The following is a 72,089-nucleotide window of genomic DNA, read 5'->3' on the forward strand; positions in this document are numbered from 1 at the left end:
CAAAAGGAGCAGTCAAGGCATAGCCAGTTGGCGCCACAGTACTTTACTCTATGAGTTCACCCTACAGTACTATTAAGGTTCGATAGAGAAAAGTGGTAAAAGTAGGAAAAAAAATTATTAATATTAAAATTCATATTGTATTTTATCTTTTTTACGGATAAATTAATATTTATATGTTAAATTAAAGAGGGCATTTGTGATTTATGTTAAAAATTTTATATATTTGTATTATGAAAAATTGATGGAATAATCAAACAACAACATGTGACATGCCACGTGTCTCTTTTGTTGACATATAAAGACCGAGTTTTAACAATAGAAATGTATAAAATTTTTAATTGAATGATCAGTTTGCTCTTTGATCTAAGATATAAGTTTGGAGTAAATAAAAGTTTTTTTCTTTTTGCAATTGTTTATGTATATTTAAAAGTAATGACTAAATTGATAAAAAATATAAATATTGAGAGCTAAAATAATTAGTTTATCTTTTTCATAACAACTTCGTTAACCATTCTAATAGTAAATTTTAAATTTTAAAAGAGATATTTAAAGAATAAAAAGGCAGGGAATGTTTGAACAGATATAGTTAGGGGTTGGAAGTTGAACTACTTTCGTGTAATAATGAAGTAGTGATCTCCATCAACATTTTTACTCTAGGATGAATTAACTTGACTTATCCTAAAAGGTGAAATTGCATCCAAGGAGACAAATAATGTTTTTAAAAGAAATGGAATAAAGCAACCTTCATGAAGCGCATTGAAAAATATAAAGGGTTGAAAAGTAATAAATTGAGTTGTTGAGCTTATATTGGAAAATATGGAATGGATTTGGACAAATTTAGTTGTATTATGAAATAATTGTGCCTTCGAAAAGGGATACACCGGCGTTATCGGCCCACAATTTATTATAGTGGATAAGTTTTGGATGGATAAGGCGAAAGTCATGTAGTTTCTAAGCCTTATCTATATCTACCTGTCTTGGGCAAGCAGGACATCTTTCCTTTGCCTTGATTTTGACACTTCGTACATCGCTTTTGCAACTTCGCCATGAGATTAGATTCCAAATTTCTTTTGGTTAATTAAGAGAATAATACAGTAACAGCACGTCAATTACCGTATTTTCCCTTGTTTTTATCAATTTTAATAACCAACCTTCAATTTCCTAATAATAAATGGCATGGAATTGGATAATGTGAAATGAGCGGATGAGTGCCATGTGAGGAGCATGTGAAGATTGAGTAACTGTGTTTAACGTTGGCAACACGTGTCGAGATTCCAGGAAAGGGACGGTCTGGAGTGGGCGAATTCTAAGATTGAACTTGAATTTTTCGTAATTTGATGGGAGTTGTGTGGGTGCGGGAAGAGACAAGACGGTGAAGAAAGGGGGAGAACTAGACAACAAGGTGCTAAAGACAATGAGCATTCACGTGACATTGCTCTCCCTTTATTCTTCCCTTCACTTGTCAGGGTTACCATTATTTCTCACTACCTCTTTTTGGGACAAATTTTTTTTTGAGATAAAATTATTATTAACTAATATGCTTTTATGTTTTTTAAAAGTGTTTTTAGGATAAAAAAAAGTATACTTTGCTCAAAATGTTAAATTGACTCTTAATCTAGGCCATTGAGTGAGTTTAAAAAGTTAAAATCGTTTTTTCAAAAATTATTAAAATATTTTTATTTATATTAACTATTTAAATATTTATAATTTATGTGTTATTATCTTAAATTATTGAAATATAATTTATTATTATATTAAATTATTAAAAATATTTAAACAAAATATCTTAATTTTCAAAATAAAATATAGATGATCTTTTCGTCAAATATAAATAATTTTTAAAAATAATATATTAAATGAATACGCATTTGAGAAATTAAACTTCAGTTAGTACTTTGGAATTACCAATACAACAAGTGTATCTTGGGTAGGCTTTTGTTTGGATAAAGTTTCATTGGCCATCAAGGTAAAAACAAATGGGCTCAAAAGTCCACAAAAATCAAAGGCACAACTCATTTTCTAAAGAAGCAAACCTTAGCCGCCACAACTGTCTGTTGTTCATTTTATATTAAAATGTTATATTTGTTTATCACATTCTATAAATCTTAAAAAAACAATATTTTTATTTCTTTTATTTTCTTTATTTTACTTTATAATATGTCTCTTGCTCAAAATTTGTCTTCCTAAAGTCGAGACGTTGGCAATTAATTATATTTTCGAACTTCACAGTTTGCTGGCTCGACTTGATGGGATCGAAAAAGCTCTTTCGTCGATCAAAATCAGTATTTTCAGAACTAGACTAGATCGGTTAGACCACGAACCAATCGAGATACCCGTCTAAAGATAAGGGTTGAACCAATTGACCCATAAACCAATACAGACCGGTTAAATCGAGCTAAAAACAGGTTAAACCAGTTTTCTCTATTTTTAAATATTCTTATTTTTTTTACTTTTATGAATTTTTAATGATTTATGTGATCAAATCGGAAAAACTAAACAAATCACAAATTTGTGGCTTGATTGATTCGATCACCTATCCTATTCTGAAAACCTTAATTAAAATAATGAAAGCCCAAAATGCTCACACTTGTAGAAGTAGCCGAACATAAGAGGAAGAAGAAAGAAAAAATATTAAAAAAGAAATATATAAAAATAGAAAATAATACTTTTGTTTTTTGGTTCACATAGAAAATTTTTAATTGATTATATTTTTAAATATATTCAACGGTTTAACTCACAATTGAATTAATAAAGGTAACAACCTAGGAAAAAATAGTTTAGATGTCAATTTTAATAAAAAAAATGTTTAGGTGCCAAAAGAGGAAAAGAGCATATAATTTAAGTACTAATTTATATGTTAAACCTTTTTTAAAAATATGTTTAAGGGTGGGACTAATGGAGATACCAACTTAAAAAAATAGTTTAGATCTCACTTGTGACCAAATCAAGCTTAAGTATTAAAATTGCAAAAAAAAAAAATTTAGATATAAAATTTTGAATTAAACCTAAAAATAAAAAAAATCATTAGATAATAGATGAGGTCATATGTTGTGATAGACAAAGTCCCATTAGGGGTGTGCAAAATTCGGGTAAAATCGAAAGAATTCGATTAACCGACCGAATTCGGTTAATCGGTCGGTTAACCGAATTTTTTCGGTCGAGGATCGGTTAATTATTTTTTGATTTTTTGGTTAATGGTTAATTCGGTTCAAAACCGATCAGTTAACTGAATTTTTTCGGTTTAACCGAAAAATTAATAAATAAAATTATAATATATAAATAGGCCCACTATTCACCTAAACCCAATCCAACTCAAGTATCCAACCCAATCATAAAATTACAAATAATTTAATAAATAAAATAAAATTCTAAAACTAAAACTAAAACTAAAACTAAAACTAAAGGCTAAAAGTATAAACAAATAATTTAATAAATAAAAATAAAATTCAAAGACTTATATAATATTTTTAATTGTGTAGTGATTCAATTCAGTTTATTCGGGTGATTCGGGTAATTCGGTTAATTTTTAATCAAAAATAAAAAAACATATAATTTTCGGTTAATTCGGTTAACCGACTGAATTAACCGAAAAAACTTCGGTTCGGTTAATTCTTTTGAAAAAATTTCGGTTCGGTTAACGGTTAAAAATTTTGAAATATCAATTAATTCGGTTAATGTTATTTCGGGTCGGTTAATCGACTGAACACCCTTAAGTCCCATCAAGCAAAAAAAGAAAAAATTATAAAAAAGTCAAGGCACCTAGACCCAAGCAAATCTTTGGAACTACAACACGAGGTATAAAGTCTATTTTAAGAATAATTATGCCACTAAAAAATTTACAGATACAATAGTAAGATATATTATACTTCAAATGAAAAAATTGGATTTGAATATTGAATTCGACACGAGACAATCACAAACTTTGAGAGAATTAATTTTTATGAATCATAAAAACAAACATTTCAAAACCAAATGATACATTAATTAAAATGGTGAAGTTAAGCGTTTAAAACTGATGTGTCATACATTTTAATTTTAACATAGCAATATTTTATTAAAAACGTGAAAAGATAAAAACACCATTGTCTTGGCAATAGTAATGTCCGCCCCATGAATGAAGTTGTTCCCACCTTCTTTTATGGCTGCTTTTATATCAGAATGAACTGAAACTAGTAGCATAAATGGTGGCTCCCCCGAAGTTGCAAAGAAACAGAAGGTGAAAATGGGGCTTTTTTATTAAAATGACCCTTAAATTTTAATAAATTATGAAAATGACTCACTTTCTTGATTATATACGTAAATGACCTGATATAAATAGTACAAGTCAGTGGAGCCAAAGAAATTATTGCCACCAACATGTCACGTCAGTAATGAGGATTAAAAAATCAATTTTTTTGATGGAGCCATAAGAATAACGCCACCAGTATAAATACTAGGAAAATATCAAATTTTTTCAATAATTAAGGGGCCAAGAAATAAATAATGGTGATGAAGTCATTCAAAATGGCGCCACCACTTTATGGCATGTATAATTTTATTTTTAGTTTTTATTTTAATTTTTTTAAAAATGTTATTTTATTTGGCGGAGCCATTTTAAATGGCGCCGTCAGTGTAATCTACCTTTTCTAAAAAAAATTTAATTTAAATTAAAAATGATATTTTTATTTTAAAAATATTATTTTATTTAGTGAAGTCATTTTGAATGGTGCCATTAATGTAACCTACCACCATGTTTTTTTTAAAATTTAGAATTAAAATTAAAATTTTTAATTTTAAAAAATATTATCTTATTTAGTGGAGCCATTCTAAATGGCGCCACCAATGTTATCATCGTGTTTTTTTAATTTAAAATTAAGAATGATATTTTTTAGTTTTTAAAATTTTAAAAAAATTTTAGTGGAGCCATACATAATAGCGCCACCAGTGGTAATCTGTCTTTTTTTCAAAAAAAATTAAAATCTTTTTAGTGAAATTATTATTTTATTTTGGTGGGGCTATTCTTTTTGGTATGACCACCTTGGTGGTGCTACATATATAGATCTTGTTGACATTCTGGTAACAGTTGAACTGGAAAAGAAGAAAAGAAAGAAATTGTTGTGTTCAATAGGAGAGCTCAGAAATTGTGGTCAAGATGAATAACTCAGTATTTTTGTATACATTCTTTTTTATGGTGAAATTGTAGAAGGTGATGTTGGTTGTGTATTTCAAGGTTGGCAGAGAGTTGGTGTAACACCCATAACCTTTATCCGTCGTTGGAACAGGGTTATGAAGCATTACCGAACTTTACAGAATAAATACGAACATTTTATAACATTTAATAAACATATCAGAAACCAATCCTATAATACTCATATTGTCCTTTGTATGAGCCATCGAGGCCCAATATACACATTAGAAGTGAATCGGGACTAAAACGGATACTCAGGAAAATTTTCCCAAAATCTCAAAAATTTTCTTAGGAGCAGGGGACACGCGCCCGTGTGGCTGGCCGTGTGAACCCGCTAGTGTCTTAGGCCGTATGGACATTCGATGTGAGGCACACGGCCGTGTCCCAGTCCATGTCCATACCCGTGTAACTCTCTGACTTGGGTCACACGGCCAACCACACGCCCGTGTGCTAGGCCGTGTAAAAAAACCTGGGCATTCTGTTTGGAAATTTTAAGATGCAGGGGACACACGGCCAGACCACACGCTCATGTGCTAGGCCGTGTGTCACACACGGTTGAGACACACGCCCGTGTCTCTGCCCGTTTGGACGAAAATAGGTCATTTTATAGCCTCTTTTCTCACCCATTCTTGATTTCAACCTACACACCTTAAAATTTCATACGTATAGGCCATAACAAGATCTCTAAAATAACCAATTCCTAACTTTAATATGTTCATATATTATCACATATATTTTAACATTCTAATTAGAACATAAAATAATTCACACATGCAACCACTTATATCAACATGTTTTACCAATTTATTCATCACTAAGCCTAGGAACTATCCATCCATTAACCCTATTAAATACTATACCAAACATGATAAAACCATTCATATATAAGTTAACTTGAAACATAAACAAAATGTAATTATTGACATTTATACAACCATTTCAATCCCTATACATGCCATATAAACCATAATATGTATTGCAAATTCTACCGGAACAAGTTGGATAGTGTGGCTCGATGTGTTGATCCGACCTTCCGACTTCTCGAAACTCTACAAAGAACATTAAATAACACAAGTAAGCTTAATGAAGCTTAGTAAGTTCGTTGGCTTTTAAACGTAAATCTTACCGAACATACTATAACAATTCATTTAAATAAATCATTCAATATACTATTCCTGCCTAACACAATTTCAATCGATGAATTCACTTATTTCAAATCGATACCAATAATAACTTTAAATCTTCATATATTAATTCCATATGTCACTTACCAACCCTTGTCATATCGAAGAATGTGTTCCGGATATGAGTACCTCGTAAACTAAAGCCCGAAGGCTGCACAGGAGCACATAAGTGCTAAACAGAAACCCGTTAGGGTTGAATTGAAGCTCATAAGAGCTGAAGGGAAACCCATAAGGGTTAAATTGAAGCTCAAAAGAGCTGAATGAAAACCCAATGGAGTTAAACTGAAACTCATATGAGTTAACTGAAGCTCATGAGAGTTAAACGAAAAGTAAACACAAAAGTTCGCAACAAATACTGAACCTCAGTTTACTTGGGTAATTTTCTGTCAATTCCTCCTTTGCACTGAACGACTGTACTCAATCCCGTGCTCTGTTCGTTTCGAACATTCAATTTAATTTCATAACTTTAACAATAATTTTATTTTCAACAAATAATATGAATAAATAAATAATACCATTTATCAAATTAACATATAATATTAAATTTTAACCATACGAACTTCCCTGGGTTAAATTGTGAAATTTGTAGTAGTTCAGGGACTATTCTGTTAATTTCCCTTTTCCACGATTATCTACGGGCTCTTGATCTAAAATATAAGATTATTCATTCATTAACATATATTTAAATTCTAATTCACTTCACAATTAATACCTTTTAATTTTCAAAATTACACAATTACCCCAACTTTTTACAGCTTTTGCAATTTAGTCCCTCACCAATTAGCCTATCAAATGAGCTAATTTTTCTCAATTGTCAATTTATCTAAATATTCTAAATTATCATACAACCTTTGATCAACAGAATTTTAGTATCAAATCCTAGTATTTAATCTTTTCACAATTTCGTCCTAAAATTAATTTCTATTCAAATCACTTGATAAAATCATCATATAACAAAATTAAAGCTCTAAATACATGTTAATTCATCATAAATAGCCAGCACTCATCAATGGTAACTTTCAAAATTAGCCATAAAATCAAAAACTAATGACATAGATAGTTGGACCCCATTGTAAAAGTCTTAAAACACAAAATTTCAAGAAAAGAGTAAGAATTAAATTCACATGATGTAAAAATATGAAAAAAGGTTTTTAATACTCTCTATTGTGTTTTTGGCTAAGAATTATGAAGAAATTGCTAGAAACTCTTTTAATTGTTGTTTTATTTGTTTAATTTATAAAATTTACAATTTTGCCCTTAGTTCACATTGTTTCCTTATTTCTTTCATACTTATGCCGCCCCAGCCATATCATTAGGCCAATTTACACTTTAAGTCCTCCTTTATTTACCAGTTGGCTATTTAATCACTATTTCTTTAATTAGCAAGTTTTGCACCTTTTTCAATTTAGTTCTTTTTATTTAATTAATTATCAAAACGTTAAAATTTCCTAACGAAACTTTAATACCAACTTGATGACACTTCGTAAATATTTATAAAAATATCTATGGCTCAGTTTACAAAATCAAGGTCTCGATACCTTGTTTTTCAAACCACTTAATGTAATACTTTCTTCTAAAACACAAATCACTATTTCAAAAGTCTTTTTAAAATCACATTTCATTCATAAGTACTAAATAATAAAATTTTCGAACTCACTCGTCAAATTTAGTGGTCTCAAACCACTGTTTCCGACACCACTAAAATTTGGGCTGTTACAATTGGGTTGCGATTCAATAAAACTGTGAAGCTTGAAGAAATGAAAAGAAAGATCAGTGCAAAAATTACTATCCGTTGTGGAAGGGTGATGTCCAGATTATTTTAAAAGTTTCCAATCTCTATAGATCCATTGAAATTTTGTGAGATGCAACAGTTAGATGATGATGACTTGGGCACTATGATGGAAATATGGTGGTCGGCCGGGAATGAGAACCCCCAACCAGTTGAGTTATTTACTGAGTTAGCCGACTTAGAACCCCCAACCAGTTGAGTTATTCATCAAGTTTATCAAGCGAGTAATCTATGCGAATCAGAATAAAATGAGTTGATTTAGTCAATCTATCCACAATAACCCAGATTGCATCTTTCTTACTCAGTGACAAAGGCAAACCTGATACAAAATCCATCATAACTCTGTCCTATTTCCACTCGGGTATCATAATCGGCTGAAGCAACCCAGACGACACTTGATGCTTGACTTTAACTTGCTAACAGATTAAACATTTTGACACAAAGTCAGAGATGTCTCGTTTCATACCAGGCCACCAGTAAAGCTGTTTCAAATCATTATACATTCTCGTACTACCCGGATGAATAAATAACCGACTACTATGAGCTTCACTCAAAATCATCTAAATCAACTCTGAATTTCTCGGAACATACATTCAGTCTTTAAACCTCAAACAACCTTCAGTATCAACTTGAAACTCTGAATCAGTATTCGCATCACATTGAGCCTGTTTTGCTATTAATTCGTTATCAACTTTTTGAGCCCCACAAATCTACTGAATAAATAGGGGTTTCGCTTTCAACTTAGCTACAAGCGAACCATCATTGGATAAAGCCAAGTGAGTATTCATTACACATAAAGCAAACAATGATTTCCGACTCAAAGCATCTACAACAACATTGGCTTTTCCTAGATGATAGTCAATTATAAGCTCGTAGTCTTTTAACAACTCTAACCATCTTCATTGTCGTAAATTTATATCTTTCTGAGTCATCAAATATTTCAAGCTTTTCTGATCATAATAGATGTGACATTTCTCACTAAACAGATAGTGGCGCCATATCTTCAATGCAAACACAATAGCTGCCAATTCTAGATCATGTGTCAGATAGTTCTTTTCGTGCAGCTTTAACTGTCCCGAAGCATATGCTATAACTTTGCCTTCTTGCATCAAAACACAGCCCAAACCATTTAGAGATGCATCACTAAAGATTACGAATTCTTTACCCGATTCTGGCTGAACTAACAACGGAGCTTCGGTCAACAGAGCTTTCAACTGATCGAAACTTTTCTGGCACTTTTCTGACCATTCGAACTTAACATCTTTTTGAAGTAGTTGCGTCATCGGGGCTGCAATCATAGAGAAACCTTTTATGAATCGTCTATAGTAACCATCTAGTCCCAAAAAACTTCGTACCTTGGATACATTTCTAGGAGGCTTCCAATCTAGTATAGCCGAAACCTTGTTCGGATCAACCCAAATACCCGATGCTGATACAACATGTCCCAGAAAACTAACTTCTCGTAACAGAACTCACATTTACTAAACTTCGCATACAACTGTTTTTCACGCAAAGTCTGTAGCACAAATCTCAGATGTTCAGCATGCTCAGTTTCGTCACGGGAATAGATCAATATGTCATCTATGAACACAACCGCAAATCGATCCAAATACTGTCTGAAGATCCGATACATTAAATCCATAAAAACAGTAGGTGCATTAGTAAGTCCGAAAGGCATAACCAGAAACTTATAGTGTCCGTACCTCGTTCGGAAAGCAGTTTTCAGCACATCGGATTCTTTAACTCGCAACTGATAGTAGCCTGATCTGAAATCTATCTTAGAAAACACAGTAGCCCCTTTCAACTGATTGAACAGGTCGTCAATCCGTGGCAAAGGATATTTATTCTTTATAGTCACCTTATTGAGTTGTCGGTAATCAATGCACATTCTCATAGTTTCATCTTTCTTTTTCACAAACAAGATCGGTGCACCCGAAGGAGAGAAACTCGGTCGTGCGAAGCCTCTGTTAGTCAATTCTTGCAACTGAGTCTTCAACTCTTTTAATTCTGTCGGTGCCATTCTATACGGAGCTATCGATATCGGAGTTGCCCTTGACACTAATTCAATACCAAACTCTACCTTCCGGATCGGTGGCAAACCCAGTAATTCTTCGGGAAACACATCTAGATACTCATACATAATTGGTACTGATTCAATCTTTTTTTTCAATCACTTTAGAATCGGGCACATAAGCAAAGTAAGCTTCACAACCCTTTCTCACATATATCTGAGTTAACATCGAAGATATTACTATCGGTAAACCATTCCGATCATTAGTTTCAATTCGAATAATCTCATTATTCTGACATCACAATTCAACAGTCTTCCGTTTGCAATTCACAATAGCATCGTGCAAGGTTAATCAATCCATACCCAGAATTATATCAAATTCGTCAAATGGCAACAACATCAAATCAGCCAGAAAACATGAATCTTGAATCATTAATGGGCATTTCTTGCACACTTTATCAACCAATACACACTGGCCTAAGGGGTTCGATACTCTAATCACAAATGCAGTAGACTCTACAGGCTAAGTCTTACTGGATACTAAAGTCTCACATACATAAGAATGAGTTGAACCAGGATCAATCAATGCAACAACACTAGCACCATAGAGAGTGAAAGTACCAGTAATAACATCTGGGGATGAAGCCTCTTCTCGAGTGCGAATAGCATAGGCTCTGGCAAGTGCGCGAGCCTCAAATCTAACAATTGTCTCTTTGGTTCCTTTCTGTTCTCTACTCACATTACCCGTGTTTCTAGGTGGTTTACCTCGAGCTGATATGTTACTCTGTCTCGTACTCTGTATGATATTTTGCTCCGCTAACTCAGGGTATTCACAGATGAAATGATCCATCAGTCCATATTTAAAATAAGCCCGATCATTCAATCTACAGCTATCGGAATGTCGTTTACCGTAATGTTTGCCCTTAAGTTGATTCGGTCTGACGTTACCAACACTAGCTACTGAGGTAGCTTTCGAGCTCACAGGTGGTCTATCCCGATCACGTCTAGAATAACCTGGTGTAGCTTTTGAATGGCTAAAATTATCTCTGAATTTCTTTGATACTGACTGAAGCGTTTTACTCGATGATCTCTTATGAAAATCTCTGGCTTCAAAATCAGCTTTTCTTTTCTCTTTTCCAAGCTCTTCGGCTTTACATGCTCGCTCAACAAGTACCACGAACTCTTTTATTTTAAGGACGCCAACTAGCATTTTAACATCTTCATTTAACCCGTCTTCAAATCTTTTACACATTATAGCTTCAGTTGACACACATTCTCGAGCATATCTACTAAGTCTCACAAATTTTCGTTCATATTCTATCACAGTCATGCGACCCTGTTTTAACTCGAGAAATTCTTTACGTTTTTTGTCAATGAATCTCTAACTGATATATTTCTTCTGGAATTCTGTCTGAAAGAACTCCCAAGTGACCCATTCTTTCGGAACTACCGATACTAGCATATTCCACCAATGATATGCAATGTCCCTTAACAAAGATACATCACATTTTATGCACTCGTCAGGGGTACAAGATAGCTCATCAAACACACGGATAGTATTATTGAGACAGAATTCAACTCGCTCAGCATCATCATTAGTGGCTTTGAATTCTTTAGCCCCATATTTTTGGATTTTATCAACCAGCGGCTTATTCAATCGCACTAGATCAATAACTTACGGCATTACAGGTATTTGAGGGGGAATCGATGGGGTAGGAGGTTATGGAACAGCCGGATTTGTCTGGATATACTGAGTAAACCAATCATTCATCATTTGGTAAAAGACTTGTTTAACCTCTTCCTCTTAGTTACTCGAAGTCAATTGAGAATCAACCGGCGCTGCCCCCTAAACAGGAGCAGGCACATTACTTTCCAAATCATCAGCTACGGCTCGATCGGGATCCTTTTACTATAAGAAAACACATTTCAATTGTCAGGAATCATCACACTATCGCAGTATAAAAATATGGCATGTATAGCTAGACTCACACGCACTACGTTAGTCCTAGAATCGACTAAACCATAGCTCTGATACCAATTAAAATATAACACCCCTAACCCGTATTCATCACCGGATTAGGGTTACGAAGTATTACCGAACAGAACATAGCCCACTCATATAAAGCATTATACATATAAATCACTTAATCAAATAAAAGCCAACCATGCTTTATTACCATTAATACATAAACTATCCATGCTTCAAAATTCAAACTTTTACATACCATATATTTAATCAATTTTTTATTTATTTAAAAAAAACCAACTAACATGCATTAACATTAAACTACTTATACTTATTAAGTATAATATTCAAACATACAAACATTACATGCATTATATTTGAATACCTAGCTTATAAACAAGCATATTTCACTTTTTAAACCAAGTGAGATAATGCAACATTTATTTATAAGACATTATAATATTCATTTGAAAACTTGTAACATAACCAAATTATTTCAATGTTCACTCGACTTTCTTTGGCCATTTTCTATGTACTTAGCCGAATCAAAACATAATACCAATTTTATATGCTCTAAATCATGCCATTTAACAACACATTTCAACACTTATTATCTCACAAATGACCAAAGCAATTTCATTAGTATACATTACCGAATACATAATCAATCAATTACCAAAATTATTCATTCAAACATTTTTAAATCATAAAACATTATAAGCACATCTTAAACCATGTAACATATTTCCCAAAATAAGTTAAGTACTAAGGCCGAATACACACCAACCTAACATCATCTTCAAACTAACTCATAAGGCAAATTATACATCCACACATAGGTCTTTAATAAATTATACCAAATATCCAAATCCAAAGACAGCATATCCATTCCAAGGAAATTACTAACACATATTATAGGTCAAAAATGCTTCCATCATTTACCTCATTACTTAGCCGAATTATAAGACCATTCATTTCATATTCAATCAAACCATATAATAGCAAATTATACCAACTTTCGAGACTACATTTTCATGCATATACTAAACACATCATATACCTATTGTCGAAACCGTTTTTTAACAGAAATTTGTTTCGATTTAAAAACGAAAATTGGGAGTCACCACAAATCTTTTATTGAGGTGTGATTGGGTCACCTAAAAACGGTTTTGGTCTACGAGTTTTAGAAAAATAGGTTCGGGAGTCAGTTACGTATGAGGAAGGATTAGCACCCTCGTAACGCCCAAAATTGGTACCGAATTAATTATTTAATGTCTTAAGGTCGAATGAAAAAGATTTAAAAAAATGATTCTCCTTTTAAAATCTTTATTGAGATTTATTAATTTGAAAACTAAAAAGTTTGGTCATCTTATTTCTATGAAGAAATCAAAACCTCATAAGTTAAGGTACGATTCTTTGAAATTTTGACGACCACGCACTAATTTGCTTTGGTTTAAAAAAAACATCTCGCGATAACAAAATGTCGTATCCTGTGAGTTAGGACAAAACCCTTTGAATTCCCGAGGGTAAGTTTTAAACTTGAAATGTTTACGATTTTATTAAAAAAAAGGATACTCAGCTATTTAAATTCAACGAAAAAAACTGAAGCCCAGTAAGTTAGGGCACAATCTCCTCAAGAATCTTGTACGCTGAATATTTTGAAAACTTATGTATAAAACAATTTCAGTAGTTTAAACAAATCAATAATATATCTAAAGAATAAAAGTCTTTTAATATAAATTGTACATGTACATATAAAACAATATTATATAAAAATACTTTCATATAAATCTTTAAAACATAAAAATATATATAAAATGAATTTTAAAAAATATATACTACAAAATAAAAAGCATCAAAATATATGCATTATACTGGATTTTAAAAGAAATAAAATAATACATTATAAGATAAAATAATAATATATGACAGTGATATAAATAGAATAAAATTATGCATGCAAAAGTTAGACAAATTGTTATAAAATATAATAACAATAGTAATAATAATAATAATAATAATAATAATAATAATAATAATAATAATAATAAGAATGATAATAATAACAGCGAATATTTCAAAGCTTTAAATATATATATATTAAATAATATAAACAAATAAAATAATGCAATAATAAACGTATTAATAATATTTAAATCAATAAATAAACAAGATGACATGAGGGAAAAAATATAAAACCGCACCATGAGTATATAAAAAATGTTTAAAAGTTTATTTTTAAATGCAAAGATTGAAGGAATAATAATAAATAAATAATAAATGAAAATAAGTATAGGTAAATAAATAAAATAATAGATAAATAAAAAATGCCTTGGATTAAATTGAAATTTAAATAATACTTAGGGGCCAATTTAGAAAAAAATAAATGATAGGGTCAATTGGGGGATTAAAATAAATCACGCGCAAAAGTGCGGGGACTGAAAAAAAAATTATTCTGATCACCCATGAGCACCGTTTCACGGAGGGATCTGATCAAAAACCAAACGAAATTCTGGGGCCAAATTTAAAAAATTTAAAAAAATAAGGAGGGAGTGAATTTAAAAAACGAATAAACGCAGAAGGGCCAAGGTTGTAAATAACCCATTTAAGGAAGACGCGCGGATCCCCCTGGAGTGGGTCGAGTCGGACGGGCTATTAATAAAACGACGCCGTTTTATGAGCTTACCCTTTGGCCCAAAACAGCGCCGTTTTGGGTAAGCTATAAATACAAAAAAAAAATCCCACTTCTCCTTTATTTTTAAAAAAAAAACCCAAAAATTTTCTCTCAAACTCTCTCACTCTTCCCAAGATCCGGCCATGGCTCCGGCCGCTGGCCACAGTGGCGGCCGTCGGTCGTCGACGACGCCGCCGCCGTCCGCGGTGGCCAAAAAATTCTAATTTTTTTTTGTTTTTTCAACTCTCGGCCTTAAACAACACCGATTTTCATCGGAATCGACATCTCTTTTGCAATATAGGTACGATTTTTACCCTTTTTTACTTTCGATTTCTTTGAACAAACAAAAATAAAATAAAAATAAATAAGTAGATAAGTAAACCGAAAAAAATAAAAAAGCTACCTTTGAGAAAGATCGATATTTGAAATGATTTTTTTCCGATCTCTTTTGATTTATTGGTGTTTTTCAATAAACATAGATTCGGGTCTTTTTATAGCCCAAAATTTCCTATTTTTTTTTATTTTTTTACACTGTTTGTGTTGTTGTTGGACTCTCCTAGTCCTTTTGCAGGCGAACATGGCGGCATGTGCGGGAACGGCGGCGCGCACGGAGGCTGGAGTTGGCGGCGGTGGCTGCTGATTTTTTGCTTAGGGTTTTTTTGTTTTTTTTTTGTTTTTTTTGTGGGCTAGGGTTTGTTATTGGGTATTGAGTTTGGGCTAGGTTAATTGAGTTTCTGATTGGGCTGCTATTTGGACTTTTAATTTGGATTTATTTATTTCATTTGTTAACTGGGCCGGTAAAATGGGTATAACAGTTGCCCCTCTTTGCTCGTTGTCGTGTAACGGGAACGGAGCAAAGACCCTAGAAATGACCAATTTTGTCCGGTAGAGCTTGGACCTTGGTGCTTCTATTCTTCAAGTAGCCTCATTCCACTTACTGCATCTTCAGAGGAAATAAGATTCGTTGTCTTTAGCTTTAATCTATTTTTCTGCAACGTCAGAGAAGTAAAATTTGCTGTTGTAGCTTTAACTTGCTTCACTGCAACGTCGGGGAAGTAAGATTCGCCGTTATAGCTTCAATTTGTAACGTTGGAGAAGTAAGATTCGCTGTTGTAGCTTCAATCTGCTTTACTGTAATGTCAGAGAAGTAAGATTCGCTGTTGTCACTTGAATCTTATTTACTGCAACATCAGAGAAGTAAGATTCGTTGTTGTAGCTTCAATCTTATTTAACTGTAACGTCTGGGAAACAAGATTCGCTGTCTTTAGCTTTAATTTGTTCCACTGTAATACCAAAGAGATAGGATTCGCTGCTATCTACTATGACGCTAGGGAAATAAAATTCGTTGCCCTCAGCTTCAATTTATTCCACTGCAACGCCAAGGAAATGAGATTCGCTACCCTCAGCTTTAATCTACTACGACGTCATGGAAATGAGATTCGCTGCCCTCAGCTTTAATCTACTACGACGCCATGGAAATGAGATTCGCTGACCTCAACTTTAATCTAGTACGACGCCATAGAAATGAGATTCGCTGCCTTCAGCTTTAATCTATTCCCCTGCAAAGCCAAGGAAATGATATTGGTGTCTTCGATCTGCTTTGTTGTCAGCACAGGAAGGCAAAATCTACTATCTTCGATCTACTTCACTTCCAATACAGGAAGACAAGATATGCTATTTTCAACCTACTCCACTGCTGCTCAGGGAGATAAGGCTGGTAGCTTAACTCTGCTTCTCTACTACCTTGGGAAGATAAGACTTGCCGTATTCGATATGCTTCGCTACTGCTTAGGGAGGCAAGATCTGCTATATTCGCTGATCTGTTCTTTGGGGAACATGACCTGTATAATCCATTTTATAAACCTAATTATGCCTAATAATTAGGATGCCATGATCAAAATGAATCAAATGCTCCTAACTAGACATGTATGAGTGATGTTTGCATGAATGCAAAATGTCATTTTTTTAGAATGATCCTTCTTTATCGCTTATGTTGTCATTGCTCAAAGTTTATTAAGGTCTTATCACCTACGTGCTATGACACCTTCTTGCCCGTCCAGCATCCAAAACAAAACCTAATCAGATTGCCCCACTATAAGCTTCAAAGCTCAATCCACTAGGACACAAAATTTCTACCCTCTTCTTCCCACTGTAACCCAAGGGTAGAAAAATCTGGTTTTTCCTCGATCTTCTCCTATCGCGATTCAAGGATATGGAATGTGAAACACTTTGGCCCTTTACACCATGCTAATACACAAATGAATGATTCTCTTCTCCAAGGAAACCCCTTTTTATTACTTGGTGATTGAATCTTTATCACCAACATAACATCTTGTCATTTTTTTCAATCAATACTTTTGACAAAAAAAATCTGAAGGGATATCTGAAGGGATAATCTCAATTTAGAATTTTCCTTCTTAGATATTTCAACATTTAAGCTTGGTGTATTCTAACAATAGTCCTGTTTCAGATTACTGTATTATTTAGAAACTTCTAGAGTAATATGCAAAACTTCCCTTGTGAAAGTTTTATTAGTCCATTAATCATTATTCTAATGCAACATGCTTGCAAAAGATTATAACACTGGATAAGAATAGGATAGCTCAAAGTGAATAAATTATCGAGAAGTATGTATATATATAAAAAAACTGATTGAGAACAAGTTTCTTGAAAGGAATAAAGTATTCCAAGAATAGCAAAGAATAAAGTATTCCAGGGACAACAAGTTCAATATAAATAGTATTAAGACTAGGTGCCCTAGATATCGCAGCTTGAGCTTCTTTGCACAAACTTTATGAAGACATGTGTTTAGGAGATCTACAGTACTTTGTCAATGCCCTAAACGTCGCATCCCCTTTCCTGTTAACTCAGGCATAGCAAGATCACCACATGTCCCAATCAAAATTTTGAGTTACTCCGATCACCTCATGTCCCATCTTGATCAAAATCTGAGCTGCCCTTTTCGGGTTTTCAACTTAAATCCCCTTTGGTCTCAAGGCGCCCTTTGCGGGTTTTCACCTTGGCCTCTCCTTTAATATTTTTTTAAGGACTCAAAGCGTGCTTTGCGGGTTTTCACCTTGATCCCTTCTCCTTTTAAGTAAAGTACCTCTTGACTGCATCTGAATTTATAGGGTTTGGCAAGTTTTTGCCATCCATCTCGCACAAGATAAGAACTCCTCCGGAAAAGGCTTTCTTTACAACATATGGACCTTCCCGATTTGGCATCCACTTCCCTCTAAAATTCTTTTGTATAGGAAGGATATTTTTCAATACTAGGTCCCCCTCGTGGAATTCTCTTGGACGAACCTTTTTGTTGTAGGCCCGCATCATTCGGCTTTGATACATCTGACCGTGTTGGATAGCTTTTAGCCTTTTCCCTCTATTAAGTTCAACTGATCGTATCGAAATTGGACCCATTCTGCTTCCTCCAACTTTAGTTTAGCCAACACCCGGAGAGAAGGGATTTCGACTTCAATAGGTAACACTGCCTCTATACCATAAACCAAGGAGAAAGGCGTTGCCCCGGTAGAAGTCCTGATTGATGTTCGATAAGCAAGGAGGGCAAATGGTAATTTCTCATGCCAGTCCCTATAAGTCTCAACCATTTTTCCCACAATTCTCTTGATATTCTTATTGGCAGCTTCCACTGCACCATTCATTTTTGAGCGATACGGTGACGAATTGTGATGCTTAATCTTAAATTGACTATAAACCTCAGCTATTGAGCTGTTGTTCAAATTCAACACATTGTCAGATATGATTCTCTTGGGCATTCCATATCGACATATGATCTCCTTTTTCAAGAACTTGCTGACTGCTGACTTGTGACATTAGCATACGAAGTAGCTTCTACTCATTTGGTAAAGTAATCGATAACCACAAAGATGAAACGATACCCATTAGAAGCTTTCGGTGATATTGGCCCAATGATATCCATACCCCACATGGGGAAAAGCCATGGAGAAATCATAAAATGAAGAGGCGAAGGAGGTGCAAGCACTTTATCACCATAAATTTGGCATTTATGGCACTTCTTAGCATAATTGATGCAATTTCCTTCTATGGTGCACCAGTAGTACATGAATCTCATAATCTATCTAGCCATTGTGAAACCACTGACATGCGTTCCGCAAATACCCTCTTGGACATCCTCCAAGATTTTCTTAGCCTCCACAGCCTTCACACATCTTAATAGTACCTGATCCTTTCCCTTTTTATATAAAATCTCCTCATCTAAGACATAATCAATGGCTAGTCTTCTCAGAGTCCTCTTATCATTCTCAACTGCCTGGTCAGGATATTCACGATTCTTCACATATCGCAATATATCTTGATACCAAGGACTATCATCCTTTTCTCCTTCTTCGATATTGTAACACTGAGCTGGGGCTTCATAGATGTTCATCTGGATAAGCTTCATGTCCTCCTGTCTGTTCACTTTAATTATGAAGGCTAGAGTGGCTAACGCGTCAGCCATCTGGTTTTCATCTCGTGGGAGATAGCAGAAAGTAATGTCATCAAACTCTTCAATCAATTCGAGAACCAGCTTTCGATAACTGATTAATTTAGGATCTCTCGCTTCCCATTTACCTTTGAGTTGGTATATCACCAATGCAGAATCCCCATATACCTCTAGTACTTTGATTTCACGCTCTATAACCGCACGAATGCCCATGATGCATGCTTCATATTCTGCCATATTATTTGTGCAATCAAAATCCAACTTGCAAGTAAAAGGATAGTGATCCCCATCTGGGGACACTAAGACTGCCCCAATTCCACTGCCCATAGCGTTCGAGGCTCCATCAAAGTTTAGCTTCCAAATGTGACCCACTTGAGAATCATCTTTAGTAGTTGCCATATACATCAAGTCCTCATTCGATAAATCAAAATTTAAGGGCTCGTAATCCTCTAAGGCTCTACTAGCTAGAAAGTCAGCTATTGTACTCCCTTTTACGGCCTTCTGACTCACATAGACTATGTTAAATTCAGAAAGTAAAATCTGTCATCTAGCCATCCTCCCATTCAAAACAGTCGCCTCCATCATATACTTTAAAGAGTTTAATTTTGAAATCAACCAAGTCGTGTGGTACAACATGTACTGTCTCAGTCTCCGAGTCATCCAGATCAAAGCACAATACAATTTCTCAACAGACGAGTATCTCATTTCAGAATCAGTGAATTTTTTATTGAGATAGTATATCGCCCTTTCTTTCTTTCCTGTCTCATCATGTTGGCCTAGCACACATCCCATGGAATTGTCAAACACTGCCAAATACAGTATCAGTGGCCTATCGGGGCTAGGTGGCGATAGTACTGGAGTATTAGACAAGTACTGTTTTACCCTGTCAAAAGCTTCCTAGCATTCTTCATCCCATTCACCTGGATTATGTTTCTTCAAAAGACGGAATATAGGGTCACATTTCTCAGTTAGTTGTAAAATGAACCGAGCAATGTAATTCAATCTTCCTAAGAAATCTCGAACTTCCTTCTGAGTTGTGGCGAAGGTAAATCTCGTATCATCTTGACCTTATCTGGGTCGACCTCGATTCCTTTTTCATTGACTATAAAACCTAACATTTTTCCTGACCTAGCTCATAAAGTGCATTTCGTTGGGTTAAGCTTGAGCTGGAACTTTCTCAGTCTTAAGAACAACTTTCTCAGGACCTGTACATGTTCCTCTTCTGTCCTGGATTTTGCATTCATATCGTCAACGTAAGCATCGATTTCTTTGTGCATCATATCAAGGAATAAGGCTACCATAGCTCTTTGATATGTTACCCCAATATTCTTTAAACCAAACGGCATCACCTTATAGCAAAACGTTCCCCACAATGTGAAGAATGTGGTCTTCCCCATATCTTCGGGATGCATCTTTATCTGATTGTATCCAGAGAAGCCGCCCATAAAGGAAAACAGAGAGTAGCCTGCTGTATTATCCACCAGAGTGTCGACATGAGGCAATGGGAAATTATCTTTTGGGCTGGCATTGTTCAGGTCCTTGTAATCGACGCACATCCTTACTTTCCCATCTTTTTTAGGGACTGGGACAATATTGGCTACCCATTTAGAGTACTTGATCGCCTGTAAGAACCCAGCATCAAACTGCTTTTTGACCTCCTCCTTTATTTTTAGCACAATATCAGGCTTCATCTTTCGGAGTTTCTACTGTACTGGCTTGCAATCCTCTCTTATAGGAAGGCGATGCACTATGATGTCAGTGCTTAATCCCGGCATATCTCGGTATGACCATGCAAAGACGTCTTTGAATTCTTGGAGTAACTCAATGAGATCTCGCCTCGTCCCTGTGGTAATGTCAGTTCCAATATTCAACTTTTTTCCCTCTTCCAAACTCACAATTTCTATTGACTCCTTGTGAGGTAGGATTTGTCTCTTTTCCTGTTCTGAACAAGTCCGGAGATAAGCCACAGACTACGTCATCTTCGAAGTCATGCAATCCCTCTAAACACATGTCTCGTTCAAAAGGAAATTCTGAGTTTGTAGCAGTGTCACTCATGTCATTGATATCTGGGGACCTACGGTGGGTACCAAAGAATATACAAAGAATATATGAATTTATGAATGATCATTTGTACAATATGATTATAGATGTAATGAAAGAATGATTTGGAAGACAATATCAAACAAATGAAAGAATAAAAGAATATTTTGCTTAAAGTGAATGCAAAAATGTATTTTATTAGAATAATAACGTTCAGACATGAGCCTATTTCACAAAGGAATTCCTATCATTTTTAGGCTAAAAACAACAAGAATGTTCTGAACATTACTCTGAATAAGCTCTAAAGTCTACAGGGATTTCTTCCGCAGTCCAATTATTTAGCTCGCTCACAGGTTCGTAAGGGCGTATTTCTAACAAGGTCCCTCTTTCAGCCGTCTCTATGGCATTTATATGATTGCCTTCCAACACTTCTTCAATATTTTTTCTCATTGGTATCTTTCGCTCGGCAGGGATAATCCCACCTAACACAAAATTTTCAGATATGTGAGGGAATATCATCGGTTCCCACTTGATTTCCTCCCCATTTATGCGTGCCCTTCTTTTCCCTTACCTATTCTATATCTCCTTCCTTCTTTGTCTTGTATTTGACTTGTACCCTAAGCCAAAACAGTCATACTTGTCCTTCAACATTGGAACCTCAACTCTTCCCTGAAGATGTCTCCTCAGTCCTTTTCCCGCCAGGGCTCCTCTTCCTACCATCAACTGTAAACCCAATCTTGTAGCCTTAGACATTTTTGGCACAAGCATTCTGCTCCCCACGGTAATAAATGTGGCATTCACAAACTCTAAGGACCGGAAAGAACATTCGACTGCCTCCTCATTTGTCTCCAAGTACGGTGCATTACTAGTTACGGCTGCAATAATGTCCTCTTCGACATTTATCGTCACCAATCGACCCTCTGATATCAACTTCAGCTTTTGATGCAATGACGAAGGTACAGCCCCTGCCGAATGTATCCATGGCCTTCCTAACAAATAATTGTAGGAAGGTTTGATGTTCATTACAAGGAAATCTACCTCATAGACAGTTGGACCAATTAATAATGGTATTTCAATTCTCCCCATAACCTTCCTCTCGGTGCCATCAAATGCCCTCACAATATTCTAGCACGACTTTATATGCGAGCTATCCACTAGTAACTTGTTGAGTGTGGACAATGGTAGTATATTTAATGCTGATCCATTATCAATTAGAACCCCATGTAAAGTGTACCCTTTGCATCGGGTAGTAATGTGCAAAGCTTTAGTAGACCCCATACTTCTAGGTGGTATTTCATTGTCATTGAAGAAGATGAAATTATCAACACTTATATTGCTAACCAACCGATCTAATTTGTTGACAGAGATATCATTGGCCACGTAGGTTTCATTCAACACTTTCATTAACGTGCTTCGATGTACTTCCGAACTCAAAAGCAATGCTAGCATAAATATGCGTGCTGGTTGTTTATACAACTATTCTACCACATTGTATTCACCGTGCTTTAAGAACTTGAGGAATTCTTTGGCCTCTTCCTCTCCTACTGGCTCATTGATGGGCTTGACTGCCTCATATTTCCTTTGTTCTGTCATTTCCTGTTCTTTTATAGGTTCTACTTGGGGACTTATTACATCGTAGCATCTCTTACTATGTGTATGAGAACCTAGACCCTGATTTTTTTAAAGCACCGGCTGAAGTCTCCCTTCCCGGAATGGTTACATTGCACTCATAGTTCAACGGGACGTTCTTGCTGTCCTTGTAAGAAAAGGCTGCGAGTTTCTAAATTGTAATTTTCGGTGCTACTAGTACCGCAGCGTCATTATTCTTTGGTTTTGAAATGATAACCACAAGATGATTCACATTTGAAGCCTTCATTGTAGGCTCGGCCGCACATATGCTTCCCTCATCTTTGATTTCTTCATAGAATTCCACTTCATTGTCATTCATCATGCATTGAACTAAGACTTTAAACTCCTTGTACTCCTGGATTTTGTGCCCCTCTTCGTGGTGAAACTCACAGTAATTTCTCATCTCTTCACATCTTTCCCCTAAATCTGAAACAATTAATCCCCTTTTGATCATCTCCTTCCAGACCCTTCTCAGAGGAGTTTTTATTTTTACAACATCTGCCTTGATTCTTTTCCCCATAGCCTCACTTATCATGTTTATTCCATTAGTAACATGATTGGGTAGCGGATTCTCTGTACTGGATGAATCGTCAAATTTGACAATACCCATATTGATAAACCTTTTAACCAGTTTCTTAAAAACGGTGAAATTTTCTATAGAATGCCCTGTAATTCCCGCATGATAATCACACTGTGCGTTTGCATCATACCATTTAGGGTACGGAGGCTGCAAGGGCTTTAAATCATAAGGGGAAACGACCTGTGCATCGAAAAAACTTTGATATAACTCCTTATACGACATTGGAATTGGCGTAAACTGGAGCCTCTCATTATTTTATCTTGTACCCAATTCTTGCTTTGATGAGCCTTACTGATTAGCAATCTCCTTTCCTGGTTGATTCACCGTAATCGACTTCGAGTAACCTTTGTTGTATGTACTTGTGTTATTCACCTCGTTTTTTTCCTCGAGGCTGACCTTTTATTACTTTCTCCGGCATCTATATTTCCACATCTTATGGCGTTCTCAATCATCTCGCCATTCATGACTATATCTGCAAAACTCTTTGTGGCACTCCTCAGCATGTGTGTGATGAATGGGGCTTTTAACGTGTTAATAAAGAACATCGTGGTTTTCTTTTCTAGGAGCGGTGGCTGAACTTGGATGGCAGCCTCCTTCCATCTCTGTGCATATTGCCTAAAACTCTCACTAGGTCCCTCCCCGAACTAATCACTGTGCATATCTGTGACATGACTATACTGCTTCATAAATGCTTGTGCTAGGTCCCTCCCCGAACTAATCTTGGTACAGCTCAATTGGTTGTACCACTTGGACCCTGCCCCCACCAAGCTGTCCTAGAAGCAGTGTATTAGTAGCTGGTCATTGTTGACATATCCAGCCATTCGTCTGCAAAACATAGTGATGTGAGTTTCAGGGCAACTGGTCCCATTGTACTTTTCAAATTCTGACATTTTAAATTTTTACGGAAGAACTAAGTCTGGAACCAAGCTCAGATCTTTAGCATTAATTCCCTGATGACTATCAACACTTTTCATCGCTTTGAATTTTTCCTCCAGCCATCTACACCTGACCTCTAGCTGTTTTGGCAATTCCACCTTAGCTTTGAATTTTAAATCGGGGATCACTGGATTAGCTGGGTTATTTCCTGGATTTGAACCTGATCCAGTTTGAAAGTTCACTGGCATCGAAGCACCGGCCTGAGGCCTAATTGTGACGGATGGTCGCTGCGGGTACATCTTAGCTTGGACTTGTACCTTAGGTGGAGTAAAACCTGGAGGATATAGTGGCTCATCCTTATCCTCACTGGGGTTGGTCATAGGGCCTTTCCCTTTATCTTTTCCCCCAGTGAATAATTGGGCCAACTCGGTCATCATGCTTTTTTGAAATTCTAGTATTTTGTCCGTCATTTCTTGTTGGATCCTATCCAACCGCTCTTGTATTTGTGCTTGTAGCTGGTCTTGCATCTCCTTTTGCAGTTGTTCGAGTGTTTCTAATCTTTGTTCCATGTCTTTTGTCTTAGCTCGGGTACCGTAACGATGTTTGGTTGGTAGGTTTTTTGCCGGTTGCTAGATAAACTGAAACGATTTTAACTAATTAGGACATTTTGGTGGATTTTAATGCATATGATGTAATGTAATGCAAATGCATGAAGTGAATGCAAAAAGGCATCAATTTAAATTCAATTCTATTTAGAAAACTTTACCAGAAAACAAAAAATTCTTTACATAAAACAAATTACATATATGGCTTAGCCCTAACACTTAAGGCCTTAATTTTCCTAAGCAGCGAAGCTAACTCCTGCCCCCGGTCTGATTCCAGCTCGTACTTTACACTCTATATATCAACTTGTACTGCCAAAGTCTGTAAGTAATCTGCTACCTCTTGAATCTGAGTTACAGCCTCTCCTATAATGTGATCTCTGCTTCTGACTTGGTTCTGACAACAAAGGAGCTGTTCTTTTTGACGCTCTTCATTGGCTTCAAGGAATCCAATCCGTACTTCACAACTTTGTAATGTCATTTTTAATTCCTCTACCCTTCTTTTCATTTTCTCAATCTTGTCTAAGCTCGCTTTTAGCTCCATTACAGAATTACGACTTCGATACTGATACAGAATTCTCTCCAGTTCAACCATTCTAGCTTTTAGCTCACCCCTTTCATTTCGGCTTTCTAACAAACTCTTCTCTAGGGTCTCGTTTCGTATTTGGGCCTCCTGGAACTTTCTTTACCATCTATCAGCCTTTACCTTTTCCTCTTGAATTTCTTGATACCACTGCTTTGAAGTTTTTCCCAGCCCGGTAGCTTTCATCGAACAACGCAACCTCTTATAGTATGTTTTCAAACTATCCAAATCTCCCTCAGCCTTATTCTTCCCTTTTCTTAATTTCTCAATTTCTAGCTTCTGAACATCCATGTCTAGTCTCAAATTCATCTTCTCTTCTTCTATTTGTTCTATCTTCTTTTCTAACTCTGTATTCTTTCTTTTAAAATCCTACTTTATAATCTCTAACTCGGAGGGGGTCATCTTGCGGATGTTTTTGTGTCGGCTGACTGTCTCCCTGACTTGGACAAGAGATGTTATCATTAATCCTTCTACCCCACCACTCAATATATTCAGGGGTCGCTATCGGACCCACTGCCAATATCTTCATCCGTCGAGTCTGATTCCAAGTATTGGACATCTCTCGAATCTTCTTGTTTTAACCATCGCCTTTATATAAAAATTCACACTGAGCTAGTCCTTGAGTTGCAGGTATGAACTGCCTTGACCTGTACTGTCTTAGCACTGGCAACGGTGCATAGCCAACAGTTCTCCAAATCCCAAGTAGGGGGACCCAATCAAAATTACCACATCTATATAAGATCTTATCTGGAAGCATCGAAGGAGCTCTCCATTCGATATCCTCTTCTCGAAGATTCCGAAAATTTTTTATCCATTTTTCTTTTGAGGTATCATCCCGTCTCGGTATAGCCACTATCTCCTTCAAAGGTGAATAATTCTCGGAGAAAACCCGATAAGAAACCTTATCCACTTTTCAGAAGTGACTATGGAACCATGCTAAAAGAAGCTGCGCACATCCGATGAATCTACCCTAACCTGTTCTCCGGCATTCGTTCAGCGATCTGAAGGTTTCTGTGAAAATTACTGGGACTGGTGTAACCTTCTTACCAAGTCGGTCAAAAAGATCGGTGACTGCTTCATCAACGTGCCCCAGGGCTTTGGGAAATATAACTAGGTCATAAACACTCAAGGCAAAGACATCAACTTTCCTCTTCACATCTGGGTGTGCTATAATTAAATCCCTCAAATTCTTCCAAGGAATACATTTGCTATCCCCCTTCTGCTTGATCCGTGCTACAACCCATTGCTCGCTCATCCCGGTGATATTCACCAATTTCTTTAAAAGGTTTGGGACATTGACAGCTCTCGAGTAAACTTTATCTACTTGAATCTTCGAGCAACGAATTAAAGCCATGTACTCCTCCACCGTAGATACCAGATCACCTCCCCCGAAAGTGAAACAACTGTAAGCAGGATTCCAAAACTGGGCGAGGGCACGAAACAAGTGTTTGTCCACCTTTATGTCAAGTAGATAAGGCAAATCTCTATAGCTAGAATAAAAAAGCTGCTTGACCTCATCATTCCACTGAGCCCAGATTTCCTTTAATTCTTGTAGACTATTCTGGGTTACACTAATCGAGTGAAGTCCCATAACTCTGATACATATCCTTCGGCTAAACGATCACATTTTTCCCACTGTGTTGCCCCAGACCAAGTTTGGAGAGCCGCATTATCCTCTACTTTATCAAAAAATTCATTTTCCATGATAAGCTCTCTATCTAGTAACCGAATATGAACCAACGCCTTTTATGATGAAATGCTGTGCAGTCAAAATGCCATGCAATCAAAGCAAAACACACAAAAGTTAGTATCATGTATAAACATAAACAGGAAATAATAAAGTACCTATTCAGGAATCTACTAGGGTTTGGTATAGTTCTACCTAAGGCAAGTTCCTAAGTTTCACTATATGAGGTTTTAACTTCTAGAGCAAAGGTACCCGAACTAGTAGATTCCTCGATCCTCACCCATTATAGGCTCATATGGACCGAGTTCAGTTTAGGGGAATACATTTCCCTATGGCTGCACAGAGATGAAAATCTCACGAAGACATAGGTACGGATGTATTCCGAAAGCGGTCCACTATCCTGCACGGAGGTGAAAACATCACGAAGGACTAGCTTACCACTCCCACTTAAAGCGGTAAATTTGACCAACTTATGTAATGCAAAATGCAAAATCACAAACTTAAACCAAGAAACCATACTATAATGGAAATGAAATTGAGTGCAAATGAGAAATTATGAATTTTAAAACAAATTTTAATTTTTCGACCATAAGACAAAAATTAATCAATTTATGGCCTGACTCTTTGAAAATTTTCCAGTGGAGTCGCCAAACTGTCGAAATCGTTTTTTTTGGCAAAAATTTGTTTAGATTTAGAAACGAAAATTGAGAGTCGCCACCAATCTTTTATTTAGGTGTGATTGGGTCACCTAAAAAGGTTTTGGTCTACAAGTTTTAGAAAAATAGGTTCGGGAGTCAGTTACGTACGAGGAAGGATTAGCACCCTCGTAACGCCCAAAATTGGTACCGAATTAATTATTTAATGTCTTAAGGTCGAATGAAAAAGATTTAAAAAAACGATTATCCTTTTAAAATCTTTATTGAGATTTATTAATTTGAAAACTAAAAAGTTTGGTCATCTTATTTCTATGAAGAATTCAAAACCTCGTAAGTTAAGGTACGATTCTTTGAAATTTTGACGACCACGCACTAATTTGCTTTGGTTTTAAAAAAACATGTCTCGCAATAACAAAATGCCGTATCCTGTGAGTTAGGACAAAACCCTTTGAATTCCCGAGGGTAAGTTTTAATCTTGAAATGTTTACGATTTTATTAAAAAAAAGGGATACTTAGCTATTTAAATTCAACGAAAAAAACTGAAGCCCAGTAAGTTAGGGCACAATCTCCTCAAGAATCTTGTACGCCGAATATTTTGAAAACTTATGTATAAAACAATTTCAGTAGTTTAAACAAATCAATAATATATCTAAAGAATAAAAGTATTTTAATATAAATTGTACATGTACATATAAAACAATATTATATAAAAATTACTTTCATATAAATCTTTAAAACATAAAATATATATAAAATGAATTTTAAAAAACATATACTACAAAATAAAAAGCATCAAAATATATGCATTATACTGGATTTTAAAAGAAATAAAATAATACATTATAAGATAAAATAGTAATATATGACAGTGATATAAATAGAATAAAATTATGCATGCAAAAGGTCAGACAAATTGTTATAAAAATATAATAACAATAGTAATAATATTAATATTAATAATATTAATAATAATAGTAATAATGAAGATAAGAATGATAATAATAACAGCGAATATTTCAAAGCTTTAAATATATATATTAAATAATATAAACAAATAAAATAATGCAATAATAAACGTATTAATAATATTTAAATCAATAAATAAACAAGATGACATGAGGGAAAAATATAAAACCGCACCATGAGTATATAAAAAATGTTTTAAAATTTATTTTAAATGCAAAGATTGAAGGAATAATAATAAATAAATAATAAATGAAAATAAGTATAGGTAAATAAATAAAATAATAGATAAATAAAAAATGCCTTGGATTAAATTGCAATTTAAATAATACTTAGGGGCCAATTTAGAAAAAAAAATAAATGATAGGGTCGATTGGGGGATTAAAATAAATCACGAGCAAAAGTACGGGGACTGAAAAGAAAATTATTCCCATCACCCATGAGCACCGTTTCACGGAGGGATCTGATCAAAAACCAAACGAAATTCTGGGGCCAAATTTAAAAAATTTAAAAAAATAAGGAGGGAGTAAATTTAAAAAACGAATAAACGCGGAAGGGCCAAGGTTGTAAATAACCCATTTAAGGAAGACGTGCGGATCCCCATGGAGCGAGTCGAGTCGGACGGGCTATTAATAAAACGACGTCATTTTATGAGCTTACCCTTTGGCCCAAAACGGCGCTGTTTTGGGTAAACTATAAATACAAAAATAAAATAAAATTAAAATCCCACTTCTCATTCATTTTTTTAAAAAAACCCAAAAATTTTCTCTCAAACTCTCTCCCTCTTCCCAAGATCCAGCCATGGCTCTGGCCGCTGGCCACCGTGGTGGCCGCCGGTTGCCGGCGACGACGCTGCCGTCCGCGGTGGCTAGAAAATTTTAAAAAATATTTTTTTTTGTTCAACTCCCGGCCTTAAACAACACCGATTTTCATCGGAATCGGCACCTCTCTTGCAATAAAGGTACGATTTTTACCCTTTTTTACTTTCGATTTCTTTGAAACAAACAAAAATAAAATAAATAAAATAAAATAAAAATAAATAAGTAGATAAGTAAACCGAAAAAAGTAAAAAAGCTACCTTTGAGAAAGATCGATATTTGAAATGATTTTTTTCCGATCTCTTTTGATTCATTCATGTTTTTCAATATACATAGATTCGGGTCTTTTTATAGCCCAAAATTTCCTATTTTTTTTATTTTTTACACTGTTTGTGTTGTTGTTAGACTCTCCTAGTCCTTTTGTAGGCGAACATGGCGGAACGTGCGGGGAAGTCGGCGCGCGCGGAGGCTGGCTCCGAATCGTGCTGCGACTGGAGTTGGGGCGGCGATTGCTGATTTTTACTTAAGGTTTTTGTGTTTTATTTTGTTGTTTTTGTGGGCTAGGGTTTGTTATTGGGTATTGGGTTTGGGCTAGGTCAATTGAGTTTCTGACTGGGCTGCTATTTGGACTTTTATTTTGGATTTATTTATCTCATTTGTTAACTGGGCTGGCAAAATGGGTATAACACCTATAATACACATATTACTTTTGAAATAGGCTTAAATATAACTAATTTATACAACTATTAACAAATATGCCAAACACATCACACTTATATATTATAACCAAAATTTGCATAAGCTTAAGCATCATATATATATCCATTAGATCAAAAGCATAAAAACCAAGCTTAACCAAAATGAATAAGTCATTTTTGCATGACTCATATTTACATACCCCAAAATTAAGTATAATAACTAGTCTATACATGCCATAAGTTCGAATTCAAACTTAACAATATACCGAAAGGAGTCGATAGTGTGATAGACTTCTCTGACGATCCCGGAGCTTGTAACCAACTTCCAAAATCTAAAAAAAAAAACAAAGAACAAATACACACAGTAAGCTTCCACAACTTAGTAAGTCATAAGCAAATGAGACATTTAATCATATACATAATTTAATCTAAATAAACATTAATAAGCCATCATAATTATATATATTTCCAATTTGTAATTTCATATATCAAAACATATATAATTTGCATAAATTTTACTTAGGTCGAATGCATAATGGAATATTAGTATATTTAACCTTTACTTCAACAACAACAAAAAATACGTCATTTGGCTGAATATATACATTCACATATACATACACATAATTCACATTAATTTATGACATTATATCATCAATTCGGACATTCAACTTACCATATTTTCATTACTCGAATGACTACATACCTGAGCCTTTCTAATCTAAATTTTTACACTCGATCTTAACTTATCATTGCCTGTTGAACCATTCGAAATTAAAAAGGATACTTGGATAATCGAACATATCATACAATGCCAACGTCCCAGATGTAGTCTTACATGTAATCACATAACGATGTCACTGTCCCAGACAGGGTCTTACATGTAAATCACAAGTCGATAACGACGTGTAACACCCCCAAACCCGTGTCCATCGCCAGATTAGAGTTAGGAGACATTACCGATTAAAACCCAACGCAGAACTGTCTTTCATTTTATAATTTATTCATAAATTAGACTAACTCAGTCACGAAATTTCATTCCATATATTATTATTATTATTATTATTTTAATTACATTCAAATAGCATTCATTCACTCACTCGATAAGTCATCTCATATATATATAAATATATATTAGCACATAACCAATTAAAATCAAACATGCATCATTAATCAAATTACATGTACCAACCATGTTTCAAAATTCAACCATATCTTTATTATTTACCTAATCAAATTTGATATCATTCAAATTCTTAAAACATTTCAAGCATATATGATTATATATCATAAACCAAGTATATATCAAAACATCTATTTGTACACATTTATTTCATTTCAATTTACTAACTATACTACATATTACAACATAGGTTGGGCAGCATATATATAAACCAAATTGGACAACGTTTTTACACCAAAATTGGACAGCATATATACACCAAATTGGACAGCATTTATACATCAAAATTGGACAGCATATATACACCAAATTAGACAACATTTATACACCAAAATTGGACAGCATTTATACACCAATTTGGGCAGCATATATATATCAAATTGGACAGCATTTTTACACCAAAATTGGACTGCATATAGACACCAAATTAGGAAGCATTTATACATCAAAATTGAACCCCATTTATACACTAAAATTGGACAGCATTTATACATCAATTTGGGCAGCATATATATATATATCAAATTAGACAATATTTTTACACCAAAATTGGACTGCATATAGACACCAAATTAGGCAGCATTTATACATCAAAATTGGACAGCATTTATACACTAAAATTGGACATCATTTATACATCAATTTGGGCAGCGTATATATATATATATATATATATATATATATATATATCAAATTATACAGCATTTTTACACCAAAATTTGACATGAACCGAATCATAACAATCCACATTTGTAAATCCTACCACAAATATATATATATATATATATATATATCATGAAGCATAATTTTTCCAACATGAACATATACCATGACCGAACATAAAGAAAACATAAACATCATTTCTAGCCATTTTCGCATGGCTTTATATTTACAATTTCAAAATCAACCAAGACAAGTACTAGCCTATACATGCCATATGTTCAAAATTTAGAACTTTCAAAATACCGAGATAGAGGTCAATAGTGTGACGGACTTCCTTAACGATCCCTGAGCTTGTAACCAACTTTCAAAATCTATAAAACAAAGAACAAACATACATACATTAAGCTTTTACAGCTTAATAAGTCATAAGCAATTAAATAATTTAAATGACATTTATAATATAATTTAGCTAAGACGCATCAAGCAACTCTTAATTACATATACATTTAGCATAGTAGCGAATTCATATAGTATCACAAAAATATATTAGCAATTAAACATCACTTGGCCGAATACACATATTCGCATAAACACACATAACTCTCACTTTCTATATAAAAAATACATCATTTGGCCGAATATGAGTGTTTATATAAATACATATTATTCTCTATATACCAAATATAATTTATATCACCATTTCAAATACTAAGCTTACCTTATTTTCATTAACAATGAATTTCACACTTACCTAACCCTTTTCGCTCAATTGCACATTCCACCACAACTAAAAAAAATGTCCGATGAACCAATCGGAACTAACTAGGATGCTCGAATAATCATATTTATCGTACAATGCCAACGTCCCACACGTGGTCTTACATGTAATCATGTACCGATGCCACTGTCCCACACAGGGTCTTACTCAGAAACACCTATCGAATTTCCTTTGGTTCATACAGGACTTTCAGACGTCCTAATTTGATCGAATCAAATTAGAATATAATATTTCTATGCATAATCATATTAGGCTATCACAATTATAAATTCATAGAATCCAAATCAGCATATTTAGTTTACATACAATCAAAATTAATAGTGTTTATTTGCCTATAGACTTACCTCGGACGAAAACGAACAGACGGAATCAACTATTCTACCACTTTCGACTTTCCCCGATCTAATTCCGCTTTCTTTGGTTCTTGATCTAAACATATTCAAATTAAGCTTATTTAAACACTATTATATTCAATTTAGCCTAAAAATACATAAATGGGAAAATTACAATTTTGCCCCTAATATTTCACACTTTTTACAATTTAATCCTTTTTGCTCAAAACACAAAATACTCAAATTTTAACTACACTCCTAATGGCTGAATATTCTTAGTGTCCATACAAGTCCATATTTTTCATTTATTTAACATTTTAGTCCCTTGAAAAAATTATTTTCACAATTTAACCCTAATTACTCAATTTCATCAAATATTCAAAACAATACATGTTAATCTAACAATTATATTTCATATTTCACCTACTAGCATCATCAAGCTCAAGCATTCATCAATGACACATTTCATAATTATCCACAATTCACAAAATTAAGACATGGGTTTCGAAGAACACGAAGCAACGATCTCAAAAACGTAAAAATTATCAAAAAAAACAAACAAAACATTACTTGAATCTGAGCTTCCAAGTGACCGAATGTACCTAGGCTTTTCTATTTCTTTGTCTTTGAATTTCGGAAATTACAAGAATAACTATGACTTTCTTTTAGTTAAATTTTAACATATAATAATTTATTAACCTTTTACTAAAATAACCTTTAAAAAATAAACAAACAAAACATATAAATTAAGGTCACTTTTGACCATTACCATCCACTATCCTTTAAGGACCTCATATTAAAAAGCCACAATCAAATAAACACTTTACACTTTAATAAGCAAATTTCACATTTTATGCAATTAGATACTTTTGTCAAATTTAACACATAAACAACAAAATTAATTCACGAAATTTTCAAAACATCAAATTTATATATAATAAACACGAAAAATAATATTAAAATATTTTTCAAACTCAGATTTGTGGTCCCAAAACCACTATTCCAATTAGAGTCAAAATCGGGATGTTACAACTCTCCCCCCTTAGGAATTTTCATCCCTGAAAATCTTACCGGTGAATAGGTTTGGATAACGCTCTTTCATTATATCTTCTGACTCCCAAGTTGCTTCTTCAACTCCGTGTTTATGCACAGTACTTTGACTAACAGAATTTTCTTATTTCGTAATTCTTTGATCTCACGAGCCAGAATGCTAATCGGTTCTTCTTCATATGACATATCAGAGTTAAATTCAATCTCGGTCGGAATAATCACATACGAAAGATCAGATCTATACTTACGAAGCATCGAAACATGGAATACATTGTGAATCTTTTGTAACTCAGATGGAAACAATAATTTATAAGCAACTGGCCCGATACGCTCTATAATCTCTTACGGTCTAATGAATCTCAGACTTAATTTACCTTTGCGACCAAATCTGAGTATTTTTCTTCCACGATGAGACTTTCAAAAACACTTTGTCCCCGATCTGAAATTCTATATCCTTTCTTTTCAAGTCCGCATATGATTTCTGACGATCCGATGCTGATTTCAAACTATCCTGAATGAATTTCACTTTCTGTTCAGTCTCTTTAATCAAATCGACCCCGTGTATCTTATTTTTACTGAGCTCGGTCCAATACAATGGTGTACGACATTTACGACCGTACAAAGCCTCGTAAGGTGCCATTTTGATACTAGATTGGAAGCTATTATTATATGCAAATTCAATCAGAGGTAAGTATCGTTCCCAGGTACCTTCAAACTCGAGGATACAACATCTCAACATATCTTCGAGTATCTGAATAATTCGTTTGGATTGTCCATCTATCTGTTGATGGAAAGCAGTGCTGAAATGTAATTTCGTACCTAATGCATCTTGTATTTTCTTCCAAAATCGAGATGTGAACCTCGGATCTTTATCCGAAACAATAAAGATAGGCACTTCGTGCAATCTTACAATATGAGAAATATACAATTCAACAAGTTTATCAAGCAAGTAATCTGAGCGAATCGGAATAAAATGAGCCGATTTAGTCAATCTATCCACAATAACCTAGATTGCATTTTTCTTACTCGGTGACAAAGGCAAACCCGATACAAAATCCATCGTAATCCTGTCCCATTTCCACTCGGGTATCATAATCGGCTGAAGTAACCCAGACGGCACTTGATGTTTGGCTTTAACTTGCTGACAAATTAAACATTTCGAAACAAAGTCAGAGATGTCTCGTTTCATACTAGGCCACCAGTAAAGCTGTTTCAAATCATTATACATTTTCGTACTACCCGGATGAACAGATAATCGACTGTTATGAGCTTCATTCAAAATCATTTGTATTAACTCTGAATTTCTCAGAACACACATTTGATTTCTGAATCTCAGATATCCTTCAGCATCAATTCGAAATTCTAAATCGACAATCGAATCACATTGAGCCTTCTTTGCTATCAAATCATTATCAACTTTCTGAGCTTCGCAAATTTGCTGAATAAATAACGGTTTTGCTTTTAACTCGGCTATTATCATACCATTACCTGACATAGCCATATGCGCATTCATTGCACGTAAAGCAAACAATGATTTTCAGCTTAAAGTATCAGCAACAACATTATCCCTTCCCGGATGATAGTCAATAACAAGCTCGTAATCTTTTAACAATTTTAACCATCGGCGCTGTCTCAAATTCAGTTCTCTCTGAGTCATCAAATACTTTAGGCTTTTGTGATCGGAATAAACATGACATTTTTCACCGAACAGATAGTGACACCATATTTTCAATGCAAACACAATAGTTGCCAATTCCAAATCGTGCGTCAGATAGTTCTTTTCGTACGGTTTTAGCTGTCTCGAGGCATAGGCTATAACTTTGCCTTCCTGCATCAAAACACAACCCAAACCACTTAAAGATGCATCACTATAAATAATGAACTCCTTACCCAATTCTGGTTGGACTAGCACTGGAGCTTCGGTCAATAAGGTTTTCAACTGATCAAAAATTTTTGGCACTTTTTTGACCACTCGAACTTAACATCTTTCTGTAATACCTTCGTTATCGGGGTTGCAATCCTAGACAACCCTTTCACGAACCGTCTATAATAACAAGCAAGTCCTAGAAAATTTTGAACTTCTGAAATGTTTTTCGGAGGTTTCCCCGAATACCTGATGCTGACACCACATGCCCTAGGAAGCTAACTTCACGTAACCAAAACTCACATTTACTAAACTTTGCATTCAATTGTTTATCTCGCAAAGTCTCTAACACAAGTCGCAAATGTTCTGCATGTTCGGTTTCATCACGAGAGTAAATCAAAATATCATCTATTAATACAACTGCAAACCGATCCAAATACTGTCTGAAGATCCGGTTCATCAAATCCATAAAAATGACAGGTGCATTAGTAAGTCCGAAAGGCATAACCAGAAACTCATAGTGTCCGTACCTCGTTCAAAAAGCAGTTTTTGGTACATCAGAGTCTTTAACTCACAACTGATAGTAGCTGGATCTCAAATATATCATCGAAAACACTGAAGCCCATTTCAACTGATCAAACAAGTCGTCAATCCATGGCAACAGGTATTTATTCTTTATGGTCATCTTATTGAGTTGTCGATAGTCGATGCACATTCTCATAGTTCCATCTTTCTTTTTCACAAACAGAACTTCGCGCAAAACCCTTATCTGTCAACTCTCGCAACTGAGCTTTCAATTCTTTTAATTTGGTCGGTGCCATTCTGTACGGAGCTATCGAAATCGAAGTCGTCCCCGGTACTAACTCAATCCCAAATTCTACCTCTCGAATCGGTGGCAAACCCGGTAATTCTTCAGGAAACACATCTGGATAATCACACACAACTGGTACAAATTCAATCTTCTTTTCGGTTACTTTACTATCAAGTACATATACAAAGTAAGCTTCGCAACAATTTCTCACATACTTCTGAGCTAACATTGAGGATATCACTATCGGTAATCCATTCAGATCGTTAGATTCAATTCGAATAACCTCATCATTCTAACACCGCAAATCAATAGTCTTTCGTTTACAGTTTACAACAGCATCGTGCACGGTTAACCAATCCATACCCAGAATTATATCAAACTCGTCGAATGGTAATAGCATCAAATCAGCCGAAAAACATGAATCTCGAATCATCAACGGACAATTTTTACAAACTTTGTCAACTAGAACACAACGGCCAAAAGGGTTCGATACTCTAATCACAAACTCAGTAGACTCAATAGGCAGAGTCTTATTGAATACTAAAGTTTTGCATACATATGAATGAGTCGACCCGGGATCAATCAATGCAATTACACTAGTATCATAAAGAGTAAATGTACCAATAATAACATCTGGAGATGAAGCCTCCTCTCGTGCGCGTATAGCATAGGCTCTGGCAGGTGCAAGTGCCTCAGATCTGACTACTGTATCTGTAGTCCCTCGCTGACTGCCACTCACATTACTCGTATGTCTGGGTGGTCTACCTCGCCCTGGCGTACTATTCTATCTCGCACTCTGTATTGTATTCTGCTCGGCTAACATCGGACACTTGCGGATGAAATGATCCATCAATCCACATTTGAAACAAGACCGGTAACGTGGTTTACAGTCTCCGGGAAGTCGTTTACCACACTGCCTGCACTCAGGCCTATTTGGCTGAACATTGTCAACACTAGAAATAGAAGTAGCTCGTGAACTCATTGGAGGTCGGTCTCGATCACGTCTGGAGAAGCCCGCAGTAGCCTTAGATCGACTAGAATCATCCCCAAATTTCTTCGATGCTAACTGAAAGGTCTTACTCGATGATCTCTTGCGAAAATCTCTAGCTTCGAAATCAATTTTTTTCTCTTTCCTGAGCTCTTCGGCTTTGCAGGCTCGTTCAACAAGTACTACGAATTCTTTTATTTCAAGTATGCCCACAAGCAGTTTAATATCTTCGTTTAGCCCATCTTCGAATCTTTTACACATAATTGCTTCAGTCGAAACACACTCTCAAGCATAACGGCTAAGTCTCACGAACTGCCGCTCATTTTCTGTGACGGTCATATGACCCTGTTTCAACTCGAGGAATTCTTTACGTTTCTGGTCGATAAATCTCTGGTTGATATATTTCCTACGAAACTTGGTTTGAAAGAATTCCCAAGTAACTCGCTCTTTCGAAACAACCGAAACCAGTGTACTCCACCAGTGATATGCAGCATCTCGTAGCAATGATACAACACATTTTATACACTCATCAGGTGTACAGGATAATTCATCAAACATACGGATAGTATTGTCGAGCCAAAATTCAGCCCGCTCAGCATCATCATCGACTGTGGCTTTAAACTCTGTAGCCCCGTATTTTCTATTTTTATCTACAGGGGGTTTATGTAATCTCATCGGATCAATAATCTGAGGTGGATTAGTCAGGGGTAGAGGTTGTTGTGCAGCCGAATTTGTTCGGATATACTGAGTAAACCAATCGTTCATAATTTGGTAAAAGGCTTATTTAACCTCACCCTCTTGGGTACTCAAAGTCAGTCGAGAATCAACCGGTGTTGTCTCTTGCACGGGAGTAGGCGCTATACTTTCGACATCATCCGCTACAGCTCGATCGGGATCGGGATCAATTTACTATATAAAAACACATTTCAAAGTCAAGAATCATCACACTATCACAGTAGAAAATATATGGCATGTATAGCTAGACTCAAACATGCTACGTTAGTCCGAGAATCGACTAAACCGTAGCTCTGAAACTAATCAAATGTAACACCCCCGAACTCGTGTCCATCGCCAGATTAGAGTTAGGAGACATTACCGATTAAAATCCAACTCAGAATTGTCTTTCATTTTATAATTTATTTATAAATTAGACTAACTCAATCACGAAATTTCATTTCATATATATATTATTATTATTTTAATTACATTCAAATAGCATTCATTCACTAGTTCGATAAGTCATCTCATATATATATAAATATATATTAGCACATAACCAATTAAAATCAAACATGCATCATTAATCAAATTACATGTACCAACCATGTTTCAAAATTCAACCATATCTTTATTATTTATCTAATCAAATTTGATATCATTCAAATTCTTAAAACATTTTCAAGCATATATGATTATATATCATAAACCAAGTATATATCAAAACATCTATTTGTACACATTTATTTCATTTCAATTTACTAACTATACTACATATTACAACATAGGTTGGCAGCATATATATAAACCAAATTGGACAACATTTTTACACCAAAATTGGACAGCATATATACACCAAATTGGACAGCATTTATACATCAAAATTGGACAACATTTATACATCAAAATTGGACAGCATATATACACCAAATTAGACAACATTTATACACCAAAATTGGACAGCATTTATACACCAATTTGGGCAGCATATATATATATATCAAATTGGACAGCATTTTTACATCAAAATTGGACTGCATATAGACACCAAATTAGGCAGCATTTATACATCAAAATTGAATCGCATTTATACACTAAAATTGGACAGCATTTATACATCAATTTGGGCAGCATATATATATCAAATTGGACAACATTTTTACACCAAAATTGGACTGCATATAGACACCAAATTAGGTAGCATTTATACATCAAAATTGGACAGCATTTATACACTAAAATTGTACAGGATTTATACATCAATTTGGGCAGCATATATATATATATATTAAATTGGACAGCATTTTTACACCAAAATTGGACTGCATATAGACACAAAATTAGGCAGCATTTATACATCAAAATTTGACATGAATCGAATCATAACAATCCACATTTGTAAATCCTACCACAAATATATATATCATGAAGCATAATTTTTCCAACATGAACATATACCATGACCGAACATAAAGAAAACATAAACATCATTTCTAGCCATTTTCGCATGGCTTTATATTTACAATTTCAAAATCAACCAAGACAAGTACTAGCCTATACATGCCATATGTTCAAAATTTAGAACTTTCAAAATACCGAGATAGAGGTCGATAGTGTGACGGACTTCCTTAACAATCCCTGAGCTCGTAACGAACTTTCAAAATCTATAAAACAAAGAACAAACTTACATACATTAAGCTCTTACAGCTTAATAAGTCATAAGCAATTAAATAATTTAAATAACATTTATAATATAATTTAGCTAAGACGCATCAAGCAACTCTTAATTACATATACATTTAGCATAGTAGCGAATTCATATAGTATCACAAAAATATATTAGCAATTAAAAATCACTTTGCAGAATACACATATTCACATAAACACACACAACTTACTTTCTATATCAGAAATACATCATTTGGCTGAATATGAGCGCTTATATAAATACATATTATTCTCTATATACCAAATATAATTTATATCACCATTTCAAATACTAAGCTTACCTTATTTTCATTAACAATGAATTTCACACTTACCTAACCCTTTTAGCTCAATTTCACATTCCACCACAACTAAAAAAAATGTCCGATGAACCAATCAGAACTAATTAGGATGCTTGAATAATCATATTTATTGTACAATGCCAACGTCCCACACGTAGTCTTACATGCAATCATGGAACGATGCCACTGTCCCACACAGGGTCTTATTCGTAATTACAAATCGATGCCACTGCCCCACACAGGGTCTTACTCGAAAACACCTATCGAATTTCCTTTGGTTCGTACAAGACTTTCAGACGTCCTAATTTGATCGAATCAAATTAGAATATAATATTTCTATTCATAATCATATTAGGCTATCACAATTATAAATTCATAGAATTCAAATCAGCATATTTAGTTTACATACAATCAAAATTAATAGTGTTTATTTGCCTATAGACTTACCTCGAACGAAAACGAACGGACGGAATCGACTATTCTACCACTTTCGACTTTCCCCGATCTAATTCCGATTTCTTTGGTTCTTGATCTAAACATGTTCAAATTAAGCATATTTAAACACCATTCTATTCAATTTAGCCTAAAAATACATAAATGGGAAAATTACAATTTTACCTCTAATATTTCACACTTTTTACAATTTAATCCTTTTTGCTCCAAACACAAAATACACAAAATTTAACTACACTCCCAATGGCCGAATATTCTTAGTGTCCATACAAGTCCATATTTTTCATTTATTTAGCATTTTAGTCCCTTAAAAAATTTATTTTCACAATTTAACCCTAATTACTCAATTTCATCAAATATTCAAAACAATACATGTTAATCTAACAATTATATTTCATATTTCAACTACTAGCATCATAAAGCTCAAGCATTCATCAATGACACATTTCAAAATTATTCACAATTCACAAAATTAAGACATGGGTTTTGAAGAACACGAAGCAACGATCTCAAAAACGTAAAAATTATCAAAAAAAACAAACAAAACATTACTTGAATCTGAGCTTCCAAGTGACCGAATGTACCTAGGCTTTTCTATTTCTTTGTCTTTGAATTTCGGAAATTACAAGAATAACTATGACTTTCTTTTAGTTAAATTTTAACATATAATAATTTATTAACCTTTTACTAAAATAACCTTTAAAAAATAAACAAACAAAACATATAAATTAAGGTCACTTTTGACCATTACCATCCACTATCCTTTAAGGACCTCATATTAAAAAGCCACAATCAAATAAACACTTTACACTTTAATAAGCAAATTTCACATTTTATGCAATTAGATACTTTTGTCAAATTTAACACACAAACAACAAAATTAATTCACGAAATTTTTACAACATAAAATTTATATATAATAAACACGAAAAATAATATTAAAATATTTTTCAGACTCAGATTTGTGGTTCTGAAACCACTGTTTCGATTAGAGTCAAAACCGGGATGTTACACAACGTCCCAGATGTGGTCTTACACGATAACACATAACGGAATCTAATATCATGACATATGTATTCTAGCTATTCCTAAGGTTCGTAGGAGACTTTCGAACATCGTAACTCGATCGAATCAACCTCGTAAACATAGCTCCCAATGCTTACAAACATTCGACCAACACTTTTATATATTCATAAAATTCAATTCAACATATAAAGTTCACATATATTCAAAATTAATAGCATTTATTTGCTTATAAACTTACCTCGAATATCGACGGACGGAAATAAATGACTATTCGATTATTTTTGTTTTCCCCTGATCCAAATCTGATTTCTTTAGTTCTTGATCTAAACATATTCAAATTAAACTCATTCAAACATAATTTCATTCAATTTAATCCAAAAACACATAAATGGGAAAATTACCATTTTGCCCCTGACATTGAACACTTTTTACAATTTAGTCCAAATTGCACAAAACACAAAACATGTAAAATTTGCACACATCATGCTTAGGTCGAATGTTACCCATGCTCATACAAGTCCATACATTTCATTTATTTCACATTTTAGTCCCTCAATTTATTATTTTTACAATTTAGCCCTAATTACTCAAATTCATCAAAAATTCCAATACAAAACATATTAATCCAAAACATATCTTTCATAATTCATCAACTAACATAAAAAACTCATAAACTCATCCATGGAAAAACTCAAAATATTCATCAAATTCAAAAATTACAACATAGGCTTTTTAGATTTCAAAGCAACGATCTCAAAAACGTAAAAATTATCAAAAACTGAGCAAAAACGAACCTTGAATTAAGCTTGATAGTAGCCGAAACCTAAAAAGCCATGGATGATTTTCTTTCTTTGATATATTCGACCAACAAAGATGATAATGGCTTTAATTTATGTTTTTGTTTTATTTAGTTATCATATAATTATTCATTTCCATTTTTAACATTTATAATTTTATTCCATTTCCTCTAACTCATGTCCAAAAGTGTCCATGCATAAATTAAATGATCTAATTGCATCATAAATACCTCATGCTATAAAGACAACAACAATTCGACCCTTACATATTTAACTATCAACTTTTTCATCTTACACGATTAAGCCTTTTTATTAAATCGGCACTCAAATGACAAAATTAAAACACAAAAATTTCATGGATATAAATTGACACAGTATAAACACAGATAATAATGTTTAAATATTTTTCTGGCTCAGATCTGTGGTCTCGAAATCACTGTTCCGATTAGGGTCGAAACCGGACTGTTACAATTCTAGTTGAAACTCACATAGCTAAACAAGCTGTTGTAAATACAGAGTTTGAATGGAGATGCATTGAAGAACAAGTATCTACTTCAACAAGTAGTTGCCCGCTCGATAATTGTTAGTATATTTAAAGTTGGTATAAGCTTTCATAATTACTTTCCCTTCTGATTAGAATTCATTACTAATTCCCCTGAAGTTAAAAAGCAGCAAGACAACAAGTTTCTGACAAAAGGTTGTTCTGGTCTAAGCTAATAAAGGACGCAATATTGTCAGCTTGGCTATTGAATTTACTTCTTCAACACAGACTAGAAAAATCGAGTTGTGTAGGATTCAAACAACTTAAAGTGCCTTACTGGTCTACTTTTTCCCGACTATCGTCATGTCAAAGAGGGTTTTGCAACAAACAAAGCAGCTTCTCTTTGATTGTGTTAGGGAGTTGGTGGAAAATAACCATGAGAAGGAACAGAAAGGGAAAAGATTTAAAGGATCTGGTGAGGAGATGTTAGATGTGAAAATATGAAGGGAAGGGGAAACGATATGGAGATGAATCCGACATTAAGCAATTGTTAAAGCTGGATATAATTAATTCAACCTAAGAATAGAAGAATGGTTTTGAATCCCAAAAGAGGGATATAGGGTAGTAATTGGAAATGTCGTTGTAGAGGAGATTACAAGTGAAGTTTGGGATTTGACCGTGTTTGTTTAAAAATGAATATGACATTTCTTTTCTAGTTCTGTTACTAATTCACTTTGAGAAGTTTTAGTATGATCATGAAATCATTACAAACATGTATATAGGGTTAGACATTGCTCAATACTAGTTGGATATTTGGTGTATAGATGTTTAAATGTAACTGTTGGGTTTGTATGGTGTATAGATATTTGATATTATATATATAAATGAGAATAATTATTGTTTTTGGATCAATATTTGTAATTTTGGTAACTATGATTCCATGAGATTATATTTTGTCTTTCATATTAGACATGTAGTGAGATAATGTAGTAGATTTGTAAAAAGAAATTGTGTCAAATTTGATAGTTGAAATCACCCACGTCAAAAGTTAAGTGTGTGTGGGATGAGAGGGTAGCATTTATCGGGGGACTGGTCTGCATAGATTCTCCTTACAAAATGTCAAAAGTACATCCTTCCGCAATAGATTAAAATATAAATTTTTATTTTTATTGTATTGTATTGAATAATAATTATATTAAAATATGATTAAATTATTTATTTTTATTAAATTATATTTAATAATAATTCTATTAAAATTTAATAACAATAATCATCTATCTACAAAATTCTACTAACGTTATTTTGATAATTAAAATTTTTTTCTTATGCTATTACAACATTTTTTCCATACAACTAAACAACTGAATTACTAATTACAATTCTATTCCGTTTAAACTCTATTCTATTCTTTCCAACCAAACGTGTTCTTAAGAAATAGTCTAATGGGTAGTCATAATCAAGTTGGTGAATGAATTGACCTGATCAACTTAAAAAATTCTCTTTTATGTATGACTCAAATTTACAAGTAAATTTAATTAATTGCTAACTTATCTTAAACCTTCCTTCAAATTAAAAAATGAAGATAACATTCTTTCAAATCATACATTTATCCGATATGTTTCACATAATTTAGTTTTATTTACTATTTGGCCCTTAAACTATTGCCAATTTTTATATTGATACTTAATCTTTTCTTTATCCTATTTTGATACTGAATTATAACTTTATTACACTTTTAGGCCCTCACCATTGACAATGTTAAAAAAATCAAACCAATTAAAACATACCATATGTTCTTATGATCGCTGATGTGTCCATTGACCGATGACGGGGTCATTGACCAAATATTAACTAAATTAAAATATTTTTAAAAATATTAAAAATTATTAAAAATTGTAAAAAATTAAATTATACAAAAATTAATAAAATTTGAAAAGAATTAAAAATTGTAAAAATAATTAAAAACTACTAAAATTTGTATAATTATTAAAATTGTAAAACATTATTAAAAATATTTTAAATGGTTAAAATCATTAAAATGTAAATAATTAATAATAACTTGTAAAAAATATTTTAAAAATAAATTAAAGAAAAAGGAAAAAATTCTCAAACCAATTGGATATGGATACTAAAACATGGTACATAAATCAACAAATTAAATACATAATTAAGAATAATATATATATTGCAAATAAATCAACAAATGTTATACAAAAATTTCAAATCAACCACTAAAATCATAGCAAAAATTTAGTAATAAAATAATATTTTCCTTCAAATTAAATTATCATAACAAATTATTTAAATACTTTATATATATATGATTACCTTATATAAACTACAATTTTCTTAAATTAAAATCAATAATTAATTGAGAGTACGATTTGCTTTTACTTTGGGAACTAATGCCATGAGAAAGTAATCAATTTTCAGTAAGTGATTTCGTCTACGGTCAGTATTTCAAACTGATAATCTTCAACGAATCAATACATTTACTACTTTTATTTGCTTCCTCAATAACCTTGTAGTCTAATTATGGTTCATATTTTCTTACATTTAAATGAAAATAGAAAAATCTAGATTTGTAAATAGTGTTTAGTGAAAGGCACTCAGAATGAAAAGGACTTCAAAATTTTTAGAATTTCAAAGATAAATAATATCTCAATCTTTATGTTGAAAATATCCTCATCGTGCCAAATAAATGAAAAAAAAAAAAAGAAGAGAAAATTCCAGTCTCATAAAAATGAGACTTTCTTTCTTGTTACCACAAATTTCGTGAAAGAAAAAGGATGGAAAGGAAACCTGAAACCATCAGAAACATTGGATTGATGCATCAATCAGAGACTTTTAAGGTGTCTCTCAGACGACCGTCGTGAGAAATTTTCATCCAATCTCATCATCTGATTTCTTTACTTATTTTTTTTCAAACTGAATCGCTTTCGCAGAAATGAAGAAGTAACCTAAATGGAGTGTCGAAAGAACAAATAGGAAATCAATAAATCGGCAGCGGCGATCTTGTGGGTGACTGGCTTACCTATCTACCAAATATATAGAGATGGTTGATCCTAGGGTTAACTTGTTAAGTTGCTTGGGGGTTGGGCTTAACAAAAAGAGAACAAAAAATGTAATGGATTTTCTATAGGAAACAAGCCCATAAGTGGAGAATGAATCGGTTACATTTAAATTTTAAAATTATATTGAAATTAAATATGGGTTTTTAGTAACTACTTATTTTCAAAATTCAAATTTAAATATTAACGTATTTTAAAATTGGAAAATAAAAATTTTAGTATTTTTAAAATTAATTTAATTCATTTTTAATATTCAAATATATATATATATATTCCAGAATTATAACTAAAATAATTAATCAAGAAAAGATATTTTGATGATATTAACATTACTTTTAACAACAAAAAAAGGCAAAATTCGTTTATAGAAATACAAAATCCACTTTGTGGTACGATGAAGGGCTAACTGACTTATTTTGAAGGATTTGTATATGTATTAGTTTGTTATCTCTACTTTGTAAATGAGATTATTAATTGTATTTATTAATAAAAATATAATTAATAATTTTATATAATTTTTCAATATCTATCGTATGATTAAACTCCTAAAATCTAAATTATTATTAAAGTCTCAACTTTAATCAAATTGTAATCAATATTTCTAAAGGAAATAATGTTGTTGTTAAATTAAGATAATATAATAAATTTTTACAAAGGTTTAATTTTGAAATAAGTTTAAAAGCAGCAATACATTCGAAAAAAAGTTAACAATTCAAAAACTGGTTACAAATATTATTCTTGTGATTTTTTGAATTTTAAATAGATTTGGGTTAGATCAGCTGTCTAAGCCTGAAGCCCCATTCAAAAAGTGAGAGGGTTTGAACAAAAAAAAAAGATTTGTTTAAAAAAATGGGGCAGGCCTCAGGCAAGATTTTTTCGGCTCGAGCCAACCCAAATTTGGAAAAAAAAAGTCTGCTACAATTTGTTGTTTACTGTTATTATATTTCTTTTTTGTTGTTGTTATGTTATTATTTTGATACCATTTCGTTATTATTTTATTGTTATCGTTTGAATATTGTATAACTCTTGTTTTATTGTTAATTTTGCTATTATTTTAGAGGCATTCACTTGTTAAGTTGTAACCATGTTAGTTTTATTTAAGTATAAATACTTTTTTATATGTATTTTCTATTTGTTGGTGTGAGAGAATGTTTCTTATTTTGATCAAAGTTTATTTTGGTTTTTCTTATCCCAATTAAACTTTAATTAATCTAGAGTTGTTGTAGTCATATGTGCTACAAACTTCAGCCTATAAATAGGTCTCGGTTACTCTAGATTTTATACAACAAAAATTATTTAGGTTGAGAGAATTTTGTTCTTTGTTTCGAAGAGTTTTTCTTGTGGAGCTTTGGGTTTTCTTTTAATTCTCTCCAAATTTTGTACTGTCATTTATTATAGTGAAATCTCCTTTTGCCCGTGATTTTTTATTCTCTTTTGAGGAGTTTTTCCACGTAAAATTTGTGTGTTCAATCTTTTCGATTATTATTTTATTCACTTTATTATTTGTTTAATCGAGTTTATCCCTTACAAACTGGTATCAAAGCTAGTTTGATTTTCACAAACAACTCGTACAAAGATGGCAGCGTCAAGGTTCGATATTGAAAAGTTCGACAAAATTGCAAATTTCAGTTTGTGTTGTAAGTTCGGATGATGGCAATACTAGTTTAGAATGGTCTGAAAAAGATCGTTACAAGGAAGAAGCCCTAGATATGGATCAACCAAAATGGGAAGTGCTCGATGAAAAGGTTCTATCCACTACTTAATTATGTCTCACGAATAATGTGTTACAGGGGCTTCTAATGGAGAAAACAATGTTTGTATTATAGAGGAAACTAAAAGCCTTATATATGATGAAATCTCTGGCCAATAGATTAGTATTAAAACAACGTCTCTACACATTCAGAATGACTGAATGTGAGTCTATTAGAACTCATATTAAAGAGTTTATTACCCTTCTTAATGACTTAAAGAATCTTGAAGTAGAGATTAGTGACGAGGATAAAGTTATGTTGTTGTTATGCTATTTACCCTATTCTTATAAAACTTTTAGGGAATTTTGATTTATGAGAGAGATTGTCTCTTATTTGAGGATGTGAAGGGGAATCTTCTGAGTAAGGATAAACTCGATAATGAGTTAGGCCCAAATAAAAAATTAAACAACAAGCCTCAGTTCTAGTTGTAAGAGGTAGACAAAAACCTGGAAAGACAAATCGAAACAAGTCTAAAGTAAGGTTCAAATTCGAAAATTGTGACAAATATTGTGGTTATTGTAAAAAGGTGGGACACGTCAAGGCAGAATGTTGGAAACTTCAAAATAAAATCAAAAGGGATGCTAAAAATGACGAGAAAGATAAGCAGAAATTTGAAATTGATGATGTTAGTGTAGCCGAGGACCGAGGTAATTATTTGTTGTTGGTGTTAACGAGTGAAATCTCTCATCTTACTTCCGAATGGATCTTAGATTCAGAGTACTCCTGTCACATGTGTCCGAATAGGGAATGATTCTCCATGTACAGTTCAGTTGAAGATGGACTAATGTTGATGGGAATAACTCTCCATGTAAAAAATTCAGAATTGGAACAGTACAAATTAAGATGCACAACGAAATTATTCGAACACTATCAGATGTCAAGTATGTTCCTAATTTAAAGAAAAATCTTATCTCATTTAGAATTTTGGGTTCTAACCGTTGTAGGATAGTCATTGAGTCACATGGCTTAAAAGTTTCTCGTGGGATTCTTGTTGTGATGAGAGGACAAAAAAAGGGCAGCCTATACGTTCTGCAAGGGTCAACGATTACTAGTGCGACTGCGATTAACAAAGAAAAGCTAAAATCGCCACCACGTCGCAACAAGAATCAACTTGACGTCGCGACGACACGACGTGACTTTCTCTCCATTGATTTTGATTCAACCAAAATTTGGCACATGCGACTAGGTTATATGAGTGAGAAAGATATGATGTGCACTAGAGGTCTTCTCAAAGACACAAGAGTTTATAAGTTAAGTTTCAATGAGCATTGCATTTTAGGGAAAAAAACCCTAGTCAATTTTGATTCAGCAATGCACAGAACTAAATGGACTCTAGATTATATTCATTTCGATTTATGGGGGTCCATTTTCTAACATCTCAAAAGGAGGTAATAAATATTTCCTAACTTTTATTGATGATCACTCCAAAAAAGTTTGGGTTTATTTCTTGAAACAGAAAAATGAAGTCTTCGAAATCTTCAAACAGTGGAAGACATTGTTAGAAAAATAAACCGAAAAATCTGTGAAACGGTTGAGAACAGATAATGGTCTTGAGTTCTATTCGTTAAAGTTTAATGATTTCTGCAAATAGGAAAGAATTGAAAGACATTGAACTGTTGTTGGAACTCCGCAGCAGAATGGAGTTGCAAAAAGAATGAACAGAACCTTACTGGAAAAGGCTCGATACATGCTTTCTAATGCAGTCTTAGGGAAGGAATTTTGGGCTGAAGTCATAAATCTGACAAGTTATTTGGTAAATTGATCTCCTCATCAAGCATTGAATAGTAAAGTTTCAGAGGAAATATGGTCAGGTAATCCTCCCAATTAATCTAATCTTAGAATTTTCGGTTGTCCTGCTTATGCTAAAGTTAGCCAAGGAAAGCTCGAATCAAGGGTCGTTAAATGCATTTTCATGGTATATCTGCCGGCAGAAAAGGTTTTAAGTTGTGGTGTTTAGAATCTGACAAAATAATTGTTAGCAGAGATGTTACGTTTGATAAATCTGTCATGTTTCGATCAAAAAAGGGGACTTCTACTTTTAAAGACACAACAAATCAAAATGTCTCGATCAAGGTGAAGTCAAAAGCCAAAATAGAGGGCGATGTCCCAACGAGCAAATGCTCAACGTCATAATGATGCGACAAACAGAGGTCTCGTCCCGATGAAGAGTCACACAATGCTGTAATGACACGTCAAAATTATGATTCCCATAAGATTAAAGCTGGTTCTGTAACACCCCTTACTCGTGTCCGAGCCGGAACAAAATACGAGGCATTACTGGTCTTAAACACAAGTAACCATACAAAACTGGGCCATAAAATTTCATTTTGTTTAAAACTATCTATACACATGCATATCGTCCCTTATAAGGGCCTGCGGGGCCTTAAACATACATTGGAAGTGGTTCGGGACTAAACCAGAAACTTTGGAACATTAAGAAAATTTTCATGTTTTGGAGGGTCACACGCCTGTGTGCTAGGTCGTGTCCTCCACACGACTGAGACACATGGCCGTGTCTCTACCCGTGTGGCTGAGAAATTGGTTATTTTTCCCAACCATTTGTTACCCTCATTTGCACATACTTAAACATAACTTCAAAGGTATATTTCATGGCATAAATAAGCTACCAATACATTAATAATTCAACTTTAGATTTTTCATTTAAAACCAACATACTTAGTCACACTTAGTCACATTCAATATGCATCATCAACAACTCTTATACGTGCATAATTATATCTAATTAACATACCTTACCATTAAGCAAAACTTAGCCATTGGACATCAAGACTTCTAGCACATACAACCATTAGGAATTTAGGCCATACCCACAACTCATCATGTATCATGCAAACACTACTCACATCACAAGACATTGGTACATAATTAATATATATATATATATAGGCTTGCAACCAATTAGGCAATATAAGCCAAGTTACATGGCTACACATAATTCAAACCTTTAACCATTACAAGTAAAAACATTTGGCCAAAACATAATAACTCATACACAAAATGACTGAGTCCCTATACATGCCATAAACTTAAAATGCTTGAATACATTGATACCGATCAATAGCTTGATAGTCTGATAGAATCTTAGACAATCTCCAACCCGAGCTAGTATCTGTAACACTATAGGAAAAACAAAGAAAGGGGGTAAGCTATATAGCTTAGTAAGTTGGAATGTAAATAATAAGCAATCTGTTAACATGCTTTTACCAATCCTCACAATATGTTCTCAAGATAATACAATCATAATTGCACATAGTTCCACTATTTACTCATATTCATATCAAACTGTCTACTCGAGTCATAGTTACTAAATTATTCATATCTTGCTCTACGAAACTCCAAATTAAGATCCGCTTAATTTTTCCAAAACTAGACTCACATATCTTCTTACCATAAAATTTTTAGAATTTTTGGTTTAACCAATAAGTACAGTTAATTCTTCAAAGTCGTCCCTGTTCTACTATTTGACAGTTCTAACCCTTATTCACTAAAAATTAATTATCTTTTAATACGGGACTCGGATGATGTTCCCATTTATTTCTCTTGAAAATAGACTCATTAAGATTTAATTTCATGTCTTATTCAACCTCTAATGCGATTACCAAAATTTTTGGTGATTTTTCAAAGTTATACAACTGCTGCTGTCCAAAACTATTTTATTGCAAATTTTATTCTTTCATGATTTCATTATTTTCATTTGCATTTCTTTACTTTCCACGCTTATTCCATATACGTGACACACAAGTCATAAACTTATCATTCAATCATGGTCACAAGCTAGTGCATATAACCAAAGCCTTTTTCGAATTGATCACTTGATAAGTCATTTCATAAGAAATTTAACCTTACCACTCTTTCATGAGCACTAGCATATTTTCACTTAAATACTTACCATTTCAACCAATAGCTCGACATTTGCTTAGCATCAAGTAACAATACTAGTTAGCGTACTTGCATATATTGCTTATAAATTCAACATTGATAAACTTATTTTCTAAACATGTCACACTTGAGTTTATTACTCGTCTCAACATACATAATTTCTTTGTCAAATACAATATAATCAATAAATACACTTCATTCAGATCAAAATCAATAATAATCTATAAACCTTTCAATTCAATCACATAAGTCTCTTACCATTTCTTACTGAATTGAAGAACGACTTACATATATGAGTACATCGTTCTTTTTGTGCCGTAGTCCAACTATGGTCTTACACATGCATTGCATGGCCCTACCATGGTCTTACATTTGTAGTGTCATAACCCAGTTATGGTCTTATCATCAGAATGCCATAGTCCAGCTATGGTCTTACATATAAACAAGGCCACATTTCGGAAGCTACAACAATCACGAAGAAAAGATTTTCTAATCTTTGCTTAAATCATTTTTCCGAAAAGCATTGTTTGAATTTAATAGAAAAATCGTCAACAAAAAATCTTTAATAAAATATGCTTAATTCAAACAAATTCTCGTAGTATTTCAAGTTATTATTATTTTGATAGATTTGATAATAAAACTTGTCTTACAAATTTTAAAATGTTATTTTGTAAAAATTCTATTTTTTCAAAAATTTACAACGGATTAAATATAACTATGAAATCTATTTATTACAAATTATTTTTATTTGATAAAACAATTTATATAATAAAACCAATGATTTAAAACATTTAAAATCCAAAGTTTATACATGTATTGTAGCTAACATATCAAAGTACTCAAGACATAATTAAAACAATCCAAAGTCCAAAGCAATCCCAAAATTTTTTTTAAATACTTTAATTTAATTAAATTCGAGAGTCTTCTCCAAATGCTGCATCCAAATCCTATCACGAGTGTTATCTAAAAAGTTTAAGAAAACTAAAGGAGTGAACTAATAAGCTCAGTGTGAGTTTTATATCTAGCTTGTTAACAGGAATTATAATAGACTGAATAAAAATACCACATCATAACAACCAGTTGTGTAGACATTTATGAGCATGATTATGATAATGTAATATTTTATAAAAAAACATATATGCATATTTTTCCAAATTTTCCTACCCATGTCTGCTACACACCAAATGGAGTTCCCCAGAACTCATCCATCAAAAACACACCAACATATATATGTGGACAAAGTCACCAGAATTGCAAACAAACTGTTAGGACAAATGTGTGGTAAAACCACCAAATAATGCAGATTATTAAACTATCAAATCTTCTTCATTACCTTATAGTCCCAACCCCGTGAAATGTGATATGGTAGACAAACTCAATATTAAAGCGGTAAGCATGTTAAACATGCAATCATATACAAATCAGAAATTGATAGTCATGGTAATCCATGGTTTATAGAACGATCATTTCAAATTTTCAATGTGAACATATCATAATATACAAATAAGCCATGATGTTACATACCATGAGAATTAGAACAAAACCACATATTAGCAATTGATTGCATAACACATCAATTATATTTAAGTTAAAAAACATACCCCATTACTCGAATTGCCCCAACCATTAAAAAGAATCTATTAACCAATCACTTTGTGACACATAACTATTTTAACTAAAAAAATAAAAAAGAAGGTTAAAAATTATTTCCTTTTAACTTTAAAAAAAAACTTGTAAAACATATTCATATATTTTGTTATTCACTTAAGAATTCCAGTGATGAAAATTCAAGAACTCGTTAAAAACCTCATCCAAACCCAATTTTTGACGACAAAACCCAGATTATGGTGAGCTTCTTTTCCTTTTTAAACCACAATTTTGATCCCTTTCTCACCCCAATTGAAAATTTATGTATTATTTTTCTTAAAAATAACTTTCTCCGCTCTTTTCTATATACTTTATATAAAATAGTTAATGCTAGGTAAACTTTTATGTTGGGGATAAACCCGTGTAAGTAACAAATAAGAAAAATAACGAAAAATTGAAAAGATCGAACACATAAATTTTACGTGAAAAAACCCTCCGAAGAGGATAAAAAATCACGAGCAAAGATATTCACTAAATCGACAAGAAAATGAAGAGTACAAAAATGGAGATAAAAACTAAAACCTGGAACCCGAAAATAAGAACCCTCAAAACTTGAATACAAAATTCCCTGAAAGCTTGTAAAAGCAAATACTTAAATGTGTTATGGGTTAATCTTTCTAGGACAGAGAATGACCAATTTATAGGCTAAATTCGTAGGTCAACTAATCTTAAAATAATCTATACTAATCAGAATTCCACTGGGACAAATAATCAAAATTTGACTGGAAGAAGAAAACCAATGAAAATTGCATGACATGTCGTGACGCCCCCTATCGTGTCGTTGCAACGTCGTTTATGCTTCTCTCTTGTTTCGTCGTTGCGTTGTTGTGACGTCTCATGGCTCCTCGTCACGATGTCTCTCTCTATTTGTGTCTTAATTTGATTGAAATGCGATATATACTCCACTTTTTATAATGAAAAAAAAATACATAAAGCATGAAATTCAAATATAAAGAAAAAGTTGGTAGAAAAAATGATAAGAAGATTGCAAAAAAAAAAAAAAGTGCATCAAAAGACAAGAAAGGATCGTGGAAGAAAAGAGTCTAAACAAATTGAAAAGTTTTAATTTAATTAAAGAAAAATTATCTCGTACACTAGTGAAGTTTTTTAGATTCCATAAGCGAGTTGAAGGTGTTATATATGTCGTGTTAAAAGAAAAAGAAAAAGAAAAAAGAAAAAGAAATTGTCGAAATTTTGGTTTTGTAGTCGAAAATTGGATTCGAATGAGTTTTTCAACGAGTTCTTAAATTTTCCATTACGTCCTTTGGTGTAGGAAAAATATATGGATAGTGTTAAAAAATGATCGATTAAAAAAATATTTTGTTTTGGTGAATTATAATAGCTTGGTAAAGCCTTGAACAATAAATGTAACTAGCGCAACTTGAATTCAGGCCACACCTAGGGCGGTGAACACCCTTAACCATCAGACATCGCATAGGGTTCAAAAAATCTTTTTAATAGCTGGATAATTCATATAACAGAGTATAGTTTAAGTACCATTTTGAGCAAGGGAGTATAATTTAAATACTATTTATAACAAAAAAAAATTAAGTAGAATTTAAGAAAATGAGTATAGTTTAAATATGATGCAAGCGAAATACAAACTTTCACATCTTCACCATAGTCGGGTAATACCGGGTCAGGGTGGCTGATAAGAGGATGCCCGTTGTCATCATATTCTTAAACTTACAACTTAAAATTACTCAACCATAAACGGTGATTCACTGGTCACTCCCTTTTTTTTTTTCTTTATTGGTCGACCAGTTGATTGCCGGCGCGTAATTCAAAACCCATCGCCGTAAAATCATCGGCTTTAAGCTTCATCAAAGCAAGAAGCATCGGAAGTGATCTCTTTGAGCCTGTTAAAGGAGCTAGGCATGTCTCTCGATGGCTTCCCTCCATTCATTTCAGCTCAGCTCCATTATCTCATCAATCACTTTCCCGACAAAATCAAGGTAATTCTGTCTAACCCTATACCCCCCATATCTTCAAATTGCCCATTTCAATCAACGACATTAGTTCGATTAAGAACTAGGGTTCCGTTTTAACAGTAACGAAAGTTTCAATTTCTCTTGTAATTTTGATTTGCAGGTTGAGCAAGTGTTGTCTGGTGGAAAAACCTACACCGGGGGCCTAGATCGATTTACATTGCTTATTCCATATTGCTTAGACTATATTAAATGTCTGTAAGATTTTTAATTGCAAAATGTAAGATTTATCAGTAAACTGCTTTCTATTTAGATGATATTTTTGTTTACATTGATCCAGGGGATATTATATACAATGCGGAGTTCCCGTTGGCTCCACCGGATATAATATTTGGAACTGAAGATGAAGATTTTCACCCATTACACATGACTGGCCGTGTAGGAGAGGGGGACTTGAAGTTTCGGAACATTTTGTCTGATTGGAACTATAAAGACCCGACAAGGCTACTAGCTTTAATTCAGGAATTGAGGTTAGGCTTGATGTTTACTGACACTTGCTATTGCAATGGAAATCAAAATCTTTTATGTTTGCGGGGGGAAAAATAGCCAAAATGTTCATGTTATTTTCTTGTTAAATAGGGACCGGTATATGGCCTACCAGAAGAAACGTGTTGGAGAAGTGGATGATGATAGGTTGACATTTGAGATTAGCACTATTTGTTCTCGAGAGGTAATCTCTTGGCATTTATGTTTGGTTTCTGATGGAGAATGTTTTGAAAATCCTGCTGTGTTGTTTTCTTAACCTGAATTGTGATTCTTTTATAGATATTAGCTGAGGTTAAAGTAACGAATGAGGAAATGTGCAAATTCAGAGGCATTTCCTTTACCATTTTTTCTCAATGTTTGTTTGTTTAATCACACGAAGTCTGTCCTTAAAATGTTAACCATTGTCATGACACATTTAGCCGTAATATACATGTCTTTATCCTTAATTTCCTTTCTGCTTTTTGTGCATGTCTATTTCCGTATGTGTGAACTGAAAGATAAAAATTTAGCCGTCATATAGTTGCATATTGAACTTTTTAGCATCTTTAGACTCTGTGAAGTCATTGAATCAATGTACAAAATTTTTAACCATAATTATTTGAATCTGAATGTATTCAAATTTGTCTACCCATGTATTTAAACTTAGTTTACTGTTTGCCACTATTGAAGCTCTTTCATTTTATGAGATGCTTGCATCTGTAAACTGAACTAATTGGTTAGTGCCTTAACTCCTTTCTCTTTTCCAATTCCTTTACTGTGCTGCAGGGAATTGAGATGCAAATTAGTTCAGGTGCTGAAAAGGTATTCCTTTTATGGAATATGATCTTTGTAAGTAGATTATGTGTGCTTAAAACATAATTGGTTTTTAACTAAATCCATTGTGTATATGCCTTTGAATCTTAGCGTAGCCAGAAGAGGTCAAATTTGCTGTGCCTCTAATGGACATGAACATAAACAAAATGGTGCATGGGTGCCCCTGGAGACATCCACAAAAGATATACTTACAGGTACCTTTCCTTCTTTTCCCTCTCATTTATGTGTAATCTAATTCTTAAAATGTAACTTGTATGTAATTTTATTGTTGTTAAAATTCTTCCTTTTTCTTCTGTCCTCCATTTCTTCCCCACCTTGAATGAAGTTTGTAATATTGCAGGTAATATATCCCGTTGGAAAAAAGTATGCATCTACTCCTTCAGCACCTCGTCTGAAATTGATGTCAACAACTGAGCTGAGAGCTCTGTTTACAATCGAGGATGTCAAGCTTCCTTCATGGTTGGATGGAATGTGAGTTATGTAAATCATCCTGCATTTGTTGCATATCTTAAAAGATAGACACATCTTGTGCTGACAAACCTCTGTTGGTTTTTACCTTCTCATTTGAAGGTGCATGGCTGAATATCTTCCTCATCTAGAAGAATCTCTTCAGAAACAGGTTGGCTCCTTTTTGGTCATCTAGGTTTGCTTTGAGTTTGTGTATTGAGGGTCTAAGAGTAGGACTGATCTGTAATTGTTCTCTAGGTCCTGGAAGCTGTTTCATTAATTGACATAAGAAGACACTTTATAGAGGCATTAGCCCCATTGCTTGGAAGACCTTTGGAAGCTGATCCGGTGTGCACTAGTCTTGCCATTTATCTTTTTATATTAAGCATTAGTTTATTTAACATTGATTGTTAGTTTCTCATTGCTTTCCTTGGCAGGTCTTTTGCAGAAAGGCAACATTTCTTGCTTCCTCTGGATCCTTCGTTTTCCTGGTACCATTAGATAATTGCTGATTCTACCATTTTCTGGTTAGACCAACAGAGGACTGTTTCAATAAACATGATTAAGTTCTAGACTATGATTGCATTTATTTTAGTGCAATAAGTTTTTGTATCTAACTTTTAGTACCCATATTTTTTTACTTAACTCGGTCTCTGCTAAAAGTCAACTTTTGATGGTACTGTTGTTGTAGGTGCACTTCCATATTTCAACTCTGTTTCCTAAGCAGCAGCCAGCTCTGATGCTCCAAAGTTCTCAGGTAATACTATTAGCTTTTCCTAATATGTTAAGCACTCGGGTTCTTGGGTACAATATTTAGATCCCATTTTTAGACAGATCGATAAAAAGGTGTTTGGATGTATCTGAAAGGATACATGGAAGATATTACCGAATAAGTTTGAGGACCAACTAGCTTTTATGATTCTGCTGAATATCAGTTTCTCTACTCGTTGGAGAACATGAACATCGATTGTCTATTGCAGCATATATCGCCACAAGGAATACCGAAAAAGTCACCTCTTCTAGCAGAATATCCATGGAGTCCGAGATGGGAAGCATCACAAATGGCGGAGCGGATATTGTGAGTTTCATTAGTCTTTGTAGATTCTCAATCATTTTCAGTGTGTTTTACTAACATGTATTGATTTCTCCAGCGATTTCTTGGCGGATGAGTCTCTGAACTTCAAACGGTTCTGTAATGAGTCTCAACCTCAACACTAGTACGATAAGGGGATGCTGAAGTTTGGTATGGGTTATGTTTTATTCATCCAAGTTGTCTAAAAAATGCTTAATGGAACATTTGGTAGTTTTCTTTTAATACAATTTCGAAACTGGTGTCTAAGTTGTAGAAAGGAAATGCAAAGATCTATCTTTCGCTTCTTAATGCTGATGCATACTTACCCCTTTTTATTATAGCCCAACACCAACTTCGATTTATGGACGTATTTACGTTAATTAATGCTCATAAACCTGGATAAACAGCAAACACTGGAAGAGCAAGTGATCGAAATTATTTGGTGGCAGCTGAAGGTTTATGGTTTTAAGTCTCGATAATGACATTACTTTTCTTAGTTTGTAATGTGATAAATAAATAAAAAAGCCAACAATATGAAATAAACTTTTCAATATTACTACTTTACTTTCAGGTCAGTCGTTTATTTTGTTTTTTTTATAATTAAAATAACTTCTAACCTATATCTAAGTTTTTAACTTTTAATTTAGGCTTAATTCTCAATTTTCTCCTTTTCTTACTTTGGTACTTATTTTTTTATCCTAATTTATCCTAATTTGTTCGTTTATTAATAAAATATTAAAATATATCAAGAAGATTGTTTATCTCCTTAATATTTATATATTCTATTTAAAGTTCTTCCCAATCTCTATATAAAATAGATTTTAGTAATAAATAATGAGCTTCATTTTTTTAGTTGTTTTTCAATTAAAATTGTGAAAACTTAGTAAGAGCTCTTCCGAAATTGGCTCTTTGTTCAGAAATATGAGTTTTCCATATTTCATTAATAAAATTATATAGTTCTAGTGATAAGCCTGGATTGTAAAAAAAATTTATTTCTTGAATTTGTTGTCTTTGCTCCTTTGATTATTTCGACATAACTGGCTGGAAATGTTGAATTTGGATCTTGAGATCAAGGGAATTGACTTACCATTTTTGGGGTTAATGATAAATGAGTTCAAACTGGTTGTCTTATAATTGGATATAGCACATAATATCCTTGATTAGGATAAAAAGATGCTTGTGTAGGTATACTCACAAATCCTTGATTAGAATTTGTTGTTTTCCCTTTGTTAGGTCTTTTATGGACAGTTGTCCATTCACCAACTTTTTGTAGAGATTTTTTACCTCTATCCAAAAGGCCTGTTAAGATAATCAGTAATAATATTATCAGTTCCTTTTACATATAAAACTTCAAAATTAAAATTATATGATTCATTAACATCTAATTCTCCTAAGTACAGTTTTCAAACTTTTGTTAGTAAGGAATTGTTTAACTGCTGATTATCGCTTTTATTATAAATTTTTCAGTGCTAAATATATAAGAAAGTTTTTATTCCCTTTTTATGGCTAGTAATTCTTTTCATATATAACATAATTAATTTCATTTGGTTTAAATTTTCTGAACTATATCCACAACTATATCCACATATTAGTTCTTCATCATTTATTGTTTTAGCTTTTAAAATACATCCCCAATAATTTTGTGAGGCATCTGTTTCTAAAATTAATTTATCACATTGTTTAGGTAAATAAACTTTTGGGCTATGATTTATTTGATTTTAGGTTTTGTATAATTTCGAGTCTTTTTAGACCGGAGAAAATGTTTATTCTTTTTAATTTTTCATATAACTTACCTATTTTTTCAAATAAGTTAGGAAAGAAGTTTCTTCCATAATTAATAATTCTTAAAATTGTTGAAGCGCTTTTTATCTTCAATATTTTCAGAAAATTCTTTTATTTTACTATAATATGATCTTGTAGTTTAAGACTATTTGCGATAATTTCAATCCTAAAAATTCTATTTCTGTTTTTTCTAGCTCTATTTTCTTAGGACTTAATATTATTCCATGTTTTATGAATTGTTGAGAAATAATATTTAAATGTTTTCTATGTTTTTCTGACAAAAGAAGACAACTTGAGGAAGAGGGCATCCAAATGCAAACAAAAAAGATTGCAACGTGGAAGCAACCATCAAATCAATGATGTGATAAGACAATGCAACGTGGAAGCAACCATATTCATGATGAGACAGGATCCTTATTAGAAAACTGTGCGAGATTCAAAGAAAATTAAAAAGAGTTTTAGAATTTTCTTATAAATAGAAAAGGAGGAAGTCTAAAGAAGGCATCGAAAAATAGTTTAGATATCTTTCTTCTTCTTTTCATTCACCATTTTCTCCTGGTAAAAACTTTTCTTTTAATTCTACTTTTGTAATAAAATCTATTGTCTTCGCATTCCCTTAAACTTTTACTATTATTTTGTGAACTTTACATTGTTTACAAAGTAAAGCTTCTAAACAAGTTAAGCATAAATTAAGTACTAAATAATGTACAAAAATTTTAGAAAATGAATGGGAATTTGGATGTAAACCAATACGTCCTAACACTTAAAAAATATATAAAAAGAAAAATAGAAGGTATAAACTAGTTAGATGGAAACTAGGAAATAAAAATATACTGGTTATAATAAGAAGAAAAATTTGTTAGAAGAAAAAATTTGTAAATGTTTTATATGTGATGAAGAAGGTCACATAGCACCAAATTGTCCTAAAAAAAGGAAAAAGTGCAAAGAAAATGAAGAACAAGACTTAGAAATATGTTCAAGAGGAAATAATAAGAAATAATATATGAATTAAAACATCCTTTGTTGGAATAAAATATCCATCAAAAATAATATTTTGATTTCTGTGCGACTATTAAAAAAGATAACTGAAATGAAGATTAAAGATTTTCCATCTCATATAATAGAAGAAATCAAAAACACGTGGGAGACTTGGAATTCACCAAGACTTTCATTACATTCATTACATCTAGATAAGATAGAAGAAATGAATCTAGATGACATTTAAGAGGATAAAGCTAAAACAAGCAGCCAAGTGGAAAAATAAAGTTCAAGAAAAGCAAATACTCAAGTATGGACAAAAGAAGGCAACTTGAGGAAGAGGGCATCCAAATGTAAACAAAAAAATTGCAACGTGAAAGCAACCATCAAATCAATGATGTGGCAAGACAATGCAACGTAGAAGCAACTATTAAATCAATGATGTGAGAAGACAATGCAACGTGAAAGCAACCATGTTCATGATGAGACAAGATCTTTATTAGAAAACTGTGCGAGATTCAAAGAAAATTAAAAAGAGTTTCAGAATTTTCTTATAAATAGAAAAGGATGAAGCCTAAAGAAGGCATCGAAAAATAGTTTAGAAATCTTTCTTTTTCTTTTCATTCACCATCCCCTCCTTGTAAAAATTTTTCTTTTAATTCTCAAGTTGCCTTCTTTTGTCCATACTTGAGTATTTGCTTTTCTTGGGACTTTATTTTTCCACTATTTTGGCTTTATCCTTCTTGAATATTTTCTAGATTCATTTCTTCTATCTCATCTAGATGTAATGAATGTAATGAAAGTCTTGGTGAATTCTAAGTCTCCTATGTGTTTTTTATTTCTTCTATTATTTGAGATGAAAAATCTTCAATCTCCATTTCAGCTATCTTTTTTAATAGTCGCACAGATTCTTCATCTCTATCATTTTGGATATTTCCAGTTTCATATGCCAATATTTGTCTTCAATCAGTCTAGAGTTTATAAAATTCTTGCTGAAGTAAATATTGGGCATTTGTTATCAAATCTATCCTTGTTTGGGTTTGATAATAACTGAGATTTTTGTAACACTTGTCAATATTTTGTTGTTAAGTGTTCTTTGTCTTCTTCGACTGTTGATAATTTGGGGCTTCCAATCATTCTTTGAATAATCCAAATTTGATATGGTTGATAAAATTTTTCTTTTTCAGCAATACCAATAAGGCTGCTTATTTCAATATGAAAATAATAGTAAAAGTCATCATTATTTATTATGTTTAATAATATAGACTTAATAGATGCAGGAAAATCTTTTAATAGATGAAAAGAAAAATTTTGAACTACTATTTCTTTAATAAAACTCCATTCAATATCGCTTATATCAAATGGTTCATGATCCAGTCTAAATTTTATAGTAGGAAATTTTTCATCTAGATCTACTAAGTTTTCACAATTTTTAGTTGAAAACAACTAAAGAAAATGAAGCTCATGATTTATTACTAAAATCTATTTTATATAGAGATTGAGAAGAGCTTGAAATAGAAAATATAAATATTAAGGAGATAAACAATCATCATGATACATTTCAATATTTTATTAATAAAGGAACAAATAGTCCTATTATGAATAAAATGTTTAGACTATGTTTATATAATAAAGCTAGAAAAATTTTACTAGTAGAAATTTTACAAAAATAAATGGAGCTATTTGCAAACAAAGAAGCTCAATTTCAAAAGGCTTTTTCGAATATTTTCTATAAGCTTATGTTTTTACTAATAATTTAGATGAAAATTTCCTACTATAAAATTTAGACTGGATCATGAACATTTGATATAAGCAGATTGAATGGGGTTTTATTAAAAAATAGTAGTTCAAAATTTTTCTTTTCATCTATTAAAAGATTTTCCTCATCTATTAAGTCTATATTATTAAACATAATAAATAATGATGGCTTTTACTATTATTTTCATATTAAAATAAGCAGCCTTATTGGTATTGCTGAAAAAGAAAAATTTTATCAGCCATATCAAATTTGGATTATTCAATGAATGATTGGAATCCCCAAATTATCAGCAATCAAAGAAGACAAAGAACACTTAACAAAAAATATTGACAAGTGTTACAGAAATCTCAGTTATTATCAAACCCAAATAGGGATAGATTTGATGACAAAAGCCCAATATTTACTTCAGTAAGAAATTTATAAACTCTGGACTGATTGAAGAAAAATATTGGCATATGAAACTGGAAATATCCAAAATGATAGAGATGAAGAATCTGTGCGACTATTAAAAAAGATAGCTGAAATGGAGATTGAAGATTTTCCATCTCAAATAATAGAAGAAATAAAAAACACGTTGGAGACTAAGAATTCACCAAGACTTTCATTACATTCATTACATCTAGATGAGATAGAAGAAATGAATCTAGAAAACATTCAAGAAGGATAAAGCCAAAATAGTGGAAAAATAAAGTCCAAGAAAAGCAAATACTCAAGTATGGACAAAAAAAGGCAATTTGAGGAAGATGGCATTCAGATGCAAACAAAAAAGATTGCAACGTGGAAGCAACTATCAAATCAATGATGTGATAAGACAATGCAACGTGGAAGTAACCATGTTCATGATGAGACAGAATCCTTATTAAGAAACTGTGCGGGATTCAAAGAAAATTAAAAAGAGTTTTAGAATTTTCTTATAAATAGAAAAGGAGGAAGCCTAAAGAAGACACCGAAAAATAGTTTAGAAATCTTTTTTTTTCTTTTCATTCACTGTTTTCTCCTTGTAAAAACTTTTCTTTTAATTCTGCTTTTGTAATAAAATCTATTGTCTTCCACATTCCCCCATGTCTTCGTTGTATTTTGAAATTTGATAGCCAATCACAAAGTGTTATGCGAAAATGTATATATACATTTAGAAAAATGAAAATGAAAATGAAAATGAAAAATGAAAATGAAAATGAAAAATAAAAATAAAAATGAAAATGAAAATAAATATATAAAAAATCAGAAAAATATATAATCTAAAAATATATAAAAATAAAATTTACAAAAACGCACAAATTAGTTGAAACCAATAATATAATTTGAAAAATGTGAAAAAATTGTAAAAGTTATAAAGAATTGTAAAAAAATACTTAAAACAATTTTAAATTTTTTAAAAAGTATTTAAATTTCAAGGTTTTTTTCAATTACTTGAAATTTAATTACTTTTTTATTTTTATAACAATTTTGAATTTTATATATTATTCTGACTTTTAAAATTTAAAATTTATTTTAGAATTTTATAAAAATATACTTTTATATATTATATATAATTTTTTATATTTTTAATAAATATAATATATATAATATTAAAAAAATAATAAGAAGGGGTACGTTGCGTATTCTAATAGCATCACATGGTAGGTCGACACTCGATCAATGATCGGTCAATGACCGATCAAAATCAACATTGCTTTTAATATTTAAATATTAAACATTATAGTTTTCTATTTCTATTTTAAATAAATCTAATTGTCACGTGTCGTTTTTTTTATTGGCCAAAACAAGTCATGTGGCACTTTTTTATTGGTTAAAGTGGCCTAACAAAAAAATTTTAACGGATGTTACAAAATGGACTAGAAATAGAGGAAATTGATACTTCAAGTATCAAACTAAGACAAGAAAAAATTAAATACCAAAAAATAGGAAAAAGGATATACTTGAGAGACTAAATAATGAATTTAGCCCTTAATTTATGCCTAAATAATAAGTTGTTAACAAGGAAATAAGGGCCAAGTGTTGATGAAGGTGTAGAAAGCATATGTGGGCTTATTTAAATGAAGTTGTAAAGGGCAACAGCTCTTTAAACATTTTAGCTAGTGGACTGGTGATAACCGTTGGGTTTGATTTTGGAGAAATATTCTGAGCTTTAAAAACTTCAACTAAAACCAAATCAAATAGTTATTGGTTTGATTGGTTTTAAAATTTTATATTATGTTAAGTTTTTTCACTAATTTAATATATAAAATATTTATTTTATTTAGTAAAATTAATTATAATATGATAAAAAATACAACTCAACTTGGTTTGTATATTTTAATTTGAACCGAAAATCAAATTGAATGTATTTAAATAATCACTAAATCGAAATTAAATCAAATTTGATAAAACTGAACCAAAATCAAATACTATAGTTTAAATTGAATTTCGAATTTGTTTTGCTCATCAAGTGTCCACATCATCCATTTTTTATTTTAATTGCCACGTCAACTATGCATCATCAATTGCTATATTATCACTTAATGAATGTTAAGGGCTTCCATATAAACTGTAACCTTAAGGACTAGGATCAATTTAATATTGATTCTTAGTAATACTTTTGTGACAAAAAATATTTTCGAGATAAAAGTATTATAACATCCCTAACCCGTATCTGTCGCCGGAATAGGGTTTTGGAGCATTACAAAAAAAAAAAGTAATCTAAATCATTCATTTCAAACATTTCAATAATCATAATATAATTCATCATTAAACATACAACACGACCCTTATTCAAGCCTTTGACGCCTTGAAATCACTTTAGAAACGATTTCGAACTAAATCGGGAACATTTGAAAAATTTAGGAAAAAGTTAGAAAAATTCAATTGCAGGGGTCACACAACCGTGTGGCCAGGCCTTATGACTCACACGACTGAGACACATGCCCATGTCTCAGGCTGTGTGAACATTCGAAGTAGGGGCACACAACCGTGTCCCAGCCCGTGTCCGTGCCTGTGTAACTCTCTGACTTGGGTCACACGGCGAAGCCACACACCCATGTGCCAAGCCATGTAACTCTCAAAATGGCCTAGCACGCCCTTGTGCTAGCCGTGTGGACCTAAAATATGCCTTAAACAACAAGTTTACCATTTCCTACTTGCTTGGGCGTTAAGCAACTCAAAAACCATTCGTTTAACCTATTCAAAACATGACCAAACACACTCAAAACATGCCAAAACAATCATCCTAGGTGCCTAACTAATGTACCCTTATTGGTACCACATTTATATCATCAAAACATATCATCAATGCATCATTCAAATCAAATTTTAAAACATACCAAAATCACTCCATTTAGCCTTGTTTATAACCATTAAACATCAATATTAATTTCACATACACCTAACAATCTTAGGTTCAAATCAACATGCCCAATTTATGGCTTCAAACACAAACATGTGCTTATATATATATACCAAACCAACATTATACTTAAACTCAATTACATCACTTATACTAAATTCGTTAAAAACCAAACACATCCTAGGTACATGCCATTACAAAAGGTAAACATCACCACATTTGAGATCGGGATCGTTGCTGGATGTTGAATTGGCGATCAAAAGAGAAGTACCTAACCTGCACACGAAAAACAAAACCGTATGCTGAGTAAAACTAAGTGATATTTCTATAATCCAAACAATTAAAGACATAATGATACAAGAATGCTCAATTTGAATTGTATAATCACATTACTATCTAACAAGCAATTGTAATCTATCACCATCTCAATTTCATGCATAATACCACATTATATCATGATTTGCTCAACTTCACAAATATTTTTCCATTAGTTGGTTTAACATATAACTCAATTAATATCACTTGTTATAAAAATAGCTTTTCATAGATCATTCAACATTTCATTTTAACAATAGCATAAACCAACTATATTCAATCCATGAGTACATTACTCATATATCTCATTTATGATCACACATTTTCACCTTTCATATATTAATCCACTTTTCCATTTCCAATTCACATATTTTTCCATTTCAGGATTGATCGTAGAACTTTATTATTTAATTACCCCTATTAACACGACTTGGACACGGATGGATACACGGATCCAACCAACACACCAGTTTGGCACCCAGTGCCTCATCGGATAAATCTGAAGTAATAACTGTGCCCAACGCTATATAAATTGATACCCAATGTCTCATCGATTAAATTGAAACAATTTGGCACCCAGTGCCTCATCGACTCGTTGTCGAAGAAATACCTAAACTCTTCTTATCCAATGGCATGCCATTTATATCCGACTCAGCCCGATACAGTTAATAGGGTTTCATTTCACTTTTCAAATACAACCAATATCCAATTCTCATATTTGCACATTATCACATTTACACATATTCATTTCAATTCAATAATCAATACATTCATAATGTATATACCAATTCAATCCATTTCAATCAAATATAATTTCAATTCAACATCAAAGTGTCAAAATACTCACCTCAGCCACTTACCATATGCATTAAATCTAAATATAACAATTAACAACTAGGTTCGGATTTATAGAAACACAAACCGTGGATTCCGAGCTATTTGACGTCAATTTTATCTTTCCCCTTTTTAGTTGAGGATCCCGATACAACGTTAGCTACGAAATTAAAACAATTAAAATACATTAATACTACACAATTCAAATCCACATTGAATATTTCAATTTTTACACAACATTTTCTTAAATTCCAATTTAGTCCCTAAACTGAGACTAATTTTTATTCTTCACATTTAATCTTATATTTTTATGCTAACTTCACTTTAAGATAAAGTTAGCTCCTATTTTAATTAAACCCCTAAATTTCAAAGTTTTCACAATTTAGTCCCTATTACTCAACATTTACAATTTATTCGACAATTTAATTTTTTCCATTTCTAGCTTAAAATCTATCAATTTAATCCCTAGTACTAAAACAATTCAACATTATCAACATTTAAAATCTTAATCAATGCTAAAATTTCAACATGGGTCGGGTAGTACTTAACACCGGAATTCCAAAAATATAAAAATTACAAGAAAAGAGACTAAATTAACTAACTAATTGAAGTTTGGAAACTTAGAAACCCTTGGCCGTGCGTTTCTTTCTCGTTTCTCAAATTTTTGCATGCCTTTCTATTATTATTAACTTTTATTATTATTACTTTTGTTATTATTTTAACATTTAAACATATTAATTTCATTTTATAAATCATAATATATAACTTATATGTATTAAACTATTATATATATAATATCCCATTACTGCCGTCCACTACTTAATATAAAGGTATATTTATCACTTTAATCCCTCAATTGATTTTTAATATATAATTCAACTTTTACTCTATATGCAATTTAGTCCTTATACTATAATAATTCTTAATTTATGCAATTTCACTTAACTAAAATCTAATTAACTATACAACTAAATATTTATGAGTCCAATTTACGGAAACGGAGTCCCGAGAATGCACTTTTCGACACCCCTGACTATCGGGTCATTACAAGTATTGCTAAATAAGTTGTTATTATGGTTTTCAAAAGTGCTTTTAGGATAAAAAAATTCTTTGTAAAATCACCTTTTTGACCAAAAATAGAAGCAACAAATTTTAACTTTTGCTCAAAAGTATTTTATGAGCCAAAAATACTTCTAGAAATAAGGCTAAACTGACCCTTAATTGAGCTAACATTTTTTTTATCAATACCTCAATTGCATGTACTTTTTCAAGGGCTTAATTATTATTATTTGTTTATTTTACAAGAACTTTTAATCTTCAAGCCTAAAAAACATACAAAATTTGAAGATAGAAAGGAAATAATTTATTTATTTTTGGTATTAATAATTGGAAAATTATCTTGTACACAATTTATGAAGTTTTTAAATTTCGAGTCAAGGTATGAGATGTATTCTATAGGGTATAGTAAAAATATTTTAAAAAAGAAATATATAAATAAATATGACGTTTGTTACATCCTTAACCGATTTGTGAAGTCTAAAAACTCCACAAGTTGTGTATCAAATAATTATATTTAATAATTTGTTGATTTTAGATTCTTTTAGAAAGAGTTAATCACACCATACATTCCTAAAATATAACCTTCATTCTAAATTGGTACTCAAACGTTAAAATATTCTAATTATATGACCAAACTATCGAGGTTATATCAATAAGGTTTTTCATTACTAAAATCATTAATTTAATTGTTAAATAAGTTGCCAAATCTTATGTGTCATAGTTTAAAATGAGAAGCTTAGAGAAAATAAATATTGTAAAAATATTGATTTTGAGGTTTTTGAAGCTTTACAAAAGCTTTATCGCTCACTTTTTTTTACTTTATTTTTAGTGTTTTACTTTTAAAATTATGCGATTACATTTTATTTAAAAAATATTTTAAATTATGCCATACAAGATTTGACATGTCATTTAATGGTTAAAGCAACAGTTTTAATAATTGAAGGACATGATTGATATAACATCAATAATTTGAGGATGTAATTAGAATATTTGAAGCTTGGGGGCCAATTTAGAGTGATAGTCAAAGTTTTTGGATGTTGGACGCAATTAACTCTTAAAAATATTTTAGCCATAAATTTACAAAATAGACTGTTTGACGGGTTAAAACATGCTCCAAGCTTCATACATTTGGAATTTAATCTTTCTTCTTTTTTAAAATTAAGAATTTAGAGTTAATTGTTAACACTATTAAAATTAATCATTAAAGTTGTTAGTGTGATATTTTAAAATAACAAAATTTATTTTGTAGTCATGTAACCAAAAAGGAAGTTGTAATATAAAAACTTTAATAATGATAAGAATTGATGCATTTTAAATCCAGTAATAGAGAAACTATATTCCAAAAAAATAAAAGCTTGTAAACATAAAAAAAAGGTAAAAATTCTTAAGCATATTTTAAACAAACAAACAAAAAAAATCATACCAGATTTTAAGATAAAAAAATGAAATAATTTATTCATTTTAATTCTTATTTCGAAGTTGTAATCGCGCTGTAAGAAGTGAGGCTTGAATAAAAATTGACTTCTAAACTAGAGGTGTTTATGGGTCGGGCCTGGTTCAACTAAAATTTTAGGCCCATTTGTTAGACTTGTGTTTGATTCAGCCCGAAAAAAATGGGCTTAAAATTTTGTCTAAATTCGGTTTGGATAAAAATGCTAAAACCCAAGTCTAGTTCAGCCCGCCCGTATTAAATTTTTATATTATTTTTATATAATTTTTAAATATATATAATACATAAAAATACTAAAAATATTAAAATAAATATTTTTCAACAAATTAAAAATAAATTTTAAAAAATATGTATACTTAAATAACACTAAGATAGATGCAACTTAACAAGCAAATACCTCTAAAATAATAACAAAATTAACAATAAAACAAGTGTTATACAATATGCAAACAATAACAACAAAATAGTAATAACATAATAGTGAAATGATAGCAAAATAGGGAGAAAACAACAAAAAAATAGCAGAGTTTTTTTGTCCTTTTATGAAATTGGGCTTCTTTGGGCCTAGGCTAAAATGTATCACTTGAGGCTTGGCCCATTTTTTAAACAGACCTTATTTCTTTACCTAAGCCCATTATTCGAGTTTATGTTTTTGCCCAAACCCTCCCACTTTTTGAGTGGTCCTTTGAGCCGGGCCGAGTGTCTCGACCCATGGGCAGTTCTATTCCAAACTATATCGCTTTTTCCACTTAAGCGCTTAAATTATGTTTTAGTAAAAAGTGGTATCTAAATTTGAACTCCGTTACTAATTTTGATATTGGTAAATTTAATAAAATAAAATAAAAAAAAAGTTTTTCCTTCTCTCTATTATCCCATGTTTCATCTTTCTTTCCCTCTCTTTCATAACAGTGGCGGAAAGGGCAAATATGGAATTTCTCTTTATATGTGGTTCATAAGGAAAGAGCAAAGCAGTGAATGGGATTTATTGTTTTTTATTTTAACAGTAAAGAGGTTCTCCAACTTTAGGATTTCCCCGCTTTAATTTGGTTTATTATTATAAAACTCAAATCCTCAAGTAGCTAAATTTATGAATTTATGTCATTGTCAGTTTCTGTTTATAATTCATATTTTATAAAATTTAATCTTATTTCATTTAATTAGTTTTCTGAACAAGAATATTCACACCATACATGACCGGTTTTCTCCTTTTTGCCACGGCCTATAAAATCATGACCGGTTTGGACCATATTTGACAAAAGAAATTAATTCAGATACTTAAATGGGAAAGGTACTATAGTTTGGGGGCTAATTTTTTTATTTAACCCAAAAGATAAATCAGAACAGAAACTATTAACTTACTGCTTACACGCTTTCATTCCATAAAACTTGTACCAAAAAGATAATAAAAAAGCTTATTAGTTAATTGATTCCTGATCTATACTTTAATTTTCATATTACTCCTTAAACATTTTTATATCTAAAGTCATCCTTAAACTATTAATTTGGTCTCATTTTACTAAAAAATTGAACAAGATTCAAAAAGAATGTTCCACATGTCACATTTTTATTGGTTGATATCATATTTTGGTAAATTGGGACAGAATTGATAGTTTAGGACCATTTTGGAAAAAAAAACTTTAAAGATTAATAAGAAAATTAGGATATAATTTAGGGGCAATTTACTAATAAAGCCAAAAAATATATACACGTTGTAATAAAAACGCCAATTTTGGAAAAACGCGCCCAACGTCCCTAACTAACGTAACGCATCCTTCATTTGGATGGGCGGTTAGTTGGTGTCCGTACATTCTCTCTCTCAATTCAAATGTCATCCTCTCTTCTTATATTATTACCATTTCCACCTTAACCTTATACTAC

At 32.5% G+C, this 72,089-nt stretch overlaps 3 protein-coding genes, 1 long non-coding RNA gene and 1 other non-coding gene across 6 annotated transcripts in view; 2 read left to right on the forward strand and 3 right to left on the reverse strand.

The window, feature by feature from the left end:
• Window positions 1-18,884: 18,884 nt before the first annotated feature.
• LOC105786813 (uncharacterized) lies at window positions 18,885-20,944 on the reverse strand. The gene is made up of 2 exons (XM_012613288.1): window positions 20,459-20,944; window positions 18,885-19,754 (listed from the first exon to the last, which is right to left on the reverse strand). Exons 1-2 carry the CDS (start codon window positions 20,942-20,944, stop codon window positions 18,885-18,887), a joined length of 1,356 nt encoding a protein of 451 aa, XP_012468742.1.
• A 19,323-nt stretch (window positions 20,945-40,267) lies between these two features.
• Window positions 40,268-42,672, reverse strand: LOC105784407 (uncharacterized). Its single transcript, XR_001130497.2, has 3 exons — window positions 42,498-42,672; window positions 41,228-41,312; window positions 40,268-40,435 (listed from the first exon to the last, which is right to left on the reverse strand). It is a non-coding gene; the product is annotated as an uncharacterized LOC105784407 (long non-coding RNA).
• A 3,671-nt stretch (window positions 42,673-46,343) lies between these two features.
• On the reverse strand, window positions 46,344-46,444 carry LOC128033338 (small nucleolar RNA Z161/Z228). The gene has a single exon (XR_008189528.1). It is a non-coding gene; the product is annotated as a small nucleolar RNA Z161/Z228 (small nucleolar RNA).
• A 9,085-nt stretch (window positions 46,445-55,529) lies between these two features.
• Window positions 55,530-59,021, forward strand: LOC105784414 (uncharacterized). 2 transcript variants are annotated; one of them, XM_012610296.2, is made up of 13 exons: window positions 55,532-55,861; window positions 55,998-56,088; window positions 56,175-56,364; window positions 56,474-56,564; window positions 57,146-57,181; window positions 57,289-57,387; window positions 57,534-57,664; window positions 57,764-57,812; window positions 57,899-57,988; window positions 58,078-58,131; window positions 58,332-58,397; window positions 58,621-58,718; window positions 58,792-59,021. In XM_012610296.2, the coding sequence occupies exons 1-13, from the start codon at window positions 55,784-55,786 to the stop codon at window positions 58,856-58,858; spliced, it is 1,140 nt and encodes a 379-aa protein (XP_012465750.1). In that variant the 5' UTR covers window positions 55,532-55,783; the 3' UTR covers window positions 58,859-59,021. The 2 variants fall into 2 exon arrangements, 1 of the variants encoding a protein (XP_012465750.1); XR_008196756.1 differs by lacking the exon at window positions 58,792-59,021 and having other exon boundaries at window positions 55,530-55,861; window positions 58,078-58,167; window positions 58,621-58,699.
• Window positions 59,022-72,064: 13,043 nt separating this feature from the next.
• Window positions 72,065-72,089, forward strand: part of LOC105784425 (tubulin beta chain) — a 3,532-nt gene continuing 3,507 nt past the window's right edge. Inside the window, exon 1 of the mRNA XM_012610312.2 lies at window positions 72,065-72,089. This exon is cut by the window's right edge and continues 479 nt beyond it. The gene's annotated coding sequence lies outside the window, so the exon portion shown is untranslated.

Source organism: Gossypium raimondii, chromosome 1 (genome assembly GCF_025698545.1).
Source record: "Gossypium raimondii isolate GPD5lz chromosome 1, ASM2569854v1, whole genome shotgun sequence".
Taxonomy (NCBI): Eukaryota; Viridiplantae; Streptophyta; class Magnoliopsida; order Malvales; family Malvaceae; genus Gossypium; species Gossypium raimondii.

What these genes read in the sequence shown, in the direction of transcription:
- LOC105786813 (XM_012613288.1), bottom strand. Translation starts at nt 20,944, where the DNA reads ATGAAGCCTGATATTGTGCTAAAAATAAAGGAGGAGGTCAAAAAGCAG. An exon ending in CAGAAGAGGAACATGTACAG is followed by an intron (nt 19,755 to 20,458) that starts GTCCTGAGAAAG and finishes TATGTGAGTCAG; the next exon opens with AAGGCCGTAAAAGGGAGTAC.
- LOC105784414 (XM_012610296.2), top strand. Translation starts at nt 55,784, where the DNA reads ATGTCTCTCGATGGCTTCCCTCCATTCATTTCAGCTCAGCTCCATTAT. An exon ending in TTGCTTAGACTATATTAAAT is followed by an intron (nt 56,089 to 56,174) that starts GTCTGTAAGATT and finishes ACATTGATCCAG; the next exon opens with GGGATATTATATACAATGCG. An exon ending in CCTTCATGGTTGGATGGAAT is followed by an intron (nt 57,665 to 57,763) that starts GTGAGTTATGTA and finishes TCTCATTTGAAG; the next exon opens with GTGCATGGCTGAATATCTTC.